Source organism: Carassius carassius, chromosome 39, assembly GCF_963082965.1.
Source record: "Carassius carassius chromosome 39, fCarCar2.1, whole genome shotgun sequence".
In the NCBI taxonomy this organism is placed as follows: domain Eukaryota; kingdom Metazoa; phylum Chordata; class Actinopteri; order Cypriniformes; family Cyprinidae; genus Carassius; species Carassius carassius.
Genome location: NC_081793.1, coordinates 27,623,871 through 27,695,959, shown reverse-complemented (window position 1 = coordinate 27,695,959; position 72,089 = coordinate 27,623,871). Strand labels below are relative to the sequence as shown.

Genomic DNA, 72,089 nt, shown 5'->3' with positions numbered 1-72,089 from the left:
CTGCACTGTATATATATATATATATATGAATACATATCTTTATTTTTTCAATTGACTTTGAAGTGAAATATGTTTGAGAGATTTTTATGGTAGGTTTCGTGAGATTCACTCATTGACTTCAGAACACAGACAGATTGATTGATTCTGATTGGATCTAGGAAAGAGGAAGAATCTCAGTCTGTTTATGGATGTGTTATGATAATTGTCTTCCCTGCAGAAGTGTTGCAATGTCCCGCTCCACCTCTTCAAATGGACAGTGAGGATCATACCTAGAACACACAATTCAGCAGAGTTACAGATGCTAATTGTTTTCATTTATCACATCGCTGATGAGTAATACTGGATTCTGATTGGTTAATCGTGGCATCCATATATTAGTGTAGGTTGTCTCCACACTTCTTCTTCTTTTATTTTGGACATGAAATGTAAATGGCTCTGAATTTGTTACCTTTTGTAAGGAAGTCCGTCTGCGGTGATGAGAAACTTCTCGAAGTTCCACCGGATGTCATTGGCTTTAATGGGAGACCAGTAGAGCTTCCTGATGTCTCCAATGACTGGGTTAACAAACGGCAGAGTTTCCTAGAAGAACAAGCTCATGGTATCCAGGTGTTTCCTTCGCTAGAACTAAATTCAACTGACTTGAACTGAAAAAATGTTTACAGTAAATCTACATTCATGTGTTTGCTTTTAAATTGAGAGTCTGGGGGGAAGAAAAGTGCATTTATCTGTGAGGTGAGAGTGTGTACCTTCAGGAAGGCGTATAGAGGATGTTCATCAGAGCCGTTCACCTCAATCCTGCTGAAGATGGGGAACTTTGGGAGGAAACCTCGTCCTGGTCTCACATGCTGCAAGATATTCAGGGTTTCGTGGTTCTCCTCTGGGAAGAGTGGGATGAAATGTGTAACTGATGATCTTCAAGTTTTAAAGTTTTGCTCAGAAGTAAATCAGAATGTACTCGACTGTTCAGATGTTTGGGGTCGGTAGGATTTTTTTTTTTTAAACAGGTCTCCTCTGCTCACCAAGACTGCATTTAATTAATCAAAAATACAGTAAAGGCCATAATATTGTGAAATATTATTACAATTTTAAATAACTATTTTCCATGTTTATAAATCACATTATTTCTTTGATCAAAGCTGTATTTTCAGCATCATCACTCCAGTCTTCAGTGTCACATGATCTTTCAGAAATCATTCTAATATGATGATTTCCTGCTTAAGAAACATTTCTGATAATTATCGATCTTAAAAAAAAAAAGAAAAAAAAAAGTTGTGCTGCTTCATAGTTTTGTGGAACTGTGATTTATTTATTTATTAGTTTGATGACTAGAAAGTTTCACAGAACAGCATTTATTTGAAACAGAAATGTATAATGCAATTCAATGCCTCCTTGCTGAATAAAAGTATCAATTTATTAAAATAAATAAATAATAGTAGTGTATTTGGAAACAATACAAATTTAAATATGGTGTTTAAAACCATGAAACAGATGTGACAGCTTCCTTGTGTGACAACTAGCCCCGGTCTGCCATGTTTAATAAATATACTGTACAATCCTAGATTCTGTGGATAGATTCTGTCATCTGTTGTATGAACACAGAACCAGTAAATAATATGAGAGATCTTACCAGGTGCCTGCAGGCCAAACTGATTGCAGGGGAATCCAAGCACAGTGAAGTTCAGGCCTCTATACATGTCCATGAGTGCATTCATCCTGTGATACTGTACAGATTATTAATTCATTTTATTTCTTATTTTACAAATATAAACAAATAAGTGCAATGGTTTTTAACTGATAGTTAAACCACATTAAATGTTTGTTGAAAATGGCAGAAAAAGATCCAATCTTTATAGTTACCTCTTCAATGGTGGACCCTCAGAAGGTCGCCACATTCACAACGAGAAGAACTTTTCCTCTGAAGATGCTGAGTGGAGCGGCCTTTCTCTCCAGGGTCTCCATGGTGAAATCATAAACTGAATCTACAGCCATATTTGCTGTAAATTCTCAGGTTTTGTGTTCTTGTGTGTATGAGTGACTGTACGCAGTAAGCTGTGGCTCTTGGCTGTGTTTCATTCACTCTTCTGTATCTCTTGGCTCAGCAGAGGTTCTGCATGGATGACTCTATTGTTTCGGAGCCGGTCATGTTTTTGTCTCACGTTTGCAAACGTATGCTGAGCTGATGGTCATGTGAGTTTCCTCATTTCAATGGTCTGGTGATTGTGATTGTGTCATTGGTCAACAGTAGCGCTCCAGCAAAGCAGCTGATGAATCAGGTTTGTTTCTGTTTAATCGAGCAATTACATGTGCACATAAATAAACTGAAAACATTTGTGCATTTACTAAAGTAAAAAAAAAAATGCATGCATCAGTTATTACCTTTAGTAATTATATATAAATATATATATATATATATAAATATATATATATATATATATATATATATATATATATATATATATATATATATATATATAAATATATATATATATATATATATATATATATATATATATATATATATATATATATATATATATATATATATATATATATATATAAACATGAAAATCAGGACTGGACTTTTTTTTTTTTGTAAGTAATTTTTCCAAATTTTAAGATGTTTGAAGACCTGTTTGTTGGTATCTATTTATCACACATACATACACCAATCGGACCGTCTGCCATTCTTATGTGTCTTTTTATTTGTTCTGTCTGTCTAGACTTCTATCTAAACTCATATCTGTATGCACCACTTCTCCTTCCAGGTTGTTAGATGGCAGCAGTGAGTCACCGACGTCTTGCCGCATCCGTGGCAGCAGAACCCGGATGAACCGGTCAGCTGTTTATCAATCATGATAAATAATGTGCCAGGATCACAGGGCAGTATCAGCATGGATCAAAACCCCGATGAACGCACGCAAAGCCAAAGCCACAGGTATATTTCATAAAGAGAGATGCATGCTTTTGTGCACCGATTCAGATAAGCACGCGCGTTTCTTTGACTTTCATGCACGTAAACAAACGTTTGCATTCAGAGATCCACCCAGTCAATGCATGCGAGCAGCAGTAAAACTAGCTCTTTCAATCATCTCTCTGTGCTGTCTATACAAACACTGATTTTCTGTGAGATAGTGGGTGCGTATGCATGTTAAAACTAGTTTATAGGTGTGTATGCATGCGACAATTGCGGTGTTGTTTTGTGTGCATGCGTGTTAAAGGAACAGTTCACAGTTTACTTACCACCAAGCCATCCAATATGTAGATGAGTTTTTTTTTCAGAATGGAAACACAATGCAGTGAATGGGTGCCGTCAGAATGAGAGTCTAAACAGCTGATAAAAACATCACAATAATCCACAGCACTCCAGTCCATCAGTTAACATCTGGAGAAGAGAAAACTGCATGTTTGTAAGAAACAAATCCATCATTAAGATTTTTCTAACTAAATTCCATAAAGTCCATAATCCATAATATCGCTTCCTCCAGTGAAATTTGTTTAGAGTGGTGTTGACTTGTAACTTTTGCTTGATCCGTGCAAATTTCTCTCCTTATTCAGAACAGACACCCTTTTTTTTTTGTTACTGGAGGAAACGTTGTTATTGATTATGGACTCGAATTTTAACCAGTTTGAAGTTAAAACTTCTTAATGCAGGATTTGTTTCTTACAAACAAACAGCTTTTGTCTTCTCCAGATGTTCACTGATGGACTGGAGTGCTGTGGATTATTGAGATGTTTTTATCAGCAGTTTGGACTCTGATTCTGACAGCACCCATTCATCGCAGAGCATGCACTGCTGAGCAGATTAGTGATTGAGCTGTGTGTGTGACAGATGTCAGCTGCTGGACCTGCCGTGGGAGGATGTGTTAGTTACACACGTGTTCTGTTACCTGCCGCTGCGGCACCTGGTCAGCTTACAGTGCGTCAGCAAGAGCTTTCGTTCTCTCGTCCAGGTGTATCTGGCCAACTGCCGGAAGTTTGACCCCGCACAGGTGAGGAAAAACACTTTTGCATCTATAGTATTTATGTCAGATGAAATGCACAAGTATTCTGTTTGACAGTTTAAAGCGCTCCCTGCTTTCTCAAGCAACTTCTATATTTCTATCATTTACATTTATTCATTTAGCAGATGCTTTTATCCAAAGTGACTTACAGATGAGGACAGTGGAAGCAATCAAAAACAACAAAAAGAGCAATGATATATAAGTGCTATAACAAGTCTCAGTTAGGTTAACACAGTACATGTAGCATGGGATTTTAAATAATATAATAAATAAATAAAAAGAAAACAGATAGAATAAAAAAAGAATAGAGCAAGCTAGTGTTAGAGGTCTTAACACACACACACACACACACACACACAATTGCATAATAAACAAAAAGAAAATAGAATACAAAAAGATTAGAAAGGTAGTTAGATTTTTTTTAAAGAATAGAATTAGAATAATGAGTGTTATTATACAATACCATACAAACCTTTAGCGTCAGAAAGATTTTGTAAAATGTTTTTGATAGTCTCTTCTGCTTTAATCAAAAATACAGTAAATATTGTATTAATATCATTATCATTATTATATGTGAAATACCATTAAAATGTATTTTTGTTCCTTGCATTTATATTTTTCCTGTGATGTTTTCCTATGAATTATAAATTGTGCAGTTACATTGCAAATGTTTTACTGTTAAGTTTGATCGATTTAATGTCTCTTTACTGACCCCAGACTTTTGAAATGTAGTGTGTATTTTATTGGCTGATGTTAGAAAGTTTTTAATTTATCAGTAACGATAATGATGGATATTTTAATTGCTCTTGCTAATTTGGCATTTTCTAACACTCTTTTAAAGTCTCATTGTTAAAAATACTGTTAAAATTATTTAAATTAATGGATTTTGTATACTACATAATAATGTTGATACCTAAATTAACTTTTAAAACAATTGATTTTATTTTTTACTGTTATTTTTAGTTTAATTATTTAAAAAAAACTACAATTTTAATACATGCTATAGATTGTTGATCAAAAAAAAGTATAGTTTAGTTGGCAGAATTTTAATAAAATCTCTAATTTGTACATATTTGAAATTTGTGGAATTAAAACATATATTTTCTAAGTAATATAATCCAATATAATATACACTTTTGTTTAAAAGGTTGAGGCTGGTAAGATTTTGTATTATTATAATATGTTTTTTTTTATTCTCTTCTCTTTACAAAGGCTGCATTAATTTGATGAAAAATACAGTAAAAATTGTTATTTTGTGGATTTTTACAATTTAAAATAACTATTTGAAAACATAGTAAAGTTTAATTTATTCCTGAGATGCAAGGCTGAGTTTTCAGCTTCATTACTCTCGATCAATTTAATTTATCCTTGCTTAATAAAATACAAAAATAAACTTTTGTGAGACAGTTGTTTTATATTGTACCCCTGTTTCAGCTCCAAGGCTGCTGAAATATTGGGCAGATATTTCATCAAACTGGCTTACATTCGTTCCCGTGTTTCTCCTCAGACAGGGCCTCACATTCCTAAAGAAGCCTTCTGCTCAATGCTTCGCCACAATCAAGTTCTCCAGCACCTCTGCGTCAGCAACTGCTCCGATTGGATCACGGACAAAGAGCTGCTGCCTGTGATTGGTCAGAACCAGCACCTGCTGCGTGTGGACCTGCGTGGCTGTGTTCATCTGAGCCGTCATGCGCTGGTGGCCGTGTCTCTGAGCTGCCTGCGGCTGCAGCATCTGACCCTGGCTCACTGCGAGTGGGTGGACAGTCTGGCTCTGCGCAGCCTGGCCGATCACTGCTCAGACCTGCGCTCGCTGGACATCACCGCCTGCAGACAGCTGAAGGACCAGGCCGTGTGTTACCTGGCAGGGAAGTGTCCGGAGCTACGCTCGCTCTCCGTGGCTGTTAACGCCAACATCACGGACACCGCGGTGGAGGAGGTGGCCAAAAAGTGCCGAGAGCTGGAGAGGCTGGACCTCACGGGGTGCCTGCGAGTGAGGAACGAAGCCATCAGGTGCGGCGTGTGTTGATAAAGTGTAGCTAGCCATTTTAAAACTCGTAACTGAATATGTCTGCATGATCGTAGGAAACATTTGAGATGCATTCAACATTTTTGTGATCATACACGTACAGTTGTGGTCAGAATTTAACATGCACATTGCAATATCTGCAAAACTGTTATTATTTTACCAAAATAAGAGGATTCATATAAAATGCATGTTATTTACTATACTAATATAGTAATAATAATACAAATAAATATTATTTTTGTTACTATACTAAAGTACTAATATTCTTTAATGTTATTAGTGCTAATATTAATTATTTATTCTCGTTACTGCTTGTTTTGTTTAGGGTTATTATTACTATAATTATTTATTGTGTATTTTTATTATTCCAGAGAAATATTACAATTAGAAAATGACTATAAAATAAAAATTATTATTAGTCTTATTATAATTAAAGTTAAAATGGTTGTACTGTTGTTATTTATTGAATATTTATTATTACTGATAAATGAAAATATAAAAAGAATTGCTTTTGTAAAATAAAGTGTAAAATAATATAACATTAATTTCAGTGCAACTATATATTTTTATTTATTGTGTGTTTATTACATTAAAAAATTACATTTTAGTTAAAAAAAAGTTTCTCTTTTTGTTGACAACAGCCCGTCTATAAAGTTTGTGAAGATGCTTGGCAGATGTTATGTTCCCAAATTTACATTATAAGCCACCGAAACTCCGAACAATTATAGATATGTGTTTACTCGGAGCAGCATTTACTGCAAACTGAGCTCTTCATGAACTCTTTTGTTTATTTGTGTATTTAGGACGTTAGCGGAGTACTGCCCCAAACTGCAGTCTCTCAAAGTGAACCACTGTCACAACGTAACTGAGTCCAGTTTGGGCGTTCTGCGCCGGCGTGACGTGGAGATCGATGTGGAGCCTCCCCTGCAGAGGGCGCTAGTGCTGCTGCAGGACGTGGTGGGGTTCGCTCCCTTCATTAACCTGCAGATTTAGCACAACATCTGGACCATTCTTGAGGTACCAGATCAGAACTAGCATTGTAACCAAAACCCTATGTTGCAATTTATTGCAAAAAACATTTTGTATTTGTAACCTGTCATTGAAATGTCATCGGTGTGTCTGCTTTAAATGTAGTTCAGTTAGTGGACGCTTGTGTGAAATGTTTGTTTTGTTTCATAGGTCCTCTCTCTCATCCACAATCGTTCTCTGGAAGGCTGGAACACTTTTACACCAGAAGACACAACCATGAATCCACATTTCAAGCGCTTGATTGTTTTAGTGTATTTTAGCATTTAAAAAGAAACTTTCTATGGTGTGAAACCTCGCTGAAGGCTTTCAGAATGAGGACTCGATCAAATCTGGTCCCATTGTTAATGGAATTTATGATCATCATTAATAGGACGTTAGTAAAAAAAAATTATTTATTGAAGCAGCTCTCGGTTTTCATGCAGGAACCAAATGTTGTATCATTTTGCACTCATGATATACTGAAATATTTGCACTTTATTTCAGTACATCTGAACATTACAGTCCTTCAGCTTTACTGGACCATCAGATTTTCTCTCAGCTTCATTAGACAGACCTATAAATCAATCAAGTCATGTTTTACAGAAGCAAAATGGTATATTTAGAGCTCTGTGTAAATTTAATTCCCATTAACATAATAATAGAAAAGAATGGCATCATTATGTTTAGGAACTAAACACTAGATTCTTATTTACATGTGATTTGTATGGATATTGATTCATATGCACGTTGAAACCTCAGTTTGAAAAAGATTGAAGCTGCAAAATCAGTATGAGATCTGATTTACTTCACAGGTTTGCATAAATAAGATAGATCTTGTAGTGTTGCTTTCAAATTGGACTTTTTGCTGGGGTTTCTTTATATGTTGCATTCATAATGCTTCATCAAGATCCTAAATGTACAGAACTGATACATATTTATAAAGTGTGGCCAGGTCTGCATGTGGTTAGCTGTCACAGTGTGCTTATTTTGAATGCTGGAGGACTATTGTTTTGCTTTATGAGTATTTCAGGAAGTATCAAGATATTTATCTTTTCTTCTTCATTTTTTGGATAATTCCTCAACATTTTAATTTCACAATGGTATATGATTTTTGCACATGCACTGTGCTTAAATGTTTTGCTTTTGTATAATTCTGTAATTGTGTGGTTGGAAATTAAGTGCATAAATGTTTAATGCAAATTTCTGAAAGAGTATAAAGTCTTAAGCAATATCATGCTTTGAAATATTTGGTCTTGGATCACATGGCAAGTTTGGAAAAGTGAGGAAATTTAGAGAAAATTTTAATTATTGGATGAACTGTTTCTTTAAAATAGCATGATGTTTTTAACATTTTTACTTTATCACGCTATTAAACAGTAGAGGGCAGTGTAGCCTATGATTTCGGATGGATGAATGGCTTTTAATAATTGCATTTTTCGAGACGTGGAAATTTGCATTGATTTACAAACACCGGCTCTAAAGCATGGGATTTAACCTTGAAAGTTTTTTTAGGACTTAAAGTCTGGCACAAGTTCAAATCCTGCTCCTGGTGCAAAAAAAGGGGGGTTTATTCTCGATTAACTTTTATTCCAAATGAATAAAGGGAAGGTGGTGTCCTAATGACCTGAATTACTAAATTATTAGTCATAGAGCTTCATTATGCCTATTGAGCCCTGAAACTCAAACTGGTTCTGGATTGTGGAACTTGTCAGAATTAATTTATATGCATCATCTGAAAGGCAGCTAACTTTTTTCTTTCAGCTCGTTTCACAAGCAGTGTGTGTTGAGACAAATAGAAAATAAAAAGGCTGATTTCAATTACGAAAAAGGATAGCAAACGTATGAATAAAATACACATTTATAGTGTCTTGTCGGATTCATAATTGTATTAAAGGAGTAAATGCATCATTACGTTTTTGTTTTTAAATAGGCCTACTATTTGCGATGTTTTTTTCTTTCTTTTTTTCATTTCTAGAAACTCCAAAGAAAAAAGAGTGATAGGATTTAAAAAAAAAAAAAAAAACTTTTAACAAGATTTTGTCATTTATTTGTGCCTACATTCTGTATATGTAAGGTAAAATATTGTATTAATTTCTCCTCAAAGAAAAAAAAACGGCTTTTTCAAGTCTTGTGTGTTCATCTGCAATTCGACATAAATCAGACAATAGTAAATGCATTCACGTTTCATGTTTTCATAGACTCGCTTTATTAATTCAGGATCACGGCGGTTCTTTGGGGTTTGTTTGTCTCCTGAGACTCGACCTGAAAAACTCGTCACACCTGTCAGTAATTACAGCACGCGAGCACTGAGCATGCGCGCTGTCTCTGTACTGGAACACTTGCATACTGCATACTACACAGAAACAGAGCGAGCAGCGAGAATGGCGATTAGCATAAAACAATCTGAAAACGGGCGGGGCTTAGCGGACCAGACGTTCTCTAATTGGTCAGGGACTAAATAATCATGATCGTTAATAATTATTTTTACTCAAACTGTAGGGAAAGCTATTAATGTCTTGATAATTTTATTTGATCTGACTTTTTTTTCTTTTTGTCTTGTAGGCATGTTATTTTCATTGCTATTTGAATTCAATTTGAACGTTTTAACCCATTAATACTTAATTATTTACCTTAGTTTGCAGTATTTATCAAAATATTTAGAAGATAAAGAATTGTACAGATGTAATTTCTGTAAACGAAATGTTTATATATATATATATATATATATATATATATATATATATATATATATACATATATACATATATATCAGTGGTATACCTATTTTCTCTCCCTTTACCTGTGTTTTCCCCCCTTTTTTATTTAATTAAATGTGATTTTTCTATTTCTAATTATACATTAGCATGTTTGTCTTTAAAGTGATCTTCCTTAGGGTTGTTGTTTTTTATTATTATTAGTAAGTTTCTGTAACTTGTAACTTGATTTGAGGAGAGACATCGATGTCACGTGGTACGTGTTACTTTCCCCAGCGCTACTCTAGACGAAGCTATCACAGTCAATTTTGATTACTATGACCTTTTTTTCGTAATCAATTTTATAAAGATAATTAGAAGGAATTGATCGATAATCATGTCTGATAATATGCTTTAAAATGAAGTATATTTAAAAAAAAAAAAAAAAAAATATATATATATATATATATATATATATATATATATATATATATATATATATATATATATATATATATATATACTGTTTAATATACTAATGTCCCTAATAATTTTGAATTAAATTCGAACGCAGCTAAGGAGGAGTCATCTTTAAGAGCCACCGCGCGCCCCCTGGAGGAAGAACTACCAAACAGCATCCCTTTGCATTCTCCTTGCCTACTGCACTACTAGTAGGAGTAGTATGGTAAAGCGTGATTGAGCACACAGCTCGTGCTCTCACCGGCGGGGCTGATGTCTTACTCTATTAGTTAGACTCACTCAGTTCTCAGCTGTCACTCTCATTCCCTCGTAAAACACGAATGCAAGCCAGAGTCGAGGAGCTGTCCACTTCAGCACCGCTAGCAGGACTGTCCAGACAAACCCAGACTGAGCCTCATGAGGACGATGAAGATGATGATGCTGCTGAGTGCATGCGGACTGCAGTAACACACCAGAGGAAGACCCGCATTCCTCCATCTGAGCCTCCGGTAAGAGTTTCTCCTGTTTCATGCTTGTCTGCTGACTTTTATATGGAGCTGATGTCCTGATGCATTGGCATGCTGTTGCATGCAAAAAACATTGCAGTCAGTCATGGGAGAATATCTTATGCAAACACATGCTGGATCAGTGTTGATTTCCATGAGATGTGGCCTGAGATTCCTTGTCCTAAAGGCGACCTTTAAATGCTCAAATAAAGCTGGAATATGTAGATTTTGGGGGGTTTATCTTTCAACAGTGCAATCATTTTGTAAGTTCTTCATTGGACTCAACCAGTTGATCATTCTAGGACATTGAGGTCACTCTGATGCTCTCTGCATCTATATTAATCTGAATGGTTTGATGTGCTTCAGTTCTGTTTGATTTAGACGTCTAGATGTTATTTTCTCCTTTCTGATTAGCTGCTTGTGTTTTGATATGAACCCCTACACAAGTTTTTATGATATCAGCAGTTTGTTTTTGTATGCTCGTGGAAAGGTGAAGTGTGTTGGTGGTGTTTTAATGGATGAGACCTATACAGTGCAGATATATACAACTTATGTGTATGTAAATAAAATGTAATGTAAATAAAAAAAAGAAGCTGGAACCAAGTATTTCACACAATATTTCCACTAATGTACTATGGTATATTAACTATATTAACTTTTGGGAATATCTGGCTATATCTCTTGCAAATTAATTCACGTTTTAGTTCCTCCTTGTTTATTCATTAAATTTGGAGAGATTTTGCATTGCTTAAGTCCCCAGTGGATCCACTGCAGTGAATGGGTGCCGTCAGAATGAGAGTCCAAACAGCTGATAAAAACATCACAATAATTAACAAATAATCCACATCACTGCAGTTCACTGTAATTTGTTTTACAAACACACATATTTATTTGTCAAGACATTACCTGATGGACTGGAGTGGTGTGGATTATTGTGATGTTTTTACCAGCTGTTTGGACTCTCCTTCCGACGGCACCCATTCACTGCACATGAGCCATTGGTGAGACACTGATGAAATGCCTGAGAGGGAGGACATTTTCACATAACGAGGACAGTTGAGACTTGCACACCATTTGGAATAGTATGTTACACAATATTCACGTAAAATGCACTCAAACAAAAAGTGGTTATTATTCACTAGTAAGACTGCTGGTATATTTCACAATTTGCACAAGGAGAAACAAACACTTCTGTTAATCAGTCAAGGCGGCTCAGTTAACAGCTGATGCGATAACCTCAAATTGTCCATGAAATTGGCTGATTAATCAGCCCGGCCAATACAGTGGAGTATCGTTAGTGCTGTTAAAAGCTGTTAGGTCTCATGCAATCGTTCGGTCCCTGTTGAAAGAGCCGTGTTTCTCTCTGTCTGGTTTGGGCGGTTACAGCAGATGCTGTCCTGAGAGAGACGTGTGACTTCTTAAGGATGATGTATTATAGTGTCTGACACAAAGCTGCAGGTGCCGCAACCATTCAGGATACAAATGGCACGTCCTTTTGTAAGAGCAAGAAGGTAAATAGATAAAGAGGTAAACAGATGGATGAAATTATGAGTCATGTCTTGTATTGTCTGTCTGAGCGTTGCACAGAGGATTTCAGAGAGCATGAAGAAAGAGAGATGTTATCCTGGATTGATGAAATCTCTCACTGTATGCTCTGATTGACCTGTAAAACCCCTCTCATTGTCATATTTGCTGCTTTTTATCACAACATACTTATCATATTTTGTATCTTTTATCTCTTTGAGTTAAGTTTGGGCTTCATATCAGATGTAAAATAGGTTTGTATGCTATGCAGCTGATAACACACACCGTCACTCAGAACACACCGAGAGGAGAAACACCACACACAACCCTCGCCGAGATAACACACACCGTCACTCAGAACACACCGAGAGGAGGAACACCACACACGACCCTCACTGAGATAACACACACCGTCACTCAGAACACACCGAGAGGAGAAACACTACACACAACCCTCGCTGAGATAACACACACCGTCACTCAGAACACACCGAGAGGAGAAACACTACACACAACCCTCACTGAGATAACACACACCGTCACTCAGAACACACCGAGAGGAGAAACACTACACACAACCCTCGCTGAGATAACACACACCGTCACTCAGAACACACCGAGAGGAGAAACACTACACACAACCCTCGCTGAGATAACACACACCGTCACTCAGAACACACCGAGAGGAGAAACACTACACACAACCCTCGCTGAGATAACACACACCGTCACTCAGAACACACCGAGAGGAGAAACACTACACACAACCCTCACTGAGATAACACACACCGTCACTCAGAACACACCGAGAGGAGAAACACTACACACAACCCTCGCTGAGATAACACACACCGTCACTCAGAACACACCGAGAGGAGAAACACCACACACAACCCTCGCTGAGATAACACACATCGTCACTCGGAACACACCGAGAGGAGAAACACCACACACAACCCTCGCTGAGATAACACACATCGTCACTCGGAACACACCGAGAGGAGAAACACCACACACAACCCTCGCTGAGATAACACACACCGTAACTCGGAACACACCGAGAGAAGAAACACTACACACGACCCTCACTGAGATAACACACACCGTCACTCAGAACACACCGAGAGGAGAAACACCACACACGACCCTCGCTGAGATAACACACACCGTCACTCGGAACACACCGAGAGGAAAAACACTACACACGACCCTCACTGAGATAACACACACCGTCACTCGGAACACACCGAGAGGAGAAACACCACACACGACCCTCACTGAGATAACACACACCGTCACTCGGAACACACCGAGAGGAAAAACACTACACACGACCCTCGCTGAGATAACACACACCGTCACTCGGAACACACCGAGAGGAAAAACACTACACACAACCCTCACTGAGATAACACACACCGTCACTCAGAACACACCGAGAGAAGAAACACTACAAACAACCCTCGCTGAGATAACACACACCGTCACTCAGAACACACCGAGAGGAGAAACACCACACACAACCCTCGCTGAGATAACACACACCGTCACTCAGAACACACAGAGAGGAGAAACACCACACACAACCCTCGCTGAGATAACACACACCGTCACTCGGAACACACCGAGAGGAAAAACACTACACACAACCCTCACTGAGATAACACACACCGTCACTCGGAACACACCGAGAGGAAAAACACTACACACAACCCTCACTGAGATAACACACACCGTCACTCGGAACACACCGAGAGGAAAAACACTACACACAACCCTCACTGAGATAACACACACCGTCACTCGGAACACACCGAGAGGAAAAACACTACACACAACCCTCACTGAGATAACACACACCGTCACTCGGAACACACCGAGAGGAAAAACACTACACACAACCCTCACTGAGATAACACACACCGTCACTCGGAACACACCGAGAGGAAAAACACCACACACAACCCTCGCTGAGATAACACACACCGTCACTCGGAACACACCGAGAGGAAAAACACCACACACAACCCTCACTGAGATAACACACACCGTCACTCGGAACACACCGAGAGGAAAAACACTACACACAACCCTCACTGAGATAACACACACCGTCACTCGGAACACACCGAGAGGAAAAACACTACACACAACCCTCACTGAGATAACACACACCGTCACTCGGAACACACCGAGAGGAGAAACACCACACACAACCCTCACTGAGATAACACACACCGTCACTCGGAACACACCGAGAGGAAAAACACCACACACAACCCTCACTGAGATAACACACACCGTCACTCGGAACACACCGAGAGGAAAAACACTACACACAACCCTCACTGAGATAACACACACCGTCACTCGGAACACACCGAGAGGAAAAACACCACACACGACCCTCACTGAGATAACACACACCGTCACTCGGAACACACCGAGAGGAAAAACACCACACACGACCCTCACTGAGATAACACACACCGTCACTCAGAACACACCGAGAGGAGAAACACCACACACAACCCTCGCTGAGATAACACACACCGTCACTCGGAACACACCGAGAGGAGAAACACCACACACAACCCTCGCTGAGATAACACACACCGTCACTCGGAACACACCGAGAGGAGAAACACCACACACAACCCTCGCTGAGATAACACACACCGTCACTCGGAACACACCGAGAGGAGAAACACCACACACAACCCTCGCTGAGATAACACACACCGTCACTCGGAACACACCGAGAAGAGAAACACCACACACGACCCTCGCTGAGATAACACACACCGTCACTCGGAACACACCGAGAGGAGAAACACCACACACAACCCTCGCTGAGATAACACACACCGTCACTCGGAACACACCGAGGGGAGAAACACCACACACAACCCTCGCTGAGATAACACACACCGTCACTCAGAACACACAGAGAGGAGAAACACTACACACAACCCTCACTGAGATAACACACACCGTCACTCAGAACACACCGAGAGGAGAAACACTACACACAACCCTCGCTGAGATAACACACACCGTAACTCGGAACACACCGAGAGGAGAAACACCACACACAACCCTCGCTGAGATAACACACACCGTAACTCGGAACACACCGAGAGGAGAAACACCACACACAACCCTCGCTGAGATAACACACACCGTCACTCAGAACACACAGAGAGGAGAAACACTAGCATCAAACACCAATAAAGAAAATACAAACTTTTCATCTTTACAGTTTGAACTATTTCAGTGACTTCATACAAAGTCATATTTTCTTCAAAGAAAAGACTGACATTCTTTCACATGATTTATTTACATTTTAGAACATAATTCTTTAAGGTAAATGAAAATTAGCAGTTTGCTTCAATAGTCCGTAGTAATTTAATTTGTAATGAGAAAAAAAGGTAGAAACTAAAAGTACATACTGTAATTCGAACAAATAATTGAGGGGCTAATCCTGAATCTCTCTAGTATCAGGCCACAGGTTTTCATCAACATCACATCTAATGTTCTCTCTTGCCATGCACCTGCATGACTTCCAAAAGAGACATTTAGTCATGTGGGTGGTGATCAAACACTTTACACCTCCAGGCAGAGAAAAACTTCTCTTTTGGGTTGAAGAAGGGTGAATCTGCAGGCACGTACAAAACCATAAGTCTGCGATGTGCTGCAAACCGATCTGTGACAGCCGCAGAGTGGTGAAAAGCAACGTTATCGCAAACTATGACAAAAACTTGGGGGGTTCTTACTGGCTCCCCCTGTTCTGCTGGCACTAGCTGAGCATAGAGCTGTTTTAGGAAAGCTATAAGCCTTTCTGTGTTGTATGAGCCAATGAGTGCTGTGTTGAGAAGCAAACCATCAATGGCCATTGCAGCACACATGGTGATATTTCCCCCCCTTTGGTCTGGAACCTCCACAGTGGCCCTTTGACCTAACATTGCTTCCTCTGCACCGTTTCCAAATATATCATTATCAGCCAGCACTCCATCTTGAATCTCCCGCAGTTTTATTGCATTGTTGACAACAACCATGTCAACAATAGCACTTTGCTGCGCATCTGAAAATATTTTTTCTCTTCCTCCTGTTGGGGGCAGCCTATGGGTCCTGTTGTAAAAATATATTTTACAGTCAAACTTACTGTAATGTATATCTGTGTATATATTCTATAAATAAATAAATAAATAAATTCCAGTAATGTTTTCATTTACTGTAAGGATGTAACTCCCACCTGTTTGTATGATGGAAAATTTGCATTACATACTTTATATATATATATATGCATATATATATATATATATATATATATATATATATATATATATATATATATATATTTGTTTGTGTATAACAAATCTAAGACAATACACCTGCTTAGCCTTTCAGCTGAAATTGCAATCAGCAGTGTTTGAAAGGCACAAGGCTAAAATCTCTTCTGTTTTGAATGTGTGGTTCACAGTTTTGACAGCAGTGTGTTAGCATTTGAACAAAGTGCTGTAAATCCACAGTGTTGTGCAGGTTGTGGTTAAAGTCATGGGATAAGTGTGTAGAGTTTTGAAAACTGTGTCCAAGCAATGAAAAACGAACTAGAGTTTGGTCCACATGAACTGCTGCTGTGCAGACTGTAGTTAGAGTTTTGCACATGTGACTCCAGTTGTGCCCACTGTCGTTTAGCAAACGAAAAAAACTGTGATTTCTTCACTTTTCATACATTTGTGCATCGTCCAGAATTTCTTTCTTTTGAAATATGCAGATTAAATGAATATTCAGAATATTCATGAAATATGCAGATTAAATGAATATTCAGAATATTCATGTTTCTTATGAAGCCCGAGAATCCGTGTGAAACTCTTTCATCCCTCCTGCTGCCCACACATGCTTTCTGCTTTCTACAGTCTCTTTCTTCTTTTACACCCTTAATAACCTTTCATGCATTTCTTTTCACACACTCCTGTCATTCTCCCACTCTTTCCATCTGTCTCTAAATCACATGAATCAGTCCTTTCATGGGAACTGTAATTCAGATCAGTAATGCATTCGCTGTGAATGTCATGAGAGCAAATTAATGATTCACTGACCACTCTAATCTCAAGTTTGCATTCAAATCAGTTGACTTGCACTAATGCACTCAGCTTGTTAGTGTTTTCAGTCCACCTAGTGACCTCATATCAAGATACACTTAACTAAATGCATGCCCTTTGCATGCACGTGTATGTCATAAGTTGATTTGAGACCATTAGCGAGCTTGTACCATGAAAATCCTACCATCTGACCAGCGCGGATTCAATTCAGACTCCATCTCTTGAGTTTGAAATGTGATTCATCCTGAATGTTATTTAATACCAAGTCTGAGATTGCATATAAGGTGACCAGCCACTAACATCAACCGTATGATCAAAAACTCATGGATTCTCATCCGACTTTAAGACTCTAAAGTCCTCAGAGAGGTCAAGTTTATTTAATATGTTGTGTATCAACGAGATAAGAGGTATATACTGCAGACTTACCTCTGCTCACTGACAGTTTATCAGTATCCCTCCACCACCTCATCTCCTCACTTTGATTTTAATAATCTCTTATTGGATGTAAACAATACAATCCAAAATACAATGCAATCTAGTTCTAGATTATTTCTATCACAAACAGGGGTTAATACTCTTGGTTCGGGCCCAAAATTCAGAGCCCAGAGCCCTCCTCCGGACAGCTCGCCAAATACGCATATATCTTTACTCTATTTAATTTGATGTGTAAGTGTGAACTCGTGAATTCTAAAAGATGGAGGGGAGGAGGGTGTGGCAGGGGGGCCTCCAACATACATTTTGCCTAGGGCCTCCAAATGTCTAGAACCGGCCCTGTGTGAATACATTTTGAAATGTAATTTAATCTATTGATGCACAGCTGTATTTTCAGCATCATTACTCCAGTCTTCAGTGTCACATAATCTTCAGAAATCATTCAAATATGACGAACAAGAAACATTTCTGATTATTATCAATGATTAATATATATATATATATGATTCTTTGGTGAATAGAAAGTTCAAAAGAGCATCATTTATTTGCATACTATACATCTTTTCATAACAATTAAAAATAATTATAATAATAGTTGTTGATTAATTTAATGCAACCCTTGCCTGAATAAAAAAAACGTAACCCCAACTTTTGAACGGTACACTTAATTTGCACATTTGTACATCATAGTATTGTTTGTGCTTAAATGTTTCTAATTTAATTTATGATGATTTAATATTTTTTACAAAATTCATTGAGATTCTAATGAGAATCACTATTAAGGAAAATTTAAATAAATACTTATAAAATGAATACACTGATTATTTGGGTCAGATGTGTATATTTTCATGTCAGTAAGTTTACAAAGCAATTTTGATGTTCCTAAAATTTTAACTTGTTTATGCAAAAGACCATTTCTCATGTTTTTTTTATTTTTTTATTTGATTTCAAGAAGCATTGAGGCCTGGACGTGTTTTCATAAGAATAACACAATTACGGATCTGTAGGTGTAGTAGAAAGGGTTCATGGCCGTGTTAATGGAAGGCCTGGGATCACGACTGCAGGTGTGTTTGTGTTTCACACACTGTAGCTGATACAGTAAATCCTGTTAAGAGGAGGAGAAAGTAGAACTATAGGAACTCTGTGTGTGTGTGTGTGTGTGTGAGAGAGAGAGAGAGAGAGAGAGAGAAATAAGACGCATTGGACTGCATCAGCACATGCTATTCTTGGCTCTTTTGTTGGTGTTTGCTAAAGCGAACACTATTACTTCACTATTACTATCACTCATGCTTAGCTTAGGGGATTTGAACAAACTCCTGACACTTATGTACTAAACTTTGTCATTTAATGTCACACATTATTGCATTACAGACATGAGTGATTCCTCAAGTCATGTTGGATGTTTGAAAAGCAGTTTACTCTACATGCTTGTAAACCTAATGTTGGTCACAGATCATTTCAGACAGACAGACGAGGTTTCTGATCTTTGGTATTATTATAATGATTAGCAGAGGTATCGTATGGAAGACTGAAAGTCACCTCTGTCGCCTGACTCCTATGTCTTTTTGACAGCACAGAAGTAGAGGTGAAAGTGGCAATGAAATGATTCACTGTAGCTTGTAGAACAGAAAAGATCAATCCAAATTCTGATTGCATGAGCCACTTTTAAAGGCATTGTAAAATGACAACACAAACCTCTAAACATGCATATAATCATTTGATTGATTGATAATAATTAGCTTACAGTCATGCTAGTTAACTATTTATTTGGGTTGTGCCTTCTGGTTATTATTAAATGTGTATTATTAATATTTAAAATATGTTTTATTTAATACAAATTATATATATATATATATATATATATATATATATATATATATATATATACTTAGTTTGGTAGAAGAGGTGTTGATGCTTTATATTAATAATTTATTAAGAAATTCAATTATTATTATTATTATTATTATTATCATCATCATCATCATTGTTTTAATAATAATAATATTCAATTTCTCATTCCTATGGGTGGGAATTGAAATGTCCATAAACCTAGGTATTTTTTTTTATTTTTTTTTTTTACTTCACTTCTGTGTGAAACTCATCCCGCACCATATTGTGTTGTTGTTCAGAAAGCATAAAAATAGTAGTTTTATAAATAGTTTCAGCAGGTGTGGGAGGGGTTTGTGTTGTGTTGTCATAAGTAGCAGATTTCTCTGTAGTTTTCAGGACTTGTGTTTGTGGCGTCTCTGTGTGCGTGGAGAATATGACAGCTGCTGTTGATCAATCTTTTCTGAATACATTTCAGGAACGAGGACAAGTCACAACACATTTATGATATGAGGGCTCAACCATCCCACGCACACTTTCCCCTTCTCCAGAGCAGGATGTGTTATCATGACCCTATTTGTGTTTATTTACTTAATAATGAGACTTCAAATGAAAGTATATGTCAGTGTAAGGGAAAGTATATAATTCAGCATCTGTCACCATTTCTTTTCAGCTTTGCTGCATGGATTAAAAGAAAATAATGATAAAGTATGAAATTTACAGTAACAAAAATAAAAATAATAATAATAAATGTCCAAATGAATTCTTAGCAATGCATATTACTGATTGAAAATTAAGTTTTGATATATTAACAGTGGGAAATTTACAAAATATCTTCATAGAGCATGATCTTTAATATCCTAATGATTTTTGGCATAAAATATAAATCGATAATTTTTATTTGTACAAGGTTTTTTTTTTGCTAAAAATATACCCCAGCAACTAAAGACTGCTTTTGTGCTCCATGGTCACATTTATATCATCCAGTATTATTTAAGTATCATTTAAGTACTAATATAGTTTTTATTAATAAATTGAATCCGTTTTTATTTTTATATTTAGTGTTTTCATTTCAATTAGTTAGTTTTAGTAATTTTTTTTTTATTTATCTTATAGTTATATTTTATATTTATTTGTATATATTTATATATTTTTGTATTTTCGTTTGATAAATTATTAATATATACTACATTGTCTATAATGTTTTAAGTTAAGTTTTAGTCTTAAATTTATTATAGTTTTATTATAGTACATCAAGTTCTTTTTCACTTCCAAAAATTGTAAACTTAACTTTATTTTACATTATTATATTTATATATTATATTATATTTATATTATTATATTTAACATTATTATGTAAAATCTCCCAATATGTCTATAGTGAATGTACTATTAACTAATTAAAAGGTTTTTACAGCTAAAATTATGATTTTTATTTTTTACAGTGAGCATTTGTTACATGTGTTAGGATTTTAAGATTAATATTTTTTATGCATTACATATTGACATTTTACACATTGTTGAATCTTTGGAGTTCATGCTAAAATTAATAAATGTACGTTTTTTCATGTAATAGTTTTTACTTTCCTTTTTCGAGGTACAGATATGGTACTGTTTTAGATCTCCACTTGATGTTGAATGTAAATGTAGGTTCTAGTTAAAGTTAAATACATTACCTGTAGAGGCCTGTCCTTTTCCCAGAAAACATTTGACATTGAGCAGCCTGCTCCAGAAACTTGTTTTCTGTCAGAGTGACAGTTGTGCCTCTGGACAGGATCCAGTGTGAGTTATCTGAAGTCTTGTGAAAAAGTGAATGAGTGACAGACAGGAAGGGAAGGAGAGAAGGAGAGAGATGGCGTTCATTCAGATGTGTCCTTATAATTCAGAGCAAATGTATGCATCGGTCAACTGAAAGATGTTAAATCCACGCGGATCAGTTTGATCAGAAGGAGCTTTGCTGTTACGGCTGTCTTGATGTTGTGTTCGGCCTCTTTTGTTCCGGTTGCCATTCTCATAGGCAGTTTTCCTCACTTATTAAAGAGAAGGATAAAGCTGTCTCTGTTAAAGCTTTCAAAATTATGCAAACTACAGACAGAAAAATTGCAACGCTGTCATTGTCTTACACTCATGCCTATCTTCTAAAATTGCATTCTGTCCATTTTTAGCATCTAATTGACCTTGTAAAAATGATTTCTTAAATTTGGAAATAAACCAACTGTGATTATTATTAATTATGTTAATTATGTTTTAAATGACTGATTATAATGGAGTTTTGAGACTTATCTGTTACACTTTAAAACAAGAAATTTGAAGTTGTGAATAAATCAAAAATTATTCGTTATGTTTTATAAGAATTTAATAATATCTTAAATAATACAGATTCTGTTTAATTAATACTATACTGTTTCAGTCTTTCTACTGCACAATTTTCCATTTAATTCAGTGTGTTCTTTTCAATTATTTTTGAACTTTTGTAGCAATTTTACGAGTGAAAATTGTCTTAAAGTAAATCTTACACATAAAAAAATACTCAGAAATTGCTTGTAAATTTGAGAGTTAATCTCAAATAAATGGCAAATAACATTGATTTAAGCATGACATTTCAAAGTAGAAAGACTAAAATAGACATAATCCAATATTTTAGTTTTAAATTAAAGTGTGAGAAGCCACTAATGCCAGTTCAGTGTATATATATATATATATATATATACAGTACAGACCAAAAGTTTGGAAACATTACTATTTTTAATGTTTTTGAAAGAAGTTTCTACTGCTCATCAAGCCTGCATTTATTTGATCAAAAATACAGAAAAAACTGTAATATTGTGAAATATTATTACAACTTAAAATAATAGTTTTCTATTTGAATATACTTAAAAAAAATAATTTATTCCTGTGATGCAAAGCTGAATTTTCAGCATCATTCCTCCAGCCTTCAGTGTCACATGTAACATCAGTCGATCACATGATCATTTAGAAATCATTCTAATATTCTGATTTATTATGAGTGTTGGAAACGGTTCTGCTGTCTAATATATTTGAGGAATAAAATGTTAAAAAGAACTGCATTTATTCAAAATAAAAATAAAAAAGTCTAATAATATATATTCTAATAATCACTTTTTATCAATTTAACACATCCTTGCTGAATAAAAGTATCGATTTTATAAAAAAAAAAAGAAAGAAAGAAAAATACTGACCAGTAGTGTATATTGTTATTACAAAATATGTATGTATAATATATTTTTTTTTTTTTACTTTTTATTCATCAAAGTATCCTAAAAAAGTATCACATGTTCTGAAAAAACATTAAGCAGCAGAACTGTTTCCAACTTTGATAATGAATCATCATATTAGAATGATTTCTAAAGGATCATGTGATAATGATCCTAAAAATTCAGCTTTGCATCACAGAAATAAATGATAATTTAAAGTATAATAAATTTAAAAACAATAATTTTAAGTTGTAATAATATTTCCCAATATTATTTTTTGTTCTGTATTTTTGATCAAATAAATGCAGGCTTGATGAGCAGAAGAAACTTCTTTCAAAAACATTAAAAATAGTAATGTTTCCAAACTTTTGATCTGTACTGTGTGTGTGTGTGTATATATGTATATATATATATATATATATATATATATATATATATATATATATATATATATATATATATATATATATATATATATATAAACCTATTTAATTCAGCGTGTTGAATTTGTGTGTGAGGGTGTGCGTGTGCATATATGTATGCATGTATGTATGAAAATTGGCAGTGTTTTAAAAAAAATGTATATACTTTTTATTCATACTCTATTAATATCTTTAATTTACAACCTTGCAAAATCCTCTCTTTTTTATAGCAGACAAAAGTCCAATTTTGAGTCTTCAAGAAAGTAAATGATGTACATTTTTCTTTGGTGGAAACTGGAAATAGTCAGCTGTCTGTCCTCTGAATCTCAGGACTGCGGTCAGATGCAGCGGCTAATATTAGCACAGATCTGACTCTGTGCCTGCTGACGTTAGAGACGGTTTCTGTGACACTGTTTAATGAGACTGTGACTCTGGCTGTAAACATGCAGAACAGACACCCGGGGACCGCTGATACCCGAGGGGGGCCATTACGGCTCTGAAGTGTCTCGTTCTTTCCTCCATTATATAAAGTGTTTGTGTTACAGGTGGTTCTGTTGTTATGGTGAACTCAAACTCATTCACAGGTGCAATTAAAACTCAAGAAGCCTGTCAACATGCATTTTCCTTTGATATTTTTTTCTAATAGACTGCACAAGGTATTTTGGACAATAAAGAAGTGCAGCAGACTGTGATATTTAGCGAGGCCTTTAATGAGGAAGGTTATAATGGACAGAGTAAGTGAGCTGGTGATAAAGGTGTGAAGGTGTCTGTTTAAATGGCCCCAACGGCGCAGATGGTATTCAGTGAATTAGCTGAGATGGCCTTTAATTCTCCTGCAGTGCAGACGGATGAGTGAATATTTTTGGAGAGAGAAAGTCCAGGGAGAAAATGAGAAGAGAGAGATGTTATTGTGAGCAGAGGCTTGTGTGTGTGTGTGTGTGTGTGTGTGTGTGTGTGTGTATATACTTGATTGCTTGTACATGTGTGTTTTGATACAGAGATGCACATTTTGATGATGGAGGCTGCAGTGGACTCGCTTAACTCATTAATATTAATCAGGTCAACAATTTAATATCAGATAATGAAATTGAAAAAATTGCTTAAACCGTTAAAGCAAAGGTTAACTCAAAAGAGGGAAATACATCTGATGTTAGTTTCTCCATTTCATAGTTTTGCATTTTTAAAGTTGACTGCTTTTATACAGATAGGTTAGTTTCCTAATATTTGAGTGAGCAGTTGTTCTGTTCGCTCAAATCAAATGCACATATGAGCACCTTTTCCCCAAACCTAAACATTACAACTTCTAGAATTTGTGTACTCCGATGTAAAGTTTGCTGATGTGTTGGTAGTTTAGTGGATGTAACGAAAGCCTGTTTCCACTACAGAATAAAAAAAGTTAAAGTTTTCATGAACACAATTCTACCTTTTTTCTCACAGTTTTGAGGGGGAAAAGTAGAAATTGCAATACACAAAATCAGAATTGTGAGATGAAAAAAAAAAATAATAAAAAAAAAACAATACTGTGAGATGTGAACTCAGAATTCAGAGGAAAAAAAAGGTTTGAATTGTAAGACATAAACTCAGAATTGCAAGAAAGAAATCTGAATTCTGAGTTTACATCTGTCAATTTTGTTTTGTTATCTTGCAATTCTGAATTATTTTTATCAGATCTGCAAGAAACAAAGTTGAAATTGTGAAATATCAACTTCAATTGTGAGGGAAAAGTCAGAATTGAGATAAAAATGACCATTTTCAGAAATGAAATTTCAATTTTATTTTACATTCTAGTTTTTCATTGTTTAAACCTTTTTAAGATCTTGAAAAATACTGTTCAATTGGAGTTTTAAATGGGAACTGGGGCATGCTAACCAGCAAATCATTGACCTGATCTAGATACCAGGCATGTACTTTTAATGAGCCATCAGAATTACATTACTTTCGGTTGTGTGGGCTTACATTCAGTAACAGTCCGGCTTCCCTGTAAAGAGCCTTTCTGGGAGTAAATGGTGTCAATGGAGGTTTTCCTTTTAGAAAGTAAAAGTTTGTGTCCATGCATACCCTGTTTTAGAGAATCTCACTGATTGATTGTTAACATTAGAGTGGCTTTCATTTATCCTTCACTTGTGCTGCAGCATCAAAGTCAATGACATGTGCCTGCACTTTCAGAGCATGTTCGTGTGTGTATATGTGTGTGTGTGCAACACACATGAGAACCTTTAATCAATCACCGGGTGCCTCAGAGGCTGCAGGAAGCACTTTTCTAGAAGAGAAACATATTTCCAAGCAAAATAATACACATTTGCTTATTTACAGGTGTATGTGAAAATGTCTGGAGCACTTGATTCTGATTCGTCAGTCATAGCATTCTGGAAATATATCAAATTCATGTCGATTCATTCACTTATTTGAAATTTCCCATACGTGGTTTTGGGGGAAGGTGTATCAGTATGTTCTTCTATATAAACACTGCTAATATTTGTAGGCCTGAGTGGGAGTTTACAGTATGAGTCACTGAGGTTTAGCACATGACATAAATCTTTGTGTGTGTAACTAGGATTTTAGGGATTAACTTCTCTGGTAAGCAGTAAATAAGTTCATCCCTTCATGCAGATGGTCAATTTGTCATTTCTCAAACAGAATGAATGTGTTCCAAAATAAATATTGCAAAAAATGCAGTCCAGAAGTCTTTTTCCAGTGGTGTATTTAGTCTCTGCTGGAAGACATTCTCTGTTTGTTTAATGCAAGACCCATTGGTTAAATGGATGGTAGAATGAGTATGTCATCAGTGGGAAAAAAAATGAGTCAGATGATCACTGCTGATATAAGCAGGTTGTTGCTTCTGTATAATTGAATTTCTACTTATATGTCATGACCGAGAAATGTACTGTACTTCTCTGCCACATTGCTTTGTATTGCAAGCTTTGGATCAAACCAAAAGTGACTGTGACAAGGAAAATACTTCACAAAATGTATAGGTTGCATTTGAACAATTGCAGTGTATTAATTGTCTGTCCTTTTTACCTGTGTTAGGTGCAGTGGTCCATGCTATTATCTGTCTGGAGTAGCTGGTCTGGCAGGAAAGGGCATCTGGAGAACGGCAACTCAATGAACTAAAAATACACTCACAAACAATCACAGGAATTCACAAACTGACCAGAACGGGAAAGGGATCCCTGTTTCATTCTGTTCATCTCTTCTTCAGTTTTCATCACAGTGTCTTTTTGTGTTGTACTGTTATGACGCCATGTCTCAAACAGGGAAAGTCCTTCATTTGTATGTGGAGGTGAGATCCTCACCAGAGCATGATGGGAAAGGTAGTTCCTGTGAGACGACAGTGGAACAAGATGGTCCCATCGAAGCTTTGACCAAATTAGCACAGGCAGCCTATGGGTTTCCCATACCTCCCAGCAGCTCATTCAAACCAAATGTTAGCTTCAGACTGCAGCCTTCACACAGTTCTTTGGATTCCCCTCAAAGATGCAGCATTCCCCAACAGGAACCATTCCAACAGGTGCCCTCTGGCCTCAACAACAACATTGACAGTAAACAATTAAAACATGCCCACTCGTCATACTCCAGACAGACATCTGGTCCTGGAACACCTTGTCAAACCTGCAGCCATCACAAGACCTCTAAACCAGAGCTCAGACAGAGGTCTGTAGTCACTTTCAGCTACATTGAGAAGGCCCGGATCAAAACCGTAAAGAGTCCTTCTAATAGTCCCGGTGGAATAAAGGAGGTAGCGGCTTGCCCACTTAAGAGGTATAGTGATCCAGTGTGTTCACGACCTGCTGAATCTTCAAGCAATGATAGTCCATTTCACCAGCACATGGGTTCTACTTTGAATCCTATCGGTCAAGCTGCAACACAGCGAGCACTGAAAGAATTTGGGTCTCCCCAATTGAGGTGTAAGTTTTCTCATTGCTCAGACAGGAGTCCAGAGATTCATCAACACCAGAGGGAACGATGCCAGTCTTGGGCAGGTCCCCCATTGCCAAACAGCAGTGCCTACCGCCATGATCCTGACCCAGGCAGGGTAGGAGCTGCTTGTGGGGCCCACAAAAGCCCAGCATCAGATGCTTTCTTATCCCAAACAGGCCACAACAACCAGCAGAAATCCACCTCCAGGTCTCAAGAATGCCCCAAGCAGAATCTCATTTCAAAGCAAGACTGCTCTGCTCAAGTCAATCAAAGTTCGGGAAGCTGGAGTGAAGGCAGGCCTCTGTCAGAGCAAAGGACCAGCCTCACAGATACACCCACTCATGGTTTGAACCAGCTGAGTGGAAGTAATAATTCCTCAGCTCTGAACAGTCCTGAGATAGCCCGCAAGATTGCTGAAGAGGCCACCAAGGTGTCAACAATTTTCAACGAGGTCCGAAGTTCTCCTCCCCCCATTGTTTTCGGGGGTTTGTCTAATCTAAGCAGCACAAACTATGGGTATCCTTCTAGAAAAATCCAGCATGAGACCTCACAGCAGAGGCGAGTGCAGCGCTCGGCTGTCAGGATGAATATACCTGTGCGTGAAGACCATGCTATGACTAATGGGATGCATGAAGCACCAGCTACTAAGAGCTCAGATTTAAGAGATGACCTGACCAGTACATCATTCTGCTCTGTCCCAGTGGGAGGAGACCCTGATTCTGTGGCCCTTCCATCACGTCTTCTTCGTCCAGGTTTGTCCAAAGCAGATGTGTGTTCTCCACTGCGAGATCCTCGCCAGCTCAGAGTTGACCTGCCAGTTTCTGACAGCCCCACTTTACACCGTCACAAGCCTCCACAGTACACTGGAGAGGAGTGGACATCTGCGGAACCCTGGTTCCTGGACGAGGATGACTGGGATGACCATGTCGTGGCAGAGAGCGTGGAGATCTCCAGGCGGTTGTTTATCGGTCAGAGTGTAGACGATTGTCCAGTCAGTTGGACATCTAGACAGCAGTGGAAAGAGCAGGCAAAGAAGGATGAAGGGAAGTTCAGTTTGTCAGAAAAACTTGAAGGAAATCTCCATAGCAGCAGTCCAGTGTACAGAAAAAGAGACAGGGTTGAGGTCATGGAACGAGGAGAGGAGAATGTGAGCAATTTGTTATGTGGAGCAAACCACAGCCCTGGGGAAAGTTTAGTGGAGATGACCAGGCTAACACATCAACAGAGACGGGCAGAATGGAGGAGAAGACAGGCTTTGCTTCTAGGGCCGGTGGTATTAGAAGAGGGCGATGGGGAGAGAGGAGAGGACGAACAGGGGTTTGAAGATCAGCAGGGTTTGGTTGGGTCATCCCCGAGCTCTAGTGGAGTAACGGGAAGCCTAGGAGACCGAGATTGCATCTCACCTGAGTCCAGCCAGAACAGCAACCAATCAGATCACCCATCATCAGGAATACAGGTGAGCCCCTGTTCATAGAAGCATTCAATGATTGAATTCAAACATTGTTCATTACACTGTTCCTTGTAAAGAAAGAGGCCTGTTATTTTCTAGTACATTGAGTTCAGTGTTTATTATAAGCTAATGTGTTTATGTTGTGTGGGTGTTGCAGTCTGATGGCATTTCTTTAGTGCCTGGTCCATCTCTGCACTGTCAGAAAACTGCTCGTGCCAAGTGGGAGTTTCTGTTTGGCACTCCAGCAGAAAAAACTTATAGCAAACAAGAGAAGAGTAAGTAGCCTCTTGACCTCTTTAATATCAGTTTTAATGATCACTTAGATTCCATCATTAGTAATTAAGTGTTGATGGTTTCAAGTGAATGAAAGTGTTTAAGTAACTCACCACATTAAAGTGGAATAATGCTGGAATATAACTGAGCTGAAATATAGTCATCAACAAAACATTGTTGGTATTGATTAACCCAAACTGATTTAGTTGTCTTCATAGCTTAATAAATATTGTTTGTTACCCACCTAGATGTTCCAGAATTCTCCACAGCTCCACCAAGTGGTCACACCACCCCAATACCACCCTCTTATCTGCAATTGAAGGAGCTTGCTCTCAGAGCTAATCATGACGTCCAACACGTGGAGGTGGAGCTAGTGACTCCGCCCCCTGCAGCCCCAGGCACCTCCCCCAAAACAGGCATAATTCGGCGAACGTTGAAATACTCCGAGACTGATCTGGACGCCATTCCGTTACGATGTTATCGGGAGACAGACATAGACGATGTGCTGTTAGCAGAGCAAGAGGACGCTGACTCCGCGTTTTGGAGTAACCGAAGTGTCATGGGAACTTCCTGTGCTGGGAGTAGCCCGCTAGGAGAGATGCCGAATGAAAGAACAGATGGACAGGAGGAGGAGGAGGAGGAGGAGGAGGAGGAGGAAGAGGAGGATGTTGCGAGCTGGGTCACTGTCAGGATGCAGGGTGATGTGAGGCGGCTGTTGGCCGATCAGGAGCGGGATGATGAAGAAGAGGAGTTTTACAGAATAATGCTAAAGAGGTGGGAAGTGGCAAACACCAATGTAAATTTTTTTAAGAAACTGTTAAATGATTAATCATGGTTCAAAATATCAGAAATAACAAGCCTATCTTTTTCTAGGCCTCAAGGTCGTTTCATTAATGAGCACCCAGCTCTAAAATCTCCTATCCTAGTCCATGGTCCTCGCAGAAGGTCCAGAGACAGTTTGGACACATTCAGCCGGCATTTTGAGTACATCATGGAGTCACACCGTGCCAAGGGCACCTCCTACAGCAGTCTGGACAGTCTCGACCTTCTGACCTCTAGCACTCAAACTGTCCTGACCTTTGACCTCCCCACACTGACTCCACAGGTGCAGGGTCAGATCTACCAGAGTGCCCGGCAAATCGTGGAGCTCAGCTTCGCTCCATTGGCACACATAGAGATGCCCAGCCTTTCAGAGTCATTGATGACGATTACAGGGGACACGGATGCCACACGGGCACCATCCAGTGAACGTCTCAGCAGCGGATCAGACGATCGCAACGGACAGAGCTGGCAGAGCAACCCCCCACTTCCACTTCCCAGGTCTGTGTCATTTCCATCACTGAAGTGAGCAATTGTATGTATTGGGAAAGAACTTCCTAATGTGCTCTGGTTGTAGAAGTTTATCTGTGCAGTATGGAAGTATGCCATTCTGAGGCTTATCTAAATACTTACACTTGCACACTTGGCCACTAGGGAGCACAAGCATGCAACAGAAAGTAAGTGCACAAGACAGTCCCAGGACTTAAAAAGTGTATCATGCATCGTGTTCTGGAAATAACACGTGAGTCTTTTTTGCCAAGATCCCATGAGAGGTTGTGCAAACCTTTCCAGTGTAAGTTTAATGTTGATTATAATTAGATATTTCAAATAAGTAGGTAGTAAAACATTAAAGTGTTGCATGTTTTATTGGTGCAAAGATGAGTATATTTATTTTGTACAACATTTGCAACTGCTTTTTATCACTTTATTAGAAGCACCACAATTATTAAATAGTGTTGTCTTTCATAAGGACTATTGACCAGACATTTAGAAGTGTTATTTTAAAATGAAAAGTATTGAAAATCTAAATAAATCTCTATAAACGCTTGCATTTTTACATCACTATAAGTGAAAAGTTGTGATCTTCACGTCCACTTGAAAACTTACAGGAAATACAGTGGTATACAGTAAGTATACAGTGGTCAAGTGGAAAGACTGCAAGTGTGTGTATTTGGACGAGCCCCGAGTAAACCTGCCCTACTAATATGATATTTGCAATAGCTCGGTTTCTCCAGCAGAGGGAGTATGCAAGCACAGTTTCCTTTGAAGTAAAACATACTGCGATTTTTGTTTACTGTGACTTGAATATTGGTGAATCTTAAGTAAACCGCCAAGGTTATATTTCCCCCCCATAATCAAGAATACTTTTTGTGAGCTTGATGTAGACGTCACCAGATATATTACTCCAAACCAGTGTTTAGGATAACTAATCAATATAAAATAATATATAATATTTCATTTATTCTATTTATGATTTAATATATGTACATTTCAGCTTGGTTTGACCGGTTAACGTTGAATTGCTTGAGGTGGATTCTAAGCAATGTCTTTTTTTTATCTATCCAAGTGTAGCTAATTTACACCGTAATGATTCTGAATGACCTATTTGTCTGTTGGTTTAACCTCTTACATCTGCTGTCCCTATGACTTGACTGCAGGCTGAGTTTAGACAGGAGTGTGTGTGTGTGTGTGTGTGTGTGTGTGTGTGTGTGTGTGTGTGTGAAGGACAGATGAAAGGCAAAGATGATTGCTGGCAGAGAACAGAAGTTACTGCTGCATAGATCACCTTGAGACATGGATACCCACGAGGCTGGGAATAGTCTGAAAAATATTTATTTTCACAATCAGAGGAATGTTGCTTCATAAATCAAGGATGAATAATGTGATATTTTATACGTCCTGTGTCTCCATTCTGTTTATATCTTGTAAAACAAAAAAGTTAGCATCTGTTCTAAATGCTATGTGTATTTGGAGGCACAGTGCAGCATTATACTGCAATATTACACTACCATCCTGTAGTAGCTAAAGTAAACCACTAGGTGGTGACAGCCTTTCATAAGTGCTTTTTGCAAAGGTGTCAGTATTAGAATCAAACACACCATTAGAATTAAAAGCATCACTATTGCATTTGCCCTTATTGAACAAACTTCACACATTTAATAAGAAAATATTGTATTGAAATTCCCTACACTGCATCAGATGCAACAGTTTTAAGTAATATAAACACAACATAATGGATTTGCTCTGGTCAGCCAACCTATGAGCCAATCAAATCCTCAGTTGTCTCATAATGAGTGCTCAATTGTTATGTCAATTAAAATGTGTGTGTTGTTCATTTAGCATGGCAGGAACAGTAGCAGCATTGTGGAGGTGCTTATCCAAACGTTAAGCCCAGTGACACAGAAAACCCCAATCTGAACTCTTTCTTTAGCTTTCTCCCTATCTCTCTTTCGTTCTAAGTTTCGACTACATGGAAAGAGTACAGAGAAATAGTATAAGGTTAATCATCCAGTGGATTGTATGTAAATATACACTACCATTCAAAAGTTTGGGATCGGTAAGGTTTTTTAAAACGTAAAATATTTACAATTTAAAATAACTGCTTTCTATTTAAAATTTATTTTTTAAAATAACATTGTATTCCTGTGATCAAAGCTACATTTTCAGCATTATTACTCCAGTCTTCAGTGACACATGATCCTTCAGAAATAATTCTAATATGATGATTTGGGGCATAGGAAACATTTCTTATTCTTACCAATATAGAAAAATGTTGTGCTGCTTTATATTTTTGTGGAAAATTATACATTTTATTTTATAGATTCTTTGATTTAAAAGAAAGTCCTTTATTTATTTGAAATAGAAGTATTTTATAATATTATGCATTTTTTATGTCTTTTTTTATTATTTTAACTTATTCTGGCTTACCCATGCACTGATTTGTTGGGTTTTAGGGGACTGATGACCACACTTACTGTAAATGCAGAAGTGAATACCTTTAATTATGAAACTTGAAATTTTTAATCTAAGTGTTTGTAGTTGTAGCTGGTAAATATCTAAACTACTGTATGTCCAGAGAAAGATTAAACATTAATTTGCTGTGTGTGTGTGTGTGTGTGTTTGTGTGTGTGATCAAATGATTCATTAATCAGCTACTCTAAAGAGGATCATGGGAAAGAAAACAAAAGGTTTGTACATTTTAAAGTGTGTGTGAACCGAGGAGCCGCTGTAGAGCGAGAGATTGAGAGAATTTATATGCCACACCACACTCGGGTCATTAGAGCGTCAGAAATGTTCACAAAGGGATAGAAACACTTTGACAAGGAAATATCTGGCAAGTTTGTGAGCTAATGAGTTCTTTGGAATCAGGATCTTTGGAATCAAGATATTTAACCACAACTAGATTCAAACAGCAGCATTGGTCTCATAGAGATGTCCAGAAACACCTGAGGAGATAGAGACAAGCAGCTCAGGTGGACTGTGAAAAGATGAGCATTAATACAGACATGGCTGAGGTCCAGAGGTGCACCTCAGAGAGACGTTTTGGCAGAGATGGTGTGAGGAAACAAGCCCACTCGGTGTTTTGCTGGCATTGCTCTGCGCTGACCCGCTGCCACACACCGTACAGGTAGAAACTGATCATCATTGCTGTATTCACCTGTCATTGTCCTAATGAATGCAATATAGTATTTAGCAGAAAAGGCGAGCTTAACTATTTTTATTGTTTATGATTTGTGACCCTGGACCACAAAACCAGTATTAAGGGCCTTTTTTAAAAAAATTAGGTCTATACATCATCTGAAAGCTGAATAAATAAATTAAATAATTGTTTGTTAGGATCAGATGATATTTGGCCAGGATGCAACTCTTTGAAAATCTGGAATCTGAGGGTGCAAAAAAATCTAAATATTGAGAAAATCACCTTTAAAGTTGTCCAAATGAATTCTTAGCAATGCATATTACTAATCCAAAATTAAGTTTTGATATATTAACAATAGGAAATTTACAAAATATCTTAATGGAACATGATCTTAACTTAATATCCTAATGATTTTTGGCATAAAACACAAATTCATAATTTTGATCCACACAATGTATTTTTGGCTATTGCTACAAATACACCCCAGAGACTTCAGACTGGTTTGTGCTCCAGGGTCAGATTTGGTATTAGAAAAAACAAGAAACAACCCAGAACGTCTACAGTGGGCAAACACAAACAACACACACCAGTTATTTTTATTAATGCATTTTTTTTTTCTCTGAAAATAGTTTTAGTTTCAGTTAACAGTAATAAGTCATGCTTGTCTTTGTAAAGAAGTGTTTCTTTACTTCCTGTCACACCTTTTCCTCACATGGTTTGTTTTTCATGAGGATTTATGAGAAAATTTGTGTGAATTTAAGAAAATTGTTGTCTTGACAAATATCTGTAATCAAATTATTATTATTTTTCTTCTAAATTTCATTTCAGTTAATGTTTATTATTTAATGTTTATATCAAGTAATAATAAATGATGGCTTTAGTTTTAGTTTCAGTTAAAGCTAATAACCCAGATATGGAGCACATACTCATTTGTCGTGCTTGTCTCTTTAAGAAGTGTTTTTTGTGTGTCCAGACGTCTTTGTTTGAGTTTCACACATTTCTGCTCATGGTTTGTGTTTGGTGTGGATTTAGTGTGAGGCACTGATAAGAAAGGGTGAGCTGAGGTCTGCTGGAGTTCATTTATAGAAACCAGGGGAAATCAGATTAATAGAGTACAAAAATAATTTAACAAAATTACGAAATGGAAATGAGTTCAGACTCTAAAGCTGTTTGTGTTTGTTATCTAGCTTGGTGACCATAGTTTACGCCCAAATCCCACAGATACTACAGTTACGTCAATGTCACTAGTGTAAAATCACTCATTTAATATGTGATCTCCTTAATATGTGAAACTTTCTCAATATTTCTGTCATTCGTGACTCTGGACCACAAAAACAGTCATAAGGGTCAATTTTATGAAACTGAGATTTATATATCACCTGAAAGATGAATAAAAAAGCTTTCCATTGATGTATGGTTCATTAGGATACAACTATTTGACAATCTGAATTTGAATCTCAGGGTGCAAAAAAATCTAAATATTAAGAAAATTCCATTTAAAGTTGTCCAAATGAAGTTCTTAGCAATTCATATTACTAATCAAATATTAAGTTTTGATACATGTATGGTAGGAAACTTACAAAATATCTTCATGGAACATGATCTTTACTTAATATCCTAATGATTTTTGGCATAAAAGAAAAATCTATAATTTTACAATGTATTGTTAGCTATTGCTGTGCTACTTATGCCTGCTCACATTTAGCTGAAATTATTTAGAGAACATTTGTTAAACACGTTTTTGGTCACTATGTAATTCCCTTACTTCAGTTTGTAATGTCTTTGATTATATTATTGATTAAACATTGGAAATTATAACATGGAGGAGGTGTCAGAACTTGCGATAGATTTTATTAATCTTAAATATCCTATATTGGTTTTTGTGCTTCTTACAGGAAAGTACCAAGGTACATCTTCCTGTGAATGAAATGGTGCTAGTCTATTTCTGTTTTCATCAATTAATGTACTGAAGTGGTGCAATGTTCTGTGATGATGCACTGAACGCAGCAGAATAATCTTATTTGTGCGTTTGTTCAGAGAGAAGTCTCCTCGCTTTGCTGTGGACCCAGATTTGGATCAGGAGCTGACTGAGCGTTTGGGTTTGGGCAGTAATGACACTCTCAGTAACGGAAACCGCGCCAATCTGGACGCTGCCAAACGTCTGGCCAAGCGGCTCTTCAACCTCGACGGCTTCAGGAAGTGCGATGTTGCACGTCATTTGAGTAAAAAGTGAGTAAATCCTCTTCAAGTCTGTACTTTTATTGTTATTTAGGATTGTTAGTGCTGTTACTTTATATATGCCAACACTTTACAATAAAGTTTAATTTGTTAATATTAGTTTATGCATTAACTAACATTGAGCAATATGCTTTTACAGCATTTTTTAACATTTATGTAAGTTAATAAAAAGATTTGTGTTTCTATTAGTTCATTATTGTTAACAGATACAGCTTTTGATCTTAGATGTACTAGTAAATGTTAAGATTAGTATATTCTATAGAAGTATTATTTGTTGTTAGTTTGTCAACTAATGTAGATAACTAATGTTAACAAATAAAAACTTATTTTAAAGTGTAACCATATGGAAACGTCTCTATATAGTTCTTCGCATATTAGTACATTTTTGTTTTCATTTTTTCTTTTTATGTTGCGTATGTTTTGATTTAATTTTTTAGTCATTTTTAGTACTTCAGCTTATTTCAATCAGTTGTCAAGGCAAAAATTTTTATTTTTAATATTTATTAAAATTTTACTGTTATTTTTAATGATTTAATATTTATTCTTTTTTAATACACTGACTCCATAGACTTTCAGATTAATTTCAATTTAAATAGTTTCATCTTATCAGTTCATTATGCTGTCATTTGTATTCTTGTATATTATTGCATTTTTATATTTTGTTTTATCTTTATATTATTAGCTTTGCCAGTTATACATTTATTTTTTCCGATTCCGAGCCCAATAATGGATATTCCTTAGAATAATGTGCACTCCGAATTGTTCACAATTAAATCAGGACCATAAAAGCATTCAGATTTGTTTTCATGTTGACTAAGAAATCAATCCTCGGTGAGTTTGAGCGTCTTCTCTCTGACCTTGTGGTTTGTCCATCTCTCTCTGTCCTGTGCCGCTGTTATATAATGCAGCTTTCATGCAGCTTTTATTCTCCTGCTCTGCTTTCATTGCTCACAGCGTCTGTATTTTAAGAGCTCTTCTCTCTCTGACAGGTGCATCATGGGAATGTTCATCCAGCGGTGTATCTCTGACAGGCCTCGGCCACGTCTGTCACCCTTCCTCCCGTGTCTCCCTTGTTTATTCTTACATTGTCATCTTCTTTGATCGTCTTTTTCATATCTGACTCCTTTTTAGCAATGACTTCAATCGCCTGGTGGCAGAGGAATATCTGCGCTACTTCAGTTTTACTGAAATGACTTTGGACCAAGCACTTAGGTCAGTACAAGAAAACTGACTTTCTTTGTTTGTTTTATTAATTTAAAGCTTGGTTTATAAGAAAATACTCAGTATATTCTTCAGATTTTTACTTCACTTCAATCTTTCTACTTCAACATGTCACGTTTAATAATATTCTACATTTTCTCATTCACACATTTGTAATGTTTAATACAATATGTTTAGTAATATTATACTATATAATACGTTATGTAATAGTGTGTGCATTATATGATTTGTACATATAGTGTAATAATATAAAAAATATTAATAAGCAATGATTTACTACTATAGTAATAATTATATTAGTAATACTAAACTAATAAAAAATATGATTTGTCATTTCAAAATAACATAGAAAGTCGATTTAGAAATATTGGACTCCACTATGAAGAATTTTATAATTGTATTTTGATATTTTAATTGTTGTCATCATGACAATGGCTTTTCATCACTGTTTGTTGATGTCAGGGCATTTGTTTATTATTGTTTGTGTTTATTTCAGGGCATTTCTATTAGAATTTGCTCTGACGGGCGAGACACAGGAGAGAGAGAGAATCTTAGCACACTTTTCCCGTCAATATGTGCAGTGCAATTCATCTCTCGCACAAGCTGAAGGTACAGCTCTCTCTCTGTGTGTGTGTGTGTGTGTGTGCTGCGTATGTTAACAGGCCGCACAAGTGTAAATATGTATTTGTGTGTGGTTGTGTCTCTCAGACAGTGTCCACACGCTGACCTGTGCTCTCATGCTGCTCAACACAGACCTGCACGGACACGTGAGTTCACTCTAACAAATCACTGCATCTTCACTTCAGCGTACAGACGAGAGCATCAGTGCAGCGGTGAAGTTACACATGTACTGTGTTTCAAAAGGCTGAGACCACATATTTTTCCAATTTAGTACATTTTTAATGCAAATAACATAGCTTAATTTTTATTTCAGTCTTGGTAAATTTAAATTTTTGTTTTTATATTTTCTATTTTATTTACATTTTAGTGATTTTAGTACTTAAATCTATTTTACATTTATCTGTGAAGGCCATATTCCTATTTTTTATGTTTGGTTTCCATCTAATATTTATATTTTTTGCTTTTTAATATTTGGATTTAGCTTTTTTTATTTCAGTTTTAATAGATTTATCACTTAAACTTTAGTTCAGTCAGTTGTGAAGGCAATATTTCGAACTTTCGTTTGTTTAAAATTTTCATCTAATATTTATATATTTTTTTAAATTTCTATTTAGCTTCATTTTCATTTCAGTTTTAGTCATTTTAACACTTCAACTCAAACTTATTTCAATTTATAAGTTTTTTTTTTGGTAACACTTTAGAATAATGGTCCATTAGTTAATGTTAGTTAATTCATAGTTAATTCAACAAACAATGATCAATACATTTATTAGTATTTATTCATCTTTGTTAATGTTAGTTAATGAAAATAGTTATTCATTGTTAGTTCATGCTAATTCACAGTGCATTAACAAATGTTAACAAGCTCAACTTTTGATCTGAATAATGCATCAGTAAATGTTGAAATTAACATAAACTAATATTAATAAATACTGTAGAAGGATCGTTCTTCCTTAGCTCATGTTAACTAAAGTAGTTAACTAACATTAAACTAATGGACCATTATTCTAAAGTGTTACCGTGTTGTTGTTGTTTTTTTGTTATTTTACGTTTTGGTTTTACATCTAATGTGTTTTTTTTTGTTTTGTTTAGTTTTTTTAAATCCCAAACAGTTTTTGATAGTCCTAGTATTAGTTAGTTTTTAGTTAAAAATAACAACACAACAGAGGGGTTTGAAATCACTGTTGACTTCAGTGCAGTTTGCAGGTTTAGAGCAGCGGTTTATGGTTTATGAAGTATAATAAGCTGCTACCAACTTGCTTTATAAGGACTAACATAAGTGTCTGATTCTTAATGCACATAAACTCAAATCCATGTGATAGTTATTGTTCTTATGTTGCAACTTTCAGAGATCATGTTTGACGCGTGTGATTTATGCTAAAGAACAAAACATGAAACTCTGTTAACTGCTAATCTAAAAACCTATTTGAAATCCTCAAGGGATCCTGTAGTGAATTAGCCTTCTGGCTTGGCCTACAAATTGACGTCAACAGATGTATGTGCTCAGAAATATGATTTCAAACATTAAAGTTGTTTGCAATATCTCGGTTTTTAAAATGAAACAAATAATAAATAAATAAAATTAAAAAACAGAAATGCTCTTGGAGTTAGCGTTGGAGTTTAAACGCTGGAAAAGGCTGCGCGATGGACGTCTGGAGGGATCTGTGGTCTGTCAATCACTGCTGATGTCTGTCTGCTGGCAGGATATTTAGCGCTGCTCCTGTGCTTTGTTAAAGGGTTTAGGGCCATCAGCAAACACATGACGCCTGTTATAAGCCAGACTCGCTGTCGCCATGGTAACAGGTTTATGGTCCTGATGAGAGCTGTGAGCGATTTCAGCTTTGCTCTGATGAAACTCCTCAGTCCACAATATCAGATGATGTATTCCAGAGCCTTTCTGCAGCTCCAGACATTCATATATTCATGTACTCGCCGATTAAATGTAGGACATCTCGTGCTGACTTTCAGAGGCAGAAAACGCCATACTCTGACTGTGACATCAATTCAATTCAATTCAAGTTTATTTGTATAGCGCTTTTTACAATACAAATCGTTACAAAGCAACTTTACAGAAAATTATGTTTCTATAATATTTAGTAGTAGCTAGTAGTTTGTGCACGTTTGACAGGATTTTAGAAAAATAAAAATAATAATAATACAAGACGTAGTCAGCTAGATGATGAACTATCAATATTATTAATTAATAGTAATTATAGGATGCAGTCACACATGTAGCAATAATTGTTAGTTCTGTTTGTTGATTCAAGGTTAGGATCATCTGGCGTCCTCTGAGGGTCAGCATCATCTCTTCTCAGGTGTTCTGGATCCAGACTGGAGCTTGTGTAAATCCTAGTTATCCCGTGGCAAAACATAGAAACAAAATAGAGACATCCTTAGCATAGCTGCTGATCCAACAAAGTAAAATTAGTTTAACCCAAGCTAAAGAATAAAAATGCAGATGCAACTACACTCACAATTTAAGAGATACATTATTCGAATGCTTGGCGAAAGAGATGCGTTTTTAATCTAGATTTAAACAGAGAGAGTGTGTCTGAACCCCGAACATTATCAGGAAGGCTATTCCAGAGTTTGGGAGCCAAATGTGAAAAAGCTCTACCTCCTTTAGTGGACTTTGCTATCCTAGGAACTACCAAAAGTCCAGCGTTTTGTGACCTTAGGGTGCGTGATGGGTTGTAGCGTGGTAGAAGGCTAGTTAGGTACGCAGGAGCTAAACCATTTAGGGCCTTATAGGTAAGTAATGATCATTTGTAACTGATACGGAACTTAATAGGTAGTGCAGAGACTGTAAAATTGGGGTAATATGATCATATTTTCTTGACCTGGTAAGGACTCTAGCTGCTGCATTTTGGACTACATGTAGCTTGTTTATTGACGAAGCAGGACAACCACCTAGAAGTCCATTACAATAGTCCAGTCTAGAGGTCATGAAAGCATGAACTAGCTTTTCTGCATCAGAAACAGATAACATGTTTCGTAGCTTGGCAATGTTTCTAAGATGGAAGAATGCGGTTTTTGTAACATTGGAAATATGATTTTCAAAAGACAAATTGCTGTCCAATATAACACCCAGATTTCTGACTGTAGAGGAAGTAACAGTACATCCGTCTAGTTGCAGATTGTAATCTACATGATTCTGTGTGGTGTTTTTTGGTCCAATAATAAATATCTCTGTCTTATCCGAATTTAATTGGAGAAAATTATTTGTCATCCAATCTTTTACATTTTTAACACACTCTGTTAGCTTAGATAATTGGGAAGTTTCATCTGGTCTCGTTGAGATATATAGCTGAGTATCATCAGCATAACAGTGGAAGCTAATTCCGTATTTTCTAATAATATTACCAAGGGGCAACATGTATATTGAAAATAGAAGGGGACCTAGGACGGATCCTTGTGGCACTCCATATTTTACTGATGATAAATGAGATGACACCCCATTTAAATAAACAAAATGGTAGCGATCGGACAGGTAGGATCTAAACCATCTTAGAGCCTGCCCTTGAATACCTGTATAGTTTTGTAATCGATCTATGAGTATGTCATGATCTATGGTGTCGAACGCAGCACTAAGATCAAGTAAGACTAGAAATGAGATGCAGCCTTGATCTGACGCAAGAAGCAGGTCATTTGTAATTTTAACAAGTGCAGTTTCTGTGCTATGGTGGGGCCTGAAACCTGACTGAAATTCTTCATACAGATCATTTTTATGCAGGAAGGTGCTCAATTGAGCAGACACAACTTTTTCTAAAATTTTAGACATAAATGGAAGATTTGAAATAGGCCTATAATTTGCCAGTACACTAGGATCTAGTTTTGGTTTCTTAATAAGAGGCTTGATAACCGCCAGCTTGAATGGTTTTGGGACGTGACCTAAAGATAACGACGAGTTAATGATATTGAGAAGCGGTTCTTCGGCTACAGGTAACAGCTCTTTTAGTAATTTAGTGGGTACAGGATCTAATAAACATGTTGTTGTTTTAGATACAGTGATAAGTTTATTTAGCTCTTCCTGTCCTATATTTGTAAAGCACTGCAGTTTATCTTTGGGTGCGATGGATGAAACTGAAGTGTTAGACGCTGTAGAATCTACATTCGCTATTGTATTTCTAATGTTATCTATTTTATCAGTGAAGAAATTCATAAAGTAATTACTATTTAACGTTGGTGGAATATTTGAATCAGGTGGCGTCTGGTAATTTGTTAATTTAGCCACTGTGCTAAATAAAAACCTTGGATTGTTTTGGTTATTTTCAATGAGTTTGTGGATATGCTCTGCCCTGGCAGTTTTTAGAGCCTGTCTATAGCTGGACATACTGTTTTTCCATGCAATTTTAAAAACTTCCAAGTTAGTTTTTCTCCATTTGCGTTCAAGACTACGAGTTACTTTCTTGAGAGAGTGAGTATTACTGTTATACCATGGCACAGTACGTTTTTCTCTAACCTTTTTCAATTTGATGGGGGCAACCGCTTCTAATGTATTAGAGAAAATAGTGCCCATGTTGTCAGTAATTTCGTCTAATTCATGTGTATTTTTGGGTACAAATAGCAGTTGAGATAGATCAGGCAGGTTATTTGCGAATCTGTCTTTGGTGGCTGGAACAATAGTTCTGCCCAGACGGTAACGCTGAGACATATAGTTAATATCAGTTATACGCAGCATGCACGACACAAGGAAATGGTCTGTAATATCATCACATTGGGGTACAATATCTATAGCAGTAAGATCGATTCCATGCGATATAATTAGATCTAGTGTATGATTAAAACGATGAGTGGGCCCGGTGACATTTTGCTTGACTCCAAAGGAGTTTATTAGGTCAGTAAACGCAAGTCCTAATGTATCATTTGCATTATCAACGTGAATATTAAAATCTCCCATGATTAGCGCCTTATCAACTGTAACTAGAAGGTCTGAGAGGAAATCTGCAAATTCTTTTAGGAATTCTGTATACGGCCCTGGTGGTCTATACACAGTAGCCAGAGCAAGAGATACATTAGATTTCTTTTGCATGTCTGACAGTGTAACATTTAGCAGAAGTATTTCAAAAGAGTTAAACCTGTATCCTGTTTTCTGGGTAACATTGAGAATATCACATCTCATCGGAAAATGTGCTATAAATGACAAACTTTCACACTTTTTTGAGTACCTTTAAATGCATCATTGCCTGAATCTGGTTACACAATGTCCTGGATTTTTTATTATGAATCTAAGGAACAAATAAAGGGATTTTGGTTTGCATAAATAAAATTAGATCTAAGTTTTTTCTGCATTATGGCATTGTGCTCATGACTGTTAATCATATTTTCTCCCAACTTCGTGTGGATATATGTATATATATTTTATATTTCTGTTTATAGTTGCAAAATTTCTCATATTTGTTTAGGTTTCTCATGTTTTATTTCAGTTTAGCTTTATTTCATACTCAGGTCTTTGCAACTAACTGAAATAAGTTTATTTTATTTTATTTGAATAAAATATAATATTTGTAAAAAGTATTTAATACGTCTATTATATGTATTTAATAATACTTCTTTTGTTGTTGATTTATAGGAGTAGGACATTTTTTTCACAATATACTGGGGAAACTGGAAAAATGTGATTAATTGCATTATAAATTAACATTTTAATTTGTATTTTTTGTGTGTATATATATATATATATATATATATATATATATATATATATATATATTATTCTCTGCCAGATTAAATGTGTAAAAGTTCTTTTAGTCAGGCAGAATGCTGTTGTTTTCTCTGTGTTCCTGCACAGATGACTGAGGACTAATAGCAGCTCGTTTATCAGGTGTGTGATGCTCTTCTCTGTTGGCAGAATGTTGGCAAGCGAATGTCCTGCAGTCAGTTCATCGGGAATCTGGAAGGACTAAACAGCGGACATGATTTCCCTAAAGAACTTCTCAAGGTGATGTACTGTGTATTTCATAAATATCCCTCACTAAAGCAGCATTTGGAAACTGTTTGCATTATTTATTATTGATGGTAAATTTTCTGCAGAGAAGATATGCATGTCAATAGACGTCTTTAGTAGATGATTAGGGATGGTGTGTATAGCAGGTGTGTGTGTGTTGATGGTGTGTACACTTGTGTGGTCATGCGACAGCTGTGCCTTTATAACATTCAGCACTGTTGAGTGTGATTTGAAGCAGGAGAGATCTGTGTCCCTTTGGGAAGCACTAACTCTTCAGTAGGTCATTTATCGGTTTATATTATTAGATTAGTGCTTTAATTTCATTGGTAGGAAACGGGATGGTTTGCTTCCATTCATTAACCCTGCAGGCACATTCTGAGCTAATCAGATGAGTTCTTGAGTTAATACTAATGAGCTAAACGAGGTTTAGATTGGTTTTGGGGTCAATAGCGAACGTGTCGTGTGTTATCTGGCAGGAGATGTTTTGAAGCTGCTGAAGGATCTAACGATGTTAACGATTTGTTTTTAAAAAGACAAAGAATATTTTACATCACAGTGGGTTACCGGGAAGAAGAATTTAAATGTGCTTAATTGTCATTAAAATAACGTCACAATGCTAAATAAATAAATAATAAAAATAATTTTGTTTGTGTGTGATGTAATATTTATATATTATATATATTTATATAATTGTGTGTGTACTTTATTTATTTTGCTTTACAATGGGAAAAATACTGAGATGTTCTTCATTGTACAAAAATATGGGTTTATTTTTCACAGGAAGTGGAAGGTCAGGTTGAAAGCATTGCATTGTGGGATACGGGTGGAACATGTTGCAAAATGCAGTCAACAAGCTCCATATGAAAAAGTTTATACTGTGCACATTATACATAGTGTAAATTACAGTAATAGAAAGAGAATTTTGATAGCATGCTGAACATAACTAACAATGTTTTTTGGTTTGCACTGATTTGCTGCAAAGCCGCATTGCATTGTAACTGGGGAAAAAAAGCAGAGAAAATCCTGTTTTCTGTGGCATGAATCCTTTGAAATCTCTGTGCTCTGCTAAAGTGGCAGCAGTGAGCTCTATCTGAGGAGCTGCTTGTGTTTCAGTCCTTCAGCTTGTTGATGAAAACACTGACTCTCGTTGGGACAGAAACCGTCTGAAGAGCGAGGGAGAGCCGATGGAGATCGGTCTGAGTTCTTGCTGTTCATACCAAGTGTTTTAAATCAGTCTCTATAGTTTATATGACGACCTCTCTTTCTCTCTCTCTCTCACTTCTCTTTCCTTCTGGCGATCCTTTTTCTCGGTCCCTTGCAACATCAGTTCTCTCACTCTTGCCTCCTACTCATTCTGGTTCTCTCATTTAAGCTCAACAGCTGAGCAGGGCAGCTTACATAAGCACATTCTCATAAAGCAATGCTGTTATTGTGGAGTGCTAATTATTGGACGAACAGGGTTATTGTTTAATATAAAATAGATTGTTTTGGCTCTAGAATCTGATTGGATGAGCTGCTTTCAGATGATGTACTGTCCACACACCAGTGAGCACACAGCAGGACGATTATATATTGATGCAGCATGGTTCTAGACGCTACTGAAATAGTAAATAGCCTTTTTTGTGCTTAATCATGGGTTATTGACCGATAAAGCCACAGTAGGTAAAAAAAAAAGTGTGTGTGTATATATATATATATATATGTATATATATAACTTGTGTTCCCATTACACTTTGAGTATGCATGCATCTTCTTTTATATTAATATTATAATTTATAATATATATATACTGTAATTCCCATTACATTGAGTATGCATGCATCTTCTTTTATATTAATATTATAATTTATAATATATATACTGTAATTCCCATTACATTGAGTATGCATGCATCTTCTTTTATATTAATATTATAATTTATAATATATATACTGTAATTCCCATTACATTGTGTATGCATGCATCTTTTTTATATTAATATTATTATAATGTATATACTGTAAATATATATAGTTTTGTTTAGTGTATTTTGTTTGTTATAATATGATATTAATTATGTTTTAATAATATTATATTACTTTATGAATAACTTGTCAATTATTTTAGTGTTCTTATTTTATTTAGAGTTTAGGTATATTTGTTTATTCATAAAATAATGTAAAATATTGTTTTATAAATTATTTTAAAAGTTCCTATTATATTTAAAGTGTGTGAATTTGTTTCTTCTTCCACTGTAATGGACACCAGAATCAGAGGGTTAAAGCATGCAATGTATTTGTTTTTTATTTATTCAGAAGAATATATTGAGTCACATCCAAGATGGATTAAATGAGGTCAAATGCAAAGATTCTGTGTCTGTGTGCCCGCAGGAGGCATGTGTTTAGTGCATTAGTGAAAGAAGTGGATTTGTGACTGTCTCTCACACGTGGGTTGCTTGTGGGCTTTTGCACACGCTAGTGAAGAGTGCTTGAAGTGCCTCGTCGTCATGGAGACGGAGGGGCGGGACTGAGGCTGTGGCACTGATTGGGTGGTCATGGGCTGACAGCGACCCATTTAACTGCAACTCAGTCTGTGTGTAGAGATAACGACAGACGGAGGGCGAAAACAATTAGCTCTTCTCCTGTTGAGCAAACTCAGACTAAGCGGCTAATCGCTTTGTTCAAACTACACGACCGTCCGGATGACGTCCATTCAGTCCGTGCACTGCATGCCACGCTGTTCCACTGACAGACAGATACATCAGCCAGGCCAGAGAGCTGGAGGCTGTCAGCAATAATCATGCTCCATGTTTAAGTTCAGCTTTGTACTCAAGTAATGCTAAAATACTAGTCTCTGATATTAAATATTATAGTAAAATTTTAGGATATTAAAATTATAAAAATGAAGATCACTTCTGCCCAAGATATGATTCTGAATATGTTACAGTATGATGAATAATAAATGAACCATATTAAAAATGCATCTGCAGTGTAGCTATAGTAAGAATCAAATCATAGTTGTAAATCTACATTTTTCCTAATTTATACTTTTCAAAGTTTAGATATCTCCTAAAGAGAGAGATGTAATAATATAATATATGTGTGTGTGTGTGTGTGTGTGTGTGTGTATATATACACACCAATATGTAAAATTGGTTGAGAAAAAAATATTTTTAATTATTAAATCAAAACACATTAGCGTTAAATATTTATACAAAAAAAAAAAGAATAAATTAAATCTAAATCTAAATGAAATGTGCCAAGAAGGTCATGCTGTGTTTTTCTCCAAAATCTTGATCAATGAATCTAATTCATTTAATTAATAATTAATTAATTTTGGATTATGGTGAGCTGGATGTTTTACTGAGCTTCACCCCTCAATGCTTTTTTTATAGACTGTGTTTTAACAGACTATTCACCAGTCATACTTGTAGTTTTATGATGTTCTTTGTGTTCATCTCACTCTCATAATAATTCCATAATTCCATGTTCTTCCCTTTCGCTGTCCCACCTCTGAGCACAAGTGCTGAATGTTAATCAGCATTCAAAGCTAAGCGAGCCGAGTCTGTGTGTGTGTGTGTGTGTGTGTGTGTTTGAGGGTGCAGGATCGCTGTGATTGGCTGCCTGAAACCTGAAAAAGAGAGAGAGAGAGAGAGCGAGAGAGACAGAGAGAGCTTGCAGCCTCCTTCGAGTCTCTCTGAGATTGAGACTTTCCATCTGCGGAGCCTGAAAGATAAAACAGAACGGCGAAGACGACACAGGACGACGTGACGAAGTGGGCATTTTTAGATCGTACATGAACATATATCTGTGACTCAGTTTTGAGGAGACCGTATCCACACGCACGTCCCACAAAAATCCATCAGACCTGTTATGGATCCCGGATGGATTGATGGATAAATCAATGCAGAGAGGAGGGATGCACATTTTCTGAAAGCGCTTGCTCCTTCTTGGCTATAGACAAAAGAAAACCAGCTCCAGCTCCAAAAGCAACAGGCTCCCACCAGTCTTCATCTCGGATTGTTTCTCAGGTTTTTTTTGTTAGTTTTTTGCATTGCGTGCTGAATTCGGCTCGTCGTTTGAACCTGCTGCAGGTGTGGGGATTCCTGTACGCCGCGCTGACCGTCTCTGTGTGTCATTGTGTGTGTCCATTTCATGTTTTCTCCCAGTTTCTATTCTCCTCATTCCATCTGTCAGATCCCGGCTGTTCTTTCACACTTCTGAAAGCTTTACTTGCCATCTGTGGCATCACTGTGTGTGTGTGTGTTTGGCCACTCGCTGGTTGCAATGTTTAGCTCGTAGAAGTTGGCTTTTGTAAGCCTCTTTTACATGTGTTCATTTTCCGCAAGGGAAATATTGTAAATTTCAAGATCACTGTCCCTTTATATTGCTGCTCTGAATGACTTGATTCTCCAGTTTTAGCGTCTCACAAACGTGACGTGTAATGTATAGTGATATTGACCTACAGATGGTCGCAGAATCCGTTACGTTTTTGCTTTCATGTTTAAAATTGGATATTAAGACGATGGTCTCAAGCCATATACAGTTTTAAGTGATCGCAAAGACCACAAATCTGTGCTGGACTTACAAACCTGATTAAAAAAAGGTTCACAGCACTTATATTTACAGTTACCTCGTCTATTAACGGAGGAAGCCATGTTGGGTTTTTTCATATGTTTCTCTTACTAAAGATTCCCATTCATGCATTTGGGGTTTGCTTTTATCCAAAGCGACTTACAGTGCATTTAAAGTCAGTTCTTGCTTTATCTGGAAATCGAACCCATGACCTACTGGAAGACTTTTAAGCTTTTTTAGTTGAATACTTGATAAACATCTCATTTGAAGATCCAAAACCCACCTGGAGTTGATTATTTCCCATAGTGCACTACAGTTTCAGACATGATTGGAGTGAACAGTCTGCACTCAGCCGGACGCTTTCGCTCACGTTCGCTCTGCTCCGTTCGATACGGGCGAGATTTCCGTATGATGGACCCCTTCCGTTACCCACGAACGCCCAGATCCCGATCGCTCAAGCCTCTGGTGTTCCCGGACCTCCTGGGAAAAGCTCAAGATGGACAGAACCACCCACAGGCCCTCAAGAGGAAGAGGGTAACCTTGTCTCATACAGTATCACTTACCTGTTCATCTTTCATCCTGCTCGTCTAGTCATCTGTGCCAAAAAATGACATAGATGGACCATGCAAATACCATTCTCCACTTTTGATCAGATGCAGCTCTGATTTGTGTTTTAAAGACCATGCACTCTTAAAAATAAAGGTTCTTTAATGATATTACTGGTTTCAAGGCGAACCTTTAATATCCATAAAACCCTTCAGGATCTTAAAATGTTCTTTGCATGAAGAAAAACATTGTTCTTTTAAGAACTGGTCACTGAATGTTCTTTGTGGAGCCCAATTTTTTTCTTCTTCTTATTTTTTCTATGACATGCTAAGCTGCAAATCATCCTTTTGGAATACTTATTTTTAAGAGTGTACAAAAGTGTGATGTACTTTTAGGAGTACAGTAGCTTATAGATTGCCTCAAAGCTACTAGTCATGAAGTAAAAGAAAAAGAAACTTTCTATCTGAATTGGTTTTCCTTGTGTGTGTTTGAAATGAGTAATGAGTTTGTTTTGCCCTGAAGGACTGAGAGGGTAAATTTGCTCTCTGTTGCTGCTGAATTTCTAATACACATTGAGATTATTAGCTGTTCATGCTGAGGTTTCTTTTTTCTGGATGAAAGGACGTGTTGAGGGAGTAATATGCTTCTCTCGTGCATATTTAGTTTGCCATCTAAATTAGGATATAGCATAGACTTTTATTGCTTTTATATACATCTTATAGTGATCTCTCAGCCAAATCATACATCTGTGCTTTTTAGAATAATAAAAAAAACATTTATTTAATTTATGAATCAGGTTTGTCTTTGAGATTTTGTGCAATATAGGCACAGTCTTTGACTGAGAATCAGTGTAGATAAATAATGTGCTTACCCAGGATTCCACAGTGACGCAGGTGTTTGATGACTGACGTCCACACACACTCATCATTTACACCACTGATGTGTCAGTTAAGTGCTAATGTTCAGTAGGAGACCGCACCTACAACAGCTAACACCATCTGGGATTGTTCGGTTTAATTTAGCTCTTTTATTCAAATAGAAGCTATTTTATTCTTATTAAAATATATTTTAATTTAATTTATATATTATCAATTAATATATTGATTTAAATATTAATTTATTTTATTTTGTTAATATTTTAAATGGTCACATTTATTTTACATCTTATTTTATTATTTATTTATTATATTAATATATTATTTATTAATTACTTTTCATTGTGTATTGCCATTTAGGAAAAAAAAACATGCTTAAACATCTATCAATTCTCTATTCTATGGTTATTATATATATATATGGTTGGAAAAGGTTTGGATTCTCAGTTGTAGAGTTAAATTGATGCTTCACTGATTGACTGTTAGGTACTGATGTCGACTGATGTCCAGAATGACGTTTATTGTGTAGACAGTGTGACAATCAGATGTTTATTTCAAGACTTGTCATCTGTCACAGTCTGATTATGATGCCACTAACAGCTATATATATATATATATATATATATATATATATATATATATATATATATATATATATGATGCAACTTATACGCCAATCTTTGAAACCAAACACAGTCATTTACAGCTCAGGTGTGACTTACTGAATGTACTCTCTCTCTCTCTCTCTCTCTTTCACTCTCTCTCTCTCTCTCTGCAGGCCCTGTACAACTCTATTAAAAATGAAAAGCTGCAGTGGACAATGTAAGTCTGTTTTCTTTTCTGCTTTCACCATTTCATGACTGTAAGGTTCTGCACTAGGAGCAATGTGTTACTACCAAACTACCCACATAGAAACACGATTCAACTCCTTTTATCATTCTGATCAACCCTAAAGAACACATTACCATGGTAACCATAGTTTCCTCAAAAATAGCAGTTAAAACTGCTACTGTCATTATTATTCATATATTCGGAATATACGACTGATTGTTTGCTTATAAAAGCAAGGTATTATTTTTCATGTTTTGTATTGTTTAAGTGGTTTCTGCATTAAAAGCAATATTTAGGCCTAAATTAAGGAAATATGTGTTTGAATTGCATTTAAAATTTCCACAGTTTCAACATGAAAAGACTTCGTAAGTAAAGAATAAAAAAAAGTTTGATCAGTGTGTAAGATTTGAAACTAATTGGATTTATTGATGCTATTGTGTTTTTAAAACCCAGTTTGTATTACCAAAATCTGACCTGTTTTATACAAGTATGATTTGATGATGTAAGAAGGTTATTCATTTCTATTAAATCTGTGGGATCCAAATGGATGGAAATGTTTTATGCACAAATATATAAATATGTATTATTTTAGTACAAATGAGAGATTGATATAGTTTTAACGAATATTTAGAATGAGTTTTTATTCTGTTTCGATTTTAGTTAAAGGTTTAGTTATTATGTTTTTTTACGTTTATTTCATTCTTTTTTTTAAAACATTGTTAAACTAAATGAGGAGACGCTGCATTGGAGTGAAATATATATATATATATATAAAAGATTAAGCTTTTTTTTTGTTTAATAAAGTATTTCAATATTTTTTTCTTGTTAACTATAATATATAAATATTAAATTAATGCTTAAATTAATATTTTCCCGATTCAGGTCTCTATGCTTTTGTAGTGTCTAGATATGCACTCTCTCTTATTTTTGCCCGTTTTATCATCTAGCTGGATGAAATTGCATGTTCAGTCACTTGGAAAGTAATTTCTTTTTAATAGTGATTCTTTATAACTGTAATAAAAATAAAATGATTGCCATAGTAAATTTTCACAAAGAAACAAGAGTGATGCCTTAATCATAAATAGTTAAAGCAAAGCAGGTTTTAGTGTTTCATGCATCGGATACGTTTATTGTCTGCTAGAAACAATAGTGTGTGTGAACACAGAGAGAGGATAGCACACACGCACACACCAATTAAAGACCCTGGCTTTCCGAGTGCCGTTGCTATGGTTACGGCTCCATGGATACCACTGCATAGTTACGGCTCGGCTGCATTCTGTCTATATTAATTCACCCCCCTCCTCTCTCTCTCTCGCACAAGCCCTAACCTCGTTCTCATGTTCAACTCCCACACACACCCCAGCGCTCTTTAAAGGGTCCCGCTCACATCCTGAGCAAAGGTGAACCCACAGACTCCTACTGCAGCTCCCAAAATAGCCTCCTCTGTCCCTCCTTGAGCTCATGAACAAGAGCACAGCCGAGAACCAGCGGCCCGTCTGCATCGAGCCGCTCAGATGCAGATTCTGCAATCTCGTGCGTGCATGTGCTTTCATGCTGTTAATTAAATATTAGCATGTGAATTCTGCTGATGTTAGAGAGTCACCAAGGTAATGTGGTCTAGCTGGCTGATGTAGGTGAGGTTTTTGTCTAAATTGTGAGAATGACTTGCATGTGTGGATTAGAATGAGTTCAAAAAGATCTGATAGTTTAAAAACGTCGGATGTTGAGCAAAAGTGTCTCTCTCTGATTGTCATTATAGCAAGAATACTTGATTCTGAGTTGATCAGTCATGAGTCTGAGCAGTGCAGTATGTTTATGACATCTGCTTTTCATAGTCTTTTCACATTAAATTTGACTTACTGCATTTTCAAAAGTTTGGGGTCGGTAAGATTTTGTAGTTAAGTCTCTTCTGCTCTCCAAGTTTGCATTTATTTAATTAAAAATACAGTAAAAATAGTAAAAATCTTAAACGTTGTTACAATTTAAAATAGCTGTTGTCTGTATTGTAAAATGTAATTTATTTCTGTGATGCTCCGCTGTATTTTCAGCATCATTCCTCCAGTGTTCAGTGTCACATATCTTCAGAAATCATTCTAATATGATGATTTACTGCTCAAGAAACATTTCTAAATTATTATCAGTTGTGCTGATTCATATTTTTTGTGGAAACTGATGTATTTAATTTTTCAGGAATCACAGATGAATAGAAAGTTCAAAAGAACAGCATTGATTTGAAATAGAAATCTTTTGTAACATTCATCACGATGTCATACAAAGATCAATACTCAAGTAATTTAACAGGTCTGAGGGAGAAAAAGAAGAGAGACTGGAACAGTTAGAGACAGATTCTAGAGGAAATGCAGAAAGTTCAAAAGAACAGCACTGATTTGAAATAAAAATCTTGCATCTTTTAATCCTTTAATTTAATACAAGTAATAATTTATTTTTAAAACGTATTATGAACAGTAGTGTACATTTACTGGAAACTAAATTATTACAAATTAAAATAATTTGCAATAACTGAAGTTAATTTAAAGATATATATAATTAAAATGCACTATTATTTGCACTGTATTTTATTTTTCAGTTGAACATTTTAAATATAATTAACTGCAAATAGGTATTTGCTTTTAAATAATGGAAACAATAGATAAATAAAAGCATAAAAATCCAGATTTGAAGTGTATATTAAAATGCCAGCCCTGCCATCTCACACTCTTTCAGTCATGTGTTGTGTTTGATGAGGTTCTGATCTGATCGTGTGATTACTGTCATTAGTCTCTCTGTGGCTGCTGGAAGAGCTCTGGCTAAATTTATTCTTCAGGTTGCATTTTTTCTCCATCCATCCTACGACCCGCTCTCTCTCTCTCTCTCTCTCTCTCTCTCTCTCTCTCTCTCTCTCTCTCTCTCTCTCTCTCTCTCTCTCTCTCTCTCTCTCTCTCTCTCTCTCCCCCCATCCCCCTCCCCCTCTTGTGCCGACAGTTTCTAGGCAACAGGCTTGAAGTTTTAGCACATGCTCAGTGTGAGAGTGATTTGACCGATGTTTTAGAGCAGTGCACACACATTCGAGCTGCTTTTAACATCATTTGTTTCTTCATGTGTTGTCATGTGGTGATTATTCCTCAATTTGACATCTGAGAGGTTCAGAATTGAATAGATTAAGACATTAGACATTATATAAGAAAGGAAAAAATATATATGCTATTATATTATTTTTTACTCCCAAAGTAAATGTACATTGACATTTTGAATTAGTTTTTAATCTTATTTTCCTGATTTTATTATCATTTTATTTAGTTATAGTGGTTTTGTGATGTTATATATATATATATATATATAATTTTTTTTTTATGTCTATTTAGTTTTGAATCATTTTTATTTCAGTTTTAGTGTTAAATTTTAACTTAAACTGTTTTATAGCTGCCACATGATGAGCAATTCACTTACTGCCTTTTTCCATTTATTTATTTAGTTTATTTATCATTTTTTATGTCAAACATAATCACTTAGTACCTGAAAGAACTAAAGCAAACTTACTAAAAACGTCCAGTTCTTTGGAATCCAAATAATTACTAATTAAAATGATAAAAATTTCTAAAAAATTATTGATTTATTTTATTTTGTTTTACTTTTACTTTAACTCTGTTTATTTATTTACTGCAGTTAATGAATTAAAAATTTGTTCCTGAATACAAAAAAAAAAAGAATTAAAATCACTGAACATGGCATGGGTATTATGTTGACCACAGTATATAGTATATTTATTTCTATATTGACTTTTTGAAAACATTTTATTTTTTGTTGACTCTGATAACGCATCTAAAGCCTAATTAAGTTAAATTATGTTTGTTATTTTTTTAAAAAGAGAGAGAGAAAAAAACTCATGAAATGGTTCTGCAAATCTAAAAACTTACGGTAGAGCTTTGTTTTATAGATAAAAATATACATTTAAAAAAAGCTTGAGGTAATTTTTTAGATGTCTTTTACAAAGAATTTAAGTATAAAACATGGGCTCAGAGTTGAATGTTAAAGGGTCACGTTGGTTAATCAGTATTGAACAGTGCTGAAGCAGGAGCATTATTTAGACCTCTTGTGTGTTTTGTAACTAAATCTTTTCGATGAAGAAACAGTTTTTTCGTCTCTGTTTTTGTGTTAGTGGTGGCTGTGAAAGCTGCTGGTTATCTGCTGGTTTGTGGAGGTGAGCTGAAGGTTTTTGGGCTCTTTGTGGCGCGGTGTCTCGTGATTTCCAGGTTGGTGTCTTTGCAGAGACTCGTTGAGCATCTCTCGCCTGAGAAACATCACGCGGATGGGATGGCAGTGACATACACGTCCTTTCTCTGAGAAAGACACCATTAAAGGTGTCTCTTAACCGACCTCAGACATTCGATGTGTGTTCACATGAAATATTACACCTCAGAGTGTACAGAATGTGGCGAGAGACCTCATAAAACAGCCGAGTAAGACAGGAACATTCACACATCCACTCTCCTGCTTTAAAGGGTTCACATTTTATACATACATTTATGCCATGTTTATTGTAGTTAACTAAAACCACTGAAATAAAATAAAATATAAAAAGCTAGTTAGTTTCAGCCATCATTCCTCATTTTCATTTAGTTTAACTTAATGTTCTAAAATATCTAAAACTAAATATTAAATAAAAATGTGTAAAAACTGTATAGACACTCAAAAATATAAAAATTATAAAAAAACATTTTTTTAAACTTTAATTAATATATATATATATATATATATATATATATATATATATATATATATATATATATATATGTATATATATATATGTTTAATTTTTTATATAGGTTATATATAATAAAAATGTAAAATATTAGAAACTACATTATTATCCCAGTGATAATAAAATAACACTGATTCGATCTCTTGTGTTTATATATATATATATTTTTTTTTTGCATTTTTATTGTGTCTCATGTAGTTATTATTAATATTTTGAATTTATTCTCATTTGTAATTTTGTTTTTGTCATTTTATATATTTTTTAAAATATGTATATTTTAATCTATTTTTATTTCAGTTTTTGAGATGTAAACAGTTAAATTTTTACTAATATTTGTATATTTTTTTTAATCATTTATATTGTTTAATTCAGCATTAGTGGAATAAAATGTAAATACAATTTTAAGTAAAAATGTAAAAGTAAAAAAAAAAAAACATTATTTCATTTTTATTTAATTTAAAGGAACAAAATGTGTTTTTTAATAGTTTAGTTTTAGTTTCAGTCAACAATAATCACCCTGCTCTGACATTCATTTGAACTATTAGTCAAGGTTTCTTTCACTTAAAACTGTTTAATTTGTCATGGTTAATCACCAGTTTTTTATTTTTTTATTTTTTTTGCAACTGTTCCTTTAAGACTTCTAGATGTAAATGACCTGTTTTGATTTGGCTCATTCATCACTATCGTTTATAATGCAGCATACTAAATAGGCCTTGATATGTAAATGCATGCTGTCATATATTCAAAAGATCAGCATGAAGTGACATTTGTAACTCAATTTACTTTCATAATTTCCAAATGAAAAGGGATGTTTAACCAAAAAGTAGCATGGGACCTCATTTTTATTCCATCAGCATTTGACTTGATTGTGCAAAAGTGTTGGTTAAAGCAAGCCTAAGTAGTACATTGAACACTTTAGTTTCCAAAATTCAAGGAGAATTTGATTTTTCATGATACAACGGCTTTGAAACACCCATCTATTTAACCTGTGGTCGTCTCGCAGTAGCATGGCATAATAGCCTGTGAGATCGAGTCTTTGATTTGATTTCTGCGGTGGCAGATGTGAGAGAGAAGCCCGCTGGGAAGAGCACTTTACTTCGACACACACTCGATCGATAGCATCTGCCGCACTCGAGGGGTTTATGATCAGCGGGAGGAAAGTGGAGAGCGAAAACTGTCGGGGAAAAGACTTTTATTCACTCTAGGCGGGACGCACAGCGGGGAAAACCCAAAATATCACACCGGGTCTGAATCCGAGCTCCTGTAGTCTTTAAACACACTGGATTTCTCTCCACAGTTACTGCAGCACAAAGAGCACTAGATGTGCATTTCCAAAAGCAATAGAAGTGCTTTCAGAGCAGGCTAAGATGTCTAGAAAAGGAAAGTAAGAGCAAAGGAATTGTTTAAGAATTTGTCTTCTTAAGACGAGATTTTTTGCATGTTTTCATGTCTGTAACACCAACAATACAGGATGAATTATGTGAGTGTAAGGTCTCCGGTGCTGGATGAAGGTTTCCTACGTGTTCGGTCTTTCAGCGCGTAGAGTTAATCAGGATAGGTTAAACTCAAATCTGACTGCATTTTTGTATCTAATCTGACTCCATTTTACTATGACCGCAAATTTAGGTTGAAAGGCAAATTGGTTGTTTGCCTGTCTCTAATTATTATTATTCTGAGATTTGATTATTCTATTTATTCTCTTATATTATTGCACTCATTCATTCGGAAAACATATAACTTTTCGAGTCTCGCACAAATCGGGAATACGATCTCTTAATCACAAACTTGTCAATCTTGGTCATTAGACAGAGGCAATTGACTGATACTTTCAGATGCCGCACCATGCTTGCTTATTTCTAAAAGTACATGTATATTATTCAGTCCCCTGTAAACACTTAATTAAAGTAAGACTATATCTATCCAGAGGTCATGACTATTACCATAGAACCAAGCTGATCAATTTAACTTCCTCTAATGGTAACTTTACATAATCATGCCGTGGTTTCCCACGTACACTTAGTTAGAATAATATTACAATAATCAGAGGTTGAGGCTCACCCTATTCAGATTGATCTAACAACATTCGGTTGTTCTGAACGGAAACCCATTATTAGCCTCTACAGTCTAAGTACACATGACTAATGCCAATGTGTTAGTCGGAGCTCTAAAATTCAGTTTGTGGAACATCGTGGGCACGTTGACTGAAGTTTTAGTCCGTTTCTAACCTGAGCATTGATTTGTTATATTAATTACTTAACCTAATCTACTAGAGTCAATAATTACAGAGTAAAACAGAATAGAATCAAATGTAACAATTTCTTATCAGTCAGGTAAATATGTGTTCTGCCAATTACATATCCAATTGAAACATATCAAATCATAGTATTATGAAACATAAAATTCTCAAAGATTAATCTAAAAGTAAAATACGCATACCTGACCTTAGAAAATACATAGTATGAAGTGAAGCGACACACCACACTATGGGCTTTCTGGCTACAGAATTGCCCTGATCCTTTCGCTGCAATCCTTTAAATACCTCAGACCAAGACAAACAGATGAAGACAGAAACTAACAAGTGGAATTTGATTAGGTCAGGTCCCAGACCAGGGTAGTTTACACCTCAACGGGAACAGAAGGTAATTTACATGGAAGACCCTGGAAAAGGGCACTCCCATTACAGTAATCAAAATAACTCCTAACTCTTAGGATCTGTATTATCTTTTAATCTACTTTTCTAAGGTTGAGACCATTGTACCAGTCGCCCTGAGACAATTCAAATGACACCAAGCATGACTGTAACTATCACTTGCATTAATGCAGAATATTACACTATTGGCAATTCTGAGTGAAACTAAGTGGAGGGAGTGTGATGGTGAGGTGTGGTGCATCTTCGATGGCACCGTTACTTATGATGGAGGGTATTCAAGAGAGTGTTCAAATGTTAATTATCAGGAAAGTCCTTTGTTTTCTTAGAGAGAAGTCGTCCCTCCGTCCAGACGGTCCGACTCCAGTCTTACAGTTTTCCCCCTTTGGCACCACTGTGTATGAGACACTTGAACAACATTTGAATGGCCATGCAATGATTGAAAATCTATGAGTTTAGTATCATTGGTAGAGAAAGGTTGTGGTGTGTCACATGTACAGACAGGATGAATTATGCGACAGTGTTTAATATTTAGTGTTATTAGTGTTATTATTGGAACAGACCCCTAACACTAAGTGTAAGCAATATTAATAGAAACTAAATAGCAATATAATTCCTGCACAGTAAACATCTTCTGAAGTAAATAAAACTTTATTGAAGAAAATACTATTTCAAGCTTTCACTTTAAAATTTCATGTTTAATTCAATGTGTTTCTTGCTGTTTCGAAGTAAATTTCACCATGAATGCCAAGCAATTTCTGAGGGAAAGTTGTTTCTGAAATTATTTTCAGTAATTATTCCAGTCAGGCTATCACAAATGTAACACTATCACATGACTTTGTTTTGTATTCTTCTTTCCAGCGATGAAGAAGAGATGCGTCAGTCGTTCTCGGAGCTGGGCGAGCATCGAGGAGAGTCTCACTCCAGAGGAATGAAGCGGACGGGAAGCGGTTTGGTTTCTCCGTCCAGAGCGATGCTCTATAAAACAGGTTTCCTGGTGAGGAAGGTCCACGCAGACTGTGACGGGAAGAGAAGTGAGTGCTAAAGAAAGACATCAGTTCTCTCACATCCCTCAACCAGCAGCAGATATTTGTAATGAGTCATCTAATGGAGAATTATGAATTAATGGAGAAGTGTCTTTTACTTCCATTGTAGTTTAGAATAATCTATATCCAGTATATCCGACATTTTGACCCTAACATGAAATATTATATACTGTGTATGTATAGTTCAACGTTGTTTAACAAAAGCAAAAAATCAATCAATTAGTCTAGACTGATGTATTGGTGTATTTGTGCTGGTATTTTTCATGTGCAATGCAGCGCCTCGAGGAAAAAGAGGATGGAAAACATTTTATGCTGTTCTGAAGGGACTCATCCTTTACCTGCAGAAAGTATGTCTTTCTTTCTTTCTTTCTTTCTTTCTTTCTTTCTTTCTTTCTTTCTTTCTTTCTTTCCTTCTTTCTTTCTTTCTTTCTTTCCTTTCCTTCTTTCTTTGTTTCTTTCTTTCGTTCATTCTTTTGTTGTTTCCTTCCTTCCTTTCTTTCTTTCTTTCTTTCTTTCTTTCTTTCCTTCCTTCTTTCTTTCTTACTTTCTTTCCTCCTTTCTTTGTTTCTTTCTTTCGTTCATTCTTTTGTTGTTTCCTTCTTTCATTCCTTTCTTTCCTTCTTTCTTTCCTTTTTTCTTTCCTTCTTTCTTTCTTTCCTTTCTTTCTTTCTTTCTTTCTTTCTTTCTTTCTTTCGTTCATTCTTTCGTTGTTTCCTTCCTTCATTCCTTTCTTTCTTTCTTTGTTTCTTTCCTTCTTTCTTTCTTTCTTTCTTTCCTTCTTTCTTTCCTTCTTTCTTTGTTTCTTTCTTTCGTTCATTCTTTCGTTCATTCTTTCGTTGTTTCCTTCCTTCATTCCTTTCTTTCTTTCTTTCTTTCTTTCTTTCTTTCTTTCTCTTTCTCTTTCTCTTTCTCTTTCTCTTTCCTTCTTTCTTTCTTTCTTTCTTTCTTTCTTTCTTTCTTTCGTTCATTCTTTCGTTGTTTCCTTCCTTCATTCCTTTCTTTCCTTCTTTCCTTTTTTCTTTCTTTCCTTCTTTCTTTCTTTCATTCTTTCTCTCTTTCTTTCGTCCATTCTTTCGTTGTTTCCTTCCTTCATTCCTTTCTTTCTTTGTTTCTTTCTCTTTCCTTCTTTCTTTCTTTCTTTCTTTCTTTCCTTCTTTCTTTCTTTCTTTTGTTCATTCTTTCGTTGTTTCCTTCCTTCATTCCTTTCTTTCCTTTTTTCTTTCTTTCCTTCTTTCTTTCTTTCATTCTTTCTCTCTTTCTTTTGTCCATTCTTTCGTTGTTTTCTTCCTTCATTCCTTTCTTTCTTTCTTTCCTTCTTTCTTTCCTTTATTTCTTTCTTTCCTTTCTTTCTTTCTTTCTTTCTTTCGTTGTTTCCTTCCTTCATTCATTTTTTTCTTTCCTTTTTTCTTTCCTTCTTTCTTTCTTTCCTTCTTTCTTTCCTTCTTTCTTTCTTTCCTTCTTTCGTTCTTTCGTTCTTTCTTTCTTTCTTTCCTTCTTTCTTTCTTTCCTTCTTTCTTTCTTTCTTTCTTTCGTTGTTTCCTTCCTTCGTTCATTTTTTTCTTTCCTTCTTTCTTTCCTTTTTTCTTTCCTCCTTTCTTTCTTTCCTTCTTTCTTTCCTTATTTCTTTCTTTCCTTCATACCTACTTCAGCCTGTATTCAGATATTTCTGGATTGTTTGATTTGTTGTTAAATTTTGTCGTCACATGCATTTAATTTTGTGATTTTTATGAGGTTTTTCCTTTTATGGTGTATTTAACTTTCCTTTTCAGCTTATATTAAAAAATAAATGTGTTTCTTGTTTTATATTTATGCATCTTTTCTGACATTTTATTAGTTTTTAAATCATTTATTGCAGAATTCCGTGACATATTTAATAATTTGATTATATATTATTTATTTCAAGCTCTAGTGTGTGATTGATTGATATTTTGTATTTATTTATTATTAGTTAAATGACATCTGAGTGGTACGTGAAGCTGCTTTTGATGTTTTTGCTCACTTCAGAACAATAACAGCACTTTTGCCAATATTAGTTTAGTTTTCATTTCATTTCTTCAGATTTGAACCTTTCTAATCGTTCAAACAAACAATATCTTTTTCCCTTTATGAATATACCCAACTGCTGCTGCATTTATCAGTTTGATGGTAATCTGTATGTAATGAGTAGGATGACCGTATATCAGTAATAATAAGAGAGCACTATGAGGCAAGGCAAGTTTATTTATGAAACACATTTGATGCACTGAGGTCATCTCTGATATATCTTTTGAATAATAACAGGATCATTGTGTTTCCAGGGCGAGTATCGACCGGATAAACAGTTATCACATGAGGATTTGAAGAATGCGGTGTCTATCCATCATTCTCTGGCCATCCGAGCCACAGACTACAGCAAACGGCCGAATGTGTTTTACCTCCGGACCGCGGACTGGAGAGTCTACCTCTTTCAGGCCCCGTGAGTTCACACACTCGACCAGAAAACATGCCATAGTCGTCCAAATCTAATAATTCCACTTCTAGAACGAGTTTCCATTTTCATTTGATGCTATTAAGCTAATTCTTTCATCCGTTTCCCTCCGATCTCCTCTCATCACATTAAATTCAACACTTGGATAAAATTAACTCCCATTCTACATTCTGTTATGTTCTAGTTGAATATTCTGTTCAACACTGAAATGCACTTTGGGATACTATTAAAGTTTTTATTTTCTATAAAATTTTAGTAAAAAATTTGTCATTTTGTTGTCTAATTTCTATCATTTTTTATTTTAGATTATTTTAATTTTAAAGTTCTAGTAATTTTTTTTTATCATTTATTGGGTTATGTTTTTATGTCTGTAGTTGTTATTTTTTATGTTTCAGTTCATTTTAATTTTAAAGTTTTAGTTATTTTGTTGACTGTTTTTATCATTTTTATCTTTATAATATGGCTACATTGTTTTATTTTTTTATTTCAGTTCATTTTAATTTTAGTTATATTTTAATCATTTTCTTGTGTTTTTTATTAGTTTCATATATTTTTTTAATATATCTGTACAATTTATTAATTATTATTTCAGTAAAAAAAGAGACAGTTTGCCTCGAAAAACTAGCTGAAATAATTATTTTTTTTATGTTTTATGTTGGTTAATGTTTATTTTCTTTCAAGGAACAAAATAGTTTTTTTTTTTTTTTAGTTAATTATAATAATCTGATAGCATTGCCCAATGATCTTTTAGATAAACGAGTATTCAGTTTGGCAAATCTGTATCACACAATTGTGAACATGTGTATATGCTCATATAGAAAAAACCAACAACGTTAAGCTTTAACTGAAATAAATGACTGGAATAAATCATCTGTACAGCATAAGGCTCAGCATGTGATGTCTTTTCTGTCCGATTCAAAACACTCTTGCAGTCCTGTCAGCCATGTTTCTTTCTATTGTGTGTGTGTGTGTGTGTTCACACACATCCCTGTTCCCCAGGAGAACACGCTCTGCTCTAGTTGAAGTTTGTCCCAGTTTCAGCTCTCATTGCTTGAGCTGGAAAATCCACCTTTTTTGTGGTTATATGTGTGTTTTTGCACTTCTATGTATAAAAAACACTTCATCCACTGTTTTCCTTCCACGACTTCCCAGATTGGTGGAACACTTTTAGGATTATATGTAGTGTAGTAATGAAGCACTTTTGTAAAAACAATATCTATCACATGGCTTTCATTTCATCATTTAACCACCACACAGCTCGTTCTACATCAGTCTTCAAAGGTTTATACGTTATGACTAAAAACCTTTAATGAGATTTTACTTCCAGGACCCGTCTGTTGCAGTCTAGTTCTTCTTTTAGACGTTTTATATTATTATTGACATGCATTTGATTTATTCGTGTAGGAATGCTGAACAAATGCAGTCTTGGATCACACGCATCAACACGGTGGCAGCCATGTTTTCAGCCCCGCCCCTCCCTGCTGCTATTGGCTCACAGAAGAAATTCAGCCGGCCGGTGCTACCAAGCTCCGCCTCCAAGCTGACACAGGTCAAATGAGCTGATTTGCATAAATGTTGCCACATACCTATATAAATGGTATCATTATATGGCTTTGTACTTGGACAAATAATGAAGTCTTATAATAAATAATATGATGAATATGATGATGCTTAATTAAAAGACAGCTGCCTGTGTGGACAGCGAGGAGGCTGACTGTTTCATAAGAGTGACTGTGCTTGTACTGTATCTGTGTTTATATAAACTGGAGTGTTATAAAGTGTGTGTTTCTGTGTAGGAGGAGCAGGTACAGGCTCATGAAACTGGATTTCGCTCTATCTCCTCTGAGCTTGTACAACTGCACTCTTATCCACCTGACAGGAAGGTGAAAGGTCGTGAACTTGAGGAGTACAGACTGAGAGAAGAATATCTGGAGTTTGAGGTAAATATATACATTATGGTTCAAAATAGGTTGTAAAAATGATTTAAATGTTTTTGAAAGATGTCTCTTCTGCTCATCAAGACTTCATATGTGTCCCTGGAGCACAAAACCAGTCTTACGTCTCTGGGGTATATTTGTAGCAATAGCCAAAAAAAACATGGTATTGTTCAAAATGATAATTTTTTCTTTTATGCTAAAAAATCATTAGGATATTAAGTAAAGATCATGTTCCATGAAGATATTTTGTAAATGTCCAACTGTAAATATATCAAAACTTGATTATTAATATGCATTGCTAAGAACTTCATTTTGACAACTTTAAAGATGATTTTCTCAGTATTTTTATTTTTTGCACAGTCAGATTCCAGAGTTTCAAAAAGTTGTATCTCAGTCAAATACTGTCCAATCCTAATAAACCATACATCAATAGAAAACATATTTATTCATATGATGCATTCATCTCAATTTGGAAAAATCTACATTTAAGACTGGTTTTGTGTTCTTAAAGTAATAGTTCACCCAAAATTGAACAATTGCTGCTCACCCTCAGACCATCCAAGATAAGCTTGTTTCTTCATGGGAACAGATTTGGAGAAATGTAGCATTGCATCACTTGTTGACCGATGGATCCTATGCAGTGAATGGGTGCCGTCAGAATGAGAGTCCACACAGCTGATAAAAACATCACAAGTAATCCACACCACTCCACTCCATCAATGAATTTCTGAATGAATGTTTGTAAGAAACAACTCATTCATTGAGGCATTTGTAACTTCAACCCGTCACCTCTGGCTAAAATAATGTCAATAATAATGAAAAATTCCCTCTCCTGTTGTCTCTCTCTCCTATATTTATTTAGAGCTGTTTTTGCTTGTAAACCATGCTTGATCTGTGCAGATTTCTCTCCTGATTCAGAAATGTTTCACTGTCAGAAACATAATTATGGATTATGGACTGGGAAGCATCAGTTTGAAGTTAAAAATTAATTAATTAATCTTAATGATAGATTTGGTTCTTACGAACATGCAGCTTCTCACTTCTCAAGATGTTAGCTGATGGACTGAAGTGCTGTGGATTATTGTGATGTTTTTATCAGCTGTTTGAACTCTCGTTCTGTCGGCACCCATTTACTGCAGAGGAGCAATTGCTGAGACACTGATGCAATGCTACCTTTCTGATCTGATGAAGGACAAAACTCATTTACATCTTGGATGGTCTGAGGATGAGGACATTTTCAGCCATTTAATAAAACATCTTCATCTTGTAGAAAACGCGCTATGAGACGTACAGCATGCTCCTGCGGGCAAAGCAGCGCTGCGAATACGATGATCTGTCAGTGTTTGAAGCCATGCTCTTGGAGGAAGGTGCACTACAGAGAGCTCAGTCCAGCCCCACGCTTCAGGACAGCAGTTTGACCTGCAGCACCAGAGACGGAGCGAGCCAAAGCACCGCCCACGGCGCACAAGAACCGTCCGGCAACGGAAACAACAGCTGCTCCCGCGGTCAGGGCCAGAGACACAGCTACAGGCAGGCCGTCCGCAAGTGAAGCCGCTGCCGCCACCCACAGGAAGCTCGCTGTGCTGGAGAGGAAGTGAGGTCTCTCTCTTTCCTGTGTGCGCCCTCCTGCTCTGTGTGCCATCAGGAAGGGGTGTTGATTCTGACTGAATCTGACTCTGTGATTGGCTGATGGCTGGGTGATGTCACAACACAAGGTGCTATGGGATCTGGATGGGAGAACGTGATTAGGATTCGGAGGAACGTAAATATGACATGCATAACCTTCCTTTGCCTTCTAGTTCTCGGTTTCTTCTGCGATTTCTTACCTGAAGCCATTTCATCGCACGCTACCAAGACAAATCTGGCCCTAAACGTCCTCAAACCTTTAAAATATGAAAGTGTTAGAAGGTCTTCAGTTTTTGCATTTTCTGGAAATAACTAATTTGTTTACAATGCATATTAAAATTTACAAATTCTGCTCAAAAAGATCATGAAAAGTATGAGTGCTTGGAAGGGTGACATTCTGCACGGTAAAACACGATGCTTGTTATTACGGGCGTTTTCTTGTGTTTATGAACGGTAGATGAGCAGAAAACTGACTAGCCCGTATGCAACTAGATATTTCTTCATATTGTTCTAAGCATTAGTGATCTGTATTTGTACAATAATGCACAGGGACATCATAGTCACTAAAAACACCATCCGTTTGGTCTGCAAAACCCAGTTTTGCCCTAAAACGTCTTTTGCTCTCAACACTAAATATAATTACACTGCAAAATGAATTTTCTCAAACTAAATTTTGTCTTTTTTCTTATAAAAAGTGTTTAAACATCCTTAAAATAATGCCTAATATGCACAAGTAAATGTTAAGGTTATTGTTAGGTGAAAATTTAAATGAAATCTATTTACTTGAGAAAAAACGTGTAATAAATCTTGAATTAAGTTTTATTTGCAATTTTCAAAATTTCAAGCACAAACCTAACTATATTGTTAGATTCATTCTTTAAACAGGAAAAAAAAAAACATATGTGAAAAAGTTAAGAAAAATAAACTTAGTTCAAGATATATTCAAGGTTTTTCTATATGTTTTGGCTAAAACGGGAAAAGACAATTCGCAAAATCCAAGATGTTTTCTCTGAAATCATCAAAATGCTAAATTACATTTTAAGGATGTTTAGATAATTTAGTGAGAGAACAAGACAAAAAAAAAAAAGTAAAGTAGTGAAGCGATCAGAGACTCGCAGATCTTTTGTCTGTATAGTTCATTCTTTGAATATGCTCTATTTTAGCTTCTTGTCCTTGTCTTTCTGCATTATTCTCTTGGCTGAATGTTGTCTGCTGTGTACAGCATGGCTGACTAGTGACAATCGTTCGTGTTTGTTCAGTTCAACAGAAGCTGAAGTCGGTAGGAGGCTCACAGCGTGTAGTTCATGAGTCAAACGGACCTGTTACCCACGCAGCACACTGAATGTCATCTTTTTCCTGTTAAACGCAGTTAGTCAGTGTTTAAGACGCACTTCCCCGTATTGCTTTCTTATGTAATCGATGAGAGAGAGAGTGTATATGCGCAAAAATATATCACCTATTTAAGGAATGTTTTAAATCTTCTAATGAATGTGGTGTGTCAGTCAAAACTGCCACATGCAATATTCAGCACAGGCCTGTTTGTGTGATCGGCGCACATGTGGATGTTTAATTACACGGCACGCAGCATCCTGCGACGCGATGAATTGGGAGCTTGAAACCGTTGAATGTACCATACCATGTTTTTCACAATGGTGACCAGATTCTGGCATCACATTTCAATCTCAAGCATTGTTTTGTCCTAATGGATGCATTTATCGTGTGGTGTTTCAGTGAGTAAAGATGGTGTAAGGTAACATTTCCTCAAACTCTCTGAGCTGTTTTGACTCGAGTCATTATCTAACAGTGTTACAGCGAGTCTAAAGGGCAGATAGGATATACAAGAGGAATACACTTACAGCATTAACACCTGTTAATGAACTTATTTGGGCAAATATCACAAGAAAATGCAGAAAGTCATATTTCACTCCAAAATCAATAGGAAAAAAATATATGCATTTTTAGGACCATTAAAGGTTTATTTATTTTTGATATTGACATGTTTTTTTTTTCATAACAATTAAGCACATTTCTTCCAGATACATTAATTTATTTGCATTTATTTTCAAGTTCCCATCATTTATTAGTTTAATGTAGAACTGGCAAACTGTCATACGACTTTTTATTATTATTGAAATTGGCATTATTTAAAATACAAAACAATACTACTATGATGTATAAACATAATAAATATGATTTTAGGTAATTATATTGAAGCCAATTTTTAGGACCAATATTTATATTATTTAATGACACTTTGGTTTTGACGCTTTGGCAGTATAAATTCATTATTATTATTATTATTATTTTTTTTTTTTTTGATTAAATTGTCCTAAAATGGGCTTGAATATCTTGACCTATTTTTTTTAAGACCGTTTATTTATTTTTGACATTGGCATTGTGACATTAGACATAATTTTCATGACAGTGAAGCACACATTTAATATCCCACGCTGTAATGCATGTATGGTCCTGAAAATCTTCAACTGGAAAACAATTTTGGTGTGAAATCATGACCTGTAAGTGTTTTTGAGTTTCACTCAATTCGTCGGCCGTCGGTGTTGATTTCACTGCTGAACTCTGCTGTTGTATCTATAATTCAGTCCACTTCATCGATACAGCGCTGTATATCCAGAGAGCATGATGTTGAATGGTCTTGTGTGATTTTAGGTGAATATAAAGTGGGAAAGCCATTCTCTGCTCAGGTGTCATTTGAATATAATGTAACAGATGCCATGCATTCTTCTACCAGCAGAGAGCACGGTCTTCAGCCATACACATGAAACCAGAGCAAGAGTGGAAAAATCCACTGATGCATTGCTCGGTTTGTGTTTGAATGCATTTTCTGTCACTTTGTTGATTTGTCATGTTTAATGTTGATTTACTGTCTAGTGTGTGTCGATATACTGCTCTATAAAACACACACACAAACACACACCACGTCTGAACTCTGCTGAGCGTCTGTTGTGTCCTGCTATGATTAAATCAGTCGACTATGACCAACATATTTTTAATTAAGCAGCACCTGAATGTACATAAACGGCATGAAATTCTTCTGCTCTCATTTGCATCTTGTGTCTTGTTCTGAGGTGATTTTGTTGTGGATGGAGTGTGGTTTGATGACTCTTGGTGGAGGACTGCTGCTTGTTTAAGCTCGTTATAATGTCATTGAGGACAAAACTGAAGTTGTTATCGCCTGAAAGTGAAGGAAACACTAAATTGTTTTGTTTACTTTTTTTTCAAGTTTCTTTATTCTTCCACTTTGTTCCTGGTCTTTCATATGTGGCTCGCTTGTATGAAGTTCTGTAAGGACCATGTTTGTACAGCCTCTCTTTATGATGGCCTAAAATACAGAAATAAATAACAAACTATAATGAAACACACAAACTTCCCATGTGTATTTGATTGTTTTAGATTTCAAAATTGATTGTTTGATTATTGATGCAATTTGTGAATTATATTTAAACATGTTTTTTGAGAGGTCAAATTTTGAAAAGGTCATTTTCAGGGTGTTTAGTTAATGCACTGATGCCATTTAAAAATAATAAATATCACACGCTTATGCATGCAATAATCATTAACAAACATTTTCATCACTATGTTTGACATCAGTTAAAACAGCCACACAGCACTCTTATGTTGCATATCACACCTTTTTTTTCAATCTAAAAATAAGCATGGTCAGAAACCACTGTGCCTAGATGGGTAGGTGAGTAATTCTGAAACTTATGTCAGAATAAACTGTCACGAAGACCTACTTGACCGTAAGTGTGCAAAAAGCCTTCTGTAAATAATCTGCTTTAAAGTTGTTATCTACTATCTCTGGTACTTCATTATTTGTCCAAATTGCAAATCATTATGTTTTTGTTTTTTTTAATTGCAGAATCACAATCATGAATGCTGTAAATAATGTGCAACTGTTTATTCTGGTTTGGACCTTTACTGTTGTCTGTCAAGCTGATGAAGGTAAGAAAGTAAACTGGGAGAGAATTTGGCAGGACTAAATATATAAAATAATGTAAAGCACTGCATTACAGTAAGGGAAATTCATTATGGTCAGGAAATACGTGCAATTAATGTGTTATTACAATCGAGCTCTTTTTCCATAAAACAGTTTGTTCATATACTGCACCATTACATATAAAATCAAGGCTGTTGGATCTCATGGGCTTTTTTTTTTCAACACTGTGTTCCAATTATTATGCAAGTGACGTATCTGTAGGATTACGGTAAAATAATCATTCGGATTTGAGTTTTTCAAAGAATGTGTTTATTTCTCTTATCTTTTTAGATAACGGGTATCTATCCCAGACAGGTTTCTTATATAATTTGCCAGTTAAGTCGTCTTTGGTAACTGGAAAACTTACCTATAAAGGTTGACCCAAGTTGTTAAGCGAGTCACAGTTCTCATACAGTATGGTGTATGAAACAAAAGGTTATGGTGTCAAAATACTTTTAAATGATTTAGAGCACAGTAGAAATCTGTTGAAGGCTTATTAAGGGGAGGGGTACACAGACACAACAAATATGTTAGCATAGCAATTATTGAAAGGTTAAAAATTATTTTTTATTATTGTTGTGCTGCTGTATTATATAATAAATATTGTTATTTATCAGATGTCATAGTGAGCTGTGATGATGTGACTGGATCTGTGGGGAAAGAAGTAACTCTCACCTGCAGAGTCTCTCTGAAGATAAAAGACTGCTGCATTGCAATCTATAGGTTTCATTACCCTGGGATAGATAACAGCTCAATCTGTGCACAAGAGCTTCGTTACACCTCCTGTAATCAGAGTAACAGCCTCTCATGCCGCTACACTCCACCTACAGCAAGGACGGAAAAAATAGCCTTCTTTGTGCAAACACTGTGTGGAACGAAGAGAACAGAATTAACTGTTTACACAAAAGGTACTACTTACAACACTGGTGTTTATAAATCTGTACAGTTATTTTCTAACAGTGGTTTAAAAAGTGGTTTAATTAACAGGGCTCATTAAACTGGAAATTGTCACTGAAGCTCCTGCCGAGGAAGGTATTCTAGTTTTGATTATTTAGTATTGAGACCACTGCGCCAGAAAATAAAACTTGATAAAGCTGATCTGTTTAAATGCCTTATTAATTTGTAAAACCAGCTAACTTAACTTATTCTGCAAGAAATATTTTGATATTTGATGTAAAATCTTGGAATGAAGAGATTTAGAATGAAGTGGTATACTGTACATTAATTTTAGTTAGATTTTGGGAATGTTTTCTGTATTACGGTGTAATTAACTCTTCCCAGCAAGACTTTGAATATATATAATGGTCCTACAGATAAGCAAGACAACCAACACTCAAACATTAAGAGTTCATTACGTGACATTTGTCACTGTATTATATAATAATAAACATTGTTATTTTTCAGATGTCAGTGTAAGCTGTCAGAATGTGACTGGATCTGTGGGGAAAGAAATTACTCTGACCTGCAGTGTCTCTCTGAAGATCTCTGAATGCTGCATTACAATGTATAAGTTTAAATACCCTGAGATCTATAAAGACTCTGCAATCTGTCAAGATGTTTCTGTGAACTCCTGTGAACAGAGAAACAGTTTCACATGCCTCTACACTCCAACTACAGCGATGACGGAACAATTCAGATTCTTTGTGCAAACAACGTGTGAAGTGAAAGGAACAAGATTCACTGTGAACATAACAGGTACAGTAAATTATAATGTTGCATGTAATTCTGTACATTTATGTTTAATCTTCTAACAGTGGTTTACAATCTGTTAACAGAGCTCATTAAACCTGAAATTGTCACTGAAGCAGAAGAAGGTCTGACTTTTGAGGGATGTCTTCAGTAATGCTTTTGTATTTGTGGAGTAATAATATAGTAAAAATTTTGTGGTTTTGTACAGTCTTATTTTTATTTTTATTTTATTTGTATTTTTTTTATGAATGAATTTAATAAAAACTTGTGATACTCTCTAAAGATGAATAATGCAAGCAACACTTTCTAATTCCCAATTCTAATGAATTAATTCCACTAATTAAAATGCATTATATAAATGCAGTAGTGTGATTTGATTAGGATTTATTATTTATTTATTTTGGCCAATGTGCCATTGCATTGATCTATAAAATAAATAAATAATACAAATAAAAGTCTATTTATTTAAGTCTTTTTTTAATTTATTTATTTATTTTTATATTGATTTCTGAATAGCAGCGAATTTGTATCTGTATACGCCTACATGCAAAAGCCTGTGTAAAGATGCAATTTAAGATTATTTACATGCAAAATGGTTTCGGATTTTGCTTATTTTAACAGTATTGGTTTAGGTATGTCTTCATTTGAGATTTGAATCTGGAGTCGAATAGCCTGAAGTTTAGTGGACTTTTATTTATGCCACACGAAATAAGGATAATTTAAACCACATATTGACTGTCCGGGGTAAGATGTGTCTGTACTGGAAGCTAAAATAACGGTCTTGATTTTGACATGACCTTTATTTTTGTTTTATTTTATTTTTTTCTAGCCTACTTGGTTCTTTTTTTTGCCACCGCTTCCGTCTGTGACGTTTACAAATGATTGGTCACTTGTGGTGTGATGTCAGCAGGGTTGCCAAGTTCACGGTTTTAGTAAAGATATTCGTCTGCTTTGTTTTAAACTCTTGCAGCGGTTTAATTGTTTTATATCGTACATAAATTGTAGCCTATTTGACTGAAATGTTTGTATTGACACCTTGTATATTCTACCAATGATAAACCTGCGCGAGATGTTACATTTTGTGAAGGAGGCGCCTTTTGAGTTGTTTTTATGATCGCTACGAGACATTGGTTTTAAGTTTGCATGACAGTGACTGTAAAATATCTATTTTAGGAATATGAATTGCTCATTGTTGATGTTTTATATTTGGGATGTTTTGATTGGGCTACGTTTGGTCTAGGATTTTCCCATTGGATCGTTTTGGTTCCGCAGACCTGGCAACCCAGAGAGGGAGCGTCCAGACATTATACAGTCCTGCTCGAGATATTTTCTTTTTCTCTGAAATGTTTCAAGTTCAAAGATCAGGACGTCACGACGACTTCGACTGATGGAAGTTATGTATTTAAGAAACTGAGTTTGTGAACATATAACTACATTCAGGTGAGTTCAGCTGATGTAAAGTTATATTGCAGTAGTTTTGTTGTCGTGTGTTTTCTGTGTAGCTTTAGCTCATCGGTCTGTGTACAAACCTGTAAAAACATCAACACAAGCATATGAAGACGACAAAACAGTATTATCTTAGCCTACAAGTGACCATATTGATCAGTTTTTGCTGTTTAAACCTCAAATGAGAAAGAGAAAACAGCACTAAGTTAAATTTGAGTGATTTTGAAAGTGAAAGTAAGTTATCGTTGCAGTTCACAGATGAAGAATTACAGAGACAAATCTGTTAGTAAAATCATATTCACTTCAAGCTTAATTTTCGCTT

At 35.7% G+C, this 72,089-nt stretch overlaps 3 protein-coding genes across 3 annotated transcripts; 2 read left to right on the top strand and 1 right to left on the bottom strand.

The window, feature by feature from the left end:
* Nucleotides 1–44: 44 nt before the first annotated feature.
* Nucleotides 45–2,120, bottom strand: gpx9 (glutathione peroxidase 9). The gene is made up of 5 exons (XM_059530288.1): nucleotides 1,858–2,120; nucleotides 1,628–1,721; nucleotides 747–877; nucleotides 449–579; nucleotides 45–269 (listed from the first exon to the last, which is right to left on the bottom strand). Exons 1-5 carry the CDS (start codon nucleotides 1,987–1,989, stop codon nucleotides 194–196), a joined length of 564 nt encoding a protein of 187 aa, XP_059386271.1. The 5' UTR covers nucleotides 1,990–2,120; the 3' UTR covers nucleotides 45–193.
* Nucleotides 2,121–2,787: 667 nt separating this feature from the next.
* On the top strand, nucleotides 2,788–7,822 carry fbxl15 (F-box and leucine-rich repeat protein 15). The gene is made up of 5 exons (XM_059531428.1): nucleotides 2,788–2,935; nucleotides 3,830–3,989; nucleotides 5,509–6,011; nucleotides 6,831–7,044; nucleotides 7,207–7,822. The coding sequence occupies exons 1-4, from the start codon at nucleotides 2,853–2,855 to the stop codon at nucleotides 7,018–7,020; spliced, it is 936 nt and encodes a 311-aa protein (XP_059387411.1). The 5' UTR covers nucleotides 2,788–2,852; the 3' UTR covers nucleotides 7,021–7,044; nucleotides 7,207–7,822.
* Nucleotides 7,823–26,253: 18,431 nt separating this feature from the next.
* Nucleotides 26,254–65,574, top strand: LOC132121711 (PH and SEC7 domain-containing protein 1-like). Its single transcript, XM_059531427.1, has 16 exons — nucleotides 26,254–28,595; nucleotides 28,747–28,864; nucleotides 29,111–29,636; nucleotides 29,736–30,182; nucleotides 35,359–35,550; nucleotides 36,691–36,771; nucleotides 37,277–37,389; nucleotides 37,489–37,547; nucleotides 43,253–43,342; nucleotides 50,101–50,144; nucleotides 58,421–58,593; nucleotides 58,882–58,952; nucleotides 60,903–61,060; nucleotides 62,477–62,621; nucleotides 62,869–63,012; nucleotides 64,280–65,574. Exons 1-16 carry the CDS (start codon nucleotides 26,463–26,465, stop codon nucleotides 64,556–64,558), a joined length of 4,773 nt encoding a protein of 1,590 aa, XP_059387410.1. The 5' UTR covers nucleotides 26,254–26,462; the 3' UTR covers nucleotides 64,559–65,574.
* Nucleotides 65,575–72,089: the final 6,515 nt, after the last annotated feature.

Coding starts and splice junctions, on each gene's coding strand:
- fbxl15 (XM_059531428.1), top strand. CDS start 2,853: ATGATAAATAATGTGCCAGGATCACAGGGCAGTATCAGCATGGATCAA. Junction 3,990..5,508: donor GGAAGTTTGACCCCGCACAG/GTGAGGAAAAAC, acceptor GTTTCTCCTCAG/ACAGGGCCTCACATTCCTAA. Junction 6,012..6,830: donor GTGAGGAACGAAGCCATCAG/GTGCGGCGTGTG, acceptor TTGTGTATTTAG/GACGTTAGCGGAGTACTGCC.
- LOC132121711 (XM_059531427.1), top strand. CDS start 26,463: ATGTCTCAAACAGGGAAAGTCCTTCATTTGTATGTGGAGGTGAGATCC. Junction 36,772..37,276: donor ACTTTGGACCAAGCACTTAG/GTCAGTACAAGA, acceptor TGTTTATTTCAG/GGCATTTCTATTAGAATTTG. Junction 37,390..37,488: donor ATCTCTCGCACAAGCTGAAG/GTACAGCTCTCT, acceptor TGTGTCTCTCAG/ACAGTGTCCACACGCTGACC.